General features: G+C 43.0%; 3 protein-coding genes across 4 annotated transcripts in view; 2 read left to right on the plus strand and 1 right to left on the minus strand.

The window, feature by feature from the left end:
* Nucleotides 1-532: 532 nt before the first annotated feature.
* On the minus strand, nt 533-32,831 carry LOC132464971 (mucin-5AC-like). Its single transcript, XM_060061605.1, has 35 exons — nt 32,624-32,831; nt 32,352-32,390; nt 31,977-32,238; nt 31,296-31,410; nt 30,952-31,042; nt 30,765-30,868; nt 30,083-30,293; nt 29,854-29,979; nt 29,526-29,643; nt 28,940-29,078; nt 28,051-28,152; nt 27,729-27,798; nt 27,509-27,646; nt 27,225-27,389; nt 27,024-27,118; nt 26,786-26,912; nt 26,211-26,466; nt 26,029-26,072; nt 25,806-25,906; nt 25,054-25,205; nt 20,175-20,313; nt 19,934-20,044; nt 19,641-19,820; nt 19,193-19,432; nt 18,893-19,049; nt 18,652-18,780; nt 18,393-18,543; nt 14,292-14,335; nt 13,982-14,188; nt 13,669-13,826; nt 12,001-13,635; nt 6,402-7,029; nt 5,612-5,670; nt 2,808-2,976; nt 533-564 (listed from the first exon to the last, which is right to left on the minus strand). Exons 1-35 carry the CDS (start codon nt 32,700-32,702, stop codon nt 533-535), a joined length of 6,573 nt encoding a protein of 2,190 aa, XP_059917588.1. The 5' UTR covers nt 32,703-32,831.
* Nucleotides 32,832-39,154: 6,323 nt separating this feature from the next.
* Nucleotides 39,155-53,051, plus strand: saal1 (serum amyloid A-like 1). 2 transcript variants are annotated; one of them, XM_060061274.1, is made up of 13 exons: nt 39,155-39,303; nt 39,882-40,075; nt 41,354-41,455; nt 41,772-41,855; nt 41,974-42,053; nt 43,198-43,257; nt 43,343-43,458; nt 43,676-43,835; nt 43,972-44,054; nt 44,146-44,331; nt 48,002-48,192; nt 49,530-49,622; nt 52,763-53,051. In XM_060061274.1, exons 1-13 carry the CDS (start codon nt 39,300-39,302, stop codon nt 52,901-52,903), a joined length of 1,494 nt encoding a protein of 497 aa, XP_059917257.1. In that variant the 5' UTR covers nt 39,155-39,299; the 3' UTR covers nt 52,904-53,051. The 2 variants fall into 2 exon arrangements, with proteins under 2 accessions (XP_059917257.1, XP_059917258.1); XM_060061275.1 differs by lacking the exon at nt 43,198-43,257.
* A 9,830-nt stretch (nt 53,052-62,881) lies between these two features.
* Nucleotides 62,882-72,089, plus strand: part of tph1a (tryptophan hydroxylase 1 (tryptophan 5-monooxygenase) a) — a 10,293-nt gene continuing 1,085 nt past the window's right edge. Inside the window, exons 1-9 of the mRNA XM_060061277.1 lie at nt 62,882-63,039; nt 66,084-66,218; nt 66,496-66,679; nt 66,766-66,869; nt 66,957-67,024; nt 67,380-67,576; nt 68,090-68,225; nt 71,752-71,878; nt 71,986-72,081. Of these exons, the coding sequence (XP_059917260.1) occupies nt 62,950-63,039; nt 66,084-66,218; nt 66,496-66,679; nt 66,766-66,869; nt 66,957-67,024; nt 67,380-67,576; nt 68,090-68,225; nt 71,752-71,878; nt 71,986-72,081 (1,137 nt within the window). The 5' untranslated portion in view covers nt 62,882-62,949. The remainder of the gene's footprint in view (nt 63,040-66,083; nt 66,219-66,495; nt 66,680-66,765; nt 66,870-66,956; nt 67,025-67,379; nt 67,577-68,089; nt 68,226-71,751; nt 71,879-71,985; nt 72,082-72,089) is intronic.

Genomic DNA, 72,089 nt, shown 5'->3' on the forward strand with positions numbered 1-72,089 from the left:
TGGGAGTGCCTGGAAATAAAGCAGAAATAGTTTGACCAATGTTGGTGAATATTCAACAGCTGGATTAATGGTATTCATTTTACAATGGATACTTAGACTAAAGTATTTAACCTACATGTTTTGCAGCAGCCATCTTTTTCACTTCTCTCCGTTCCCTAAAACATTAATAAATGTAAAATTACGTTGTGAGATGTACGTTGTTTGCTGATGAAAAAAATATTATGTCTTCCTGTATTAAGTAATGCTATTTCAGTATATATATATATATATATATATATATATATATATATATATATGTATATATATGTGTGTGTGTGTGTGTGTGTGTGTGTGTGTGTGTGTGTGTGTGTGTGTGTGTGTAATTATTATTATCCATGAGAAAAAGTTTGACGTATGTTTTATATTGTTAAAATAGAAAGATATTACACTTCATATACTCACAGGAATGCAGTTCTCTGGGTCAAAGTCAGCACACTGAACGTTTGTCTCAATCAGGCTCAACCCCGGCTGGACACACTCATACTTGGTGCAGTTATTGCCTGGAGGTGACCAGGTTGTGGAAGGCTACGAAAGATAAAGAGCAGGAAGAATTGTGTCAATCCAATTGCTTAAGTTTAAAGATTTGAAGCATGGAGCCCTATTTTGTACGTGCTGAACTTACCGCTACGATTTGAGTGGAGTTATCTGGAAGCTCAACCACACAATTCGTCCTTTTACATGTTCCACAACATTGGTCTGCCACACTTTCATAAACTGACCCCTTTTTGATGAAAATACACAAAAAAAGAACAATTTGTATTATTATAAACAAATAAATAGTTGTTATATATATATAAAATACCAATCCAAGCATCGGTAAATCAATATTTACTGATGCTGTCTCTAGCCCCATTTGTATACAGTCGTCATAGATAGGAATTTAATGTAATACACTATAGATAGTAAAGCATTTACAATAGTGATTATTTGAGTTACTGTTTCAAAAAGAGTAAAGGAGAGACAATGGATATGTGTACGTGATTCATTCATGCATTGGTTATACAAAAGATCATAAAAAAGAAATAGGATTTGTCTTATCGCTATAAAACATTCATGCTGATGTATGCATATTTATCATACAAATATTAGACTTATATTACCAGTGGACACTGAAGGTCGCAATCAGTTGTGGAGCAGGCTACGGCTTTCAGCTTGCTGGTTGGATCAATAGCGTCTTGACAGTAGCAGTGCTCACACGGGGATTTGAAGAATGCAGCGCCTGGCTGTGAAATTATGGTTATTTCTCTATTGTTTTTACTAGAAAGCAGGAGGCAGCGTCACTGACCTATATAATATATTGGACCGCATAATGCATAAATCGGATAAATGTAGCGATGTTAATAAAAAGTCACGCTCAAACAGACATAATACCATCCAACTTGCTCATGGGTGATTTACCAAGATAATTAATTGCTGACTAAGATTGCTGTTATATATGCAAAGGGACTAAATCATAGGTCTAATCTGTCTTCAATTAAAAATGAAAATTCTTACCTTGTACAATGTGTCATTGTAGACACAGTTTGGTGTGGGTACTAAAGAAATAATAATTAAAACATATTCATGTTGTCAAAAGGTCTTCTTGTAAATGTAATTTATGATGATGTAATAACAATGGAGAATTAGTCATGTATCATATCATGACATTTCTCAAGAAAATGACCTCATAAAACAATCTTACCACAATTATAATTGGGGCAGCATGTTTCATTGAATGAACTCATCACAGGCACAAATCCAAGCGCACAATGGAGAGTTGGCATCACACAGAGTTTCACATTACAACCTGTTGGGACGGACGTACAATACAGACAGACAGAAAGACAATTTTGATCAGGTTGACTGTTCCGGGATGAACTCATCAGTGTAAGTGAAAAGTGTAAAATGATGACTTTCAATGAGGTATCTTGGATGATACGGAAATAATGGTCCCTATGTGCGTTTAGCTTACTCATATGATCAAAACATTTGTTTTATTTACAATCGAGTACTGTGTACTTATGGTGTGATCTAGATGCCTCAGACACCAGCCTTCCGAGTTGGAAATTGGGGACTCTCCCAGCTTTCTTGCGGCATTTCACAGAGGCACGTCCCCTTTTGGTTGAGCCCCCTCGAAATTCTACCGATTCAGTTATGACGCTCTCAACAAAAATGGCTGCGCCCGTAAATAGATTTATTTTCTTTGTATTTGTACCACGTTGGTCATTTAAATGTCGATTTTAAACGTTCTCACACACCTGATTACATTGCTACTTTATTTCGGTCACCAATTTATGCATTGCACGGTCTTGCTGTGCGTGCAAGACAATGTAAAGTTGTGTTGTTTGTTCGAAAGGCTGGTGTCCGAGGCATCTGGATTTACGGCCTTTATAGCGTATAGTTCGTCTTTGTGGTTGTGTCGTGACATTGGCTAGTTGTTCTTTATTGTTAGCTACATTAGCCTCTTTAGCAAACCAGCTCGAAAAGCAAACGCACAGCAAGACCGTGCAATGCATAAATTGGTGACCGAAATACAGTAGCAATGTAATCAGGTGTGTGAGAACATTTAAAATCGACGATAATGACCAACGTAGTACAAATACAAAGAAAATAAATCTCTTTAGGTGCGCAGCCATTTTTGTTGAGAGAGTCATCACTGAACTCGGTATACTCTGAGAATTCCGAGGGGGCTCGACCAAGTGGGGCCTTTGTGTCCGAGGCATCTGGATCACACCATTAATCTCTATGCATCCATAGCGGCAGGAAATAGCTTTGAATGGACCACTCACGACACTCGAACACGTCACAGCAGTCCACACTGATCGTCACAAGCTCCTCCCCCGGCTGGTCGCAGGGCACAGGCTCTTGCACCTCACAAGTGATGTTGACACACTGAACCTCATAGGTGTTCTGACTACAGACACACTCCTGGCAACCAGTTTGCCACTTCTCTCCAAGCTGTGGGACAGACAATTATGAATGTGCAAAGAGTAGAGAGACGCATATAATCTCAATACCTAATAATTTCACCATTTCATCTAAATAAGGCTTTAGGATAAATCTTTTATTTAATTTGTACCTTTTTGGGTTGGCCATCGGGCCCGGAACAACCTTGGAAAACAAAAGGGAAGAAACGTCACTTATCTTGAATTAACATGAGTGAGGTTAGGTGAACTTAACATCGTTATTTCTGATAGTTCAACTTTATATTAATTTTTTCTCACAGGATACCACACAGGCCTCAGAGTTTGTTCCATAATGGGTGGTCCCTTCGGGACAGAAGCACCCCTCTGTGGGAATATTACAACTGGGATCGACAAGACTGGGGTCTCCTTTGCATCGATCCACAAATTTCTGATTGTATCTGTGATAGAAGAAAATATATACATATTTAGCTGAAAATATGTTAATATTGCTTTCTTTATGAATATGAAATGGACGGCATGATTGTGCTGGACACTGCAATCATAATACAGTTCAATGTAATACATAATATGACATGCAACCATTTTACATAAAAATACAAATAACAAATGCAAATAATTCATTTACTATTTATCGTGTAGACATTTGAACATTGGGAGTGTTAATTGCTAATTAGATTAGCGAATGTGGCCTTACCTTGAATCACATGTTGGGAAAATAGCTGGACCACATGCGTTGTAGACCTTATTGGCTGAACATGGATATTCTACCATAACAGAGGGAGTTAAAAGAAATGGTTAGTTTCAATGTAATTCAGCAGAAAGGCTTCCAGTGCACACAGCGTTAATAACTTAAACAAATCCTCATACCACACATTCCACTTGTAGAAGGTCTCCAGTCTATGCAGACCATTTCTGATGCACACAATTCTGCGTACATCTCCAAACTAGCGCAGCCGCCTTCAACTTTCGTATGGCAAACATCATATTGACAGGCAAGGTAGAAAGGATTTGGGGACAATAATTTATGGCACTCCTCAAAGATGCTTAATTGAAAAAGGAAAAAAACAATAGCATTGTTATGAATTATGTTATGAACCCATTTCAAAAGGGTAAATGTTTATTTTCCAAAAAATAATTATGCTTCAAAATATAATTTACAGTGTTTTTATTACCTGCTCTTGATAATTTCACATAACACAGATGGGCAATTGTTTGACAAAGTAGTAGAAGTTGACCAAGTAGGTGTAGGTGTTGGAGTGGTTGGGTTGAGGGTCGGTGGGACATTACAATACGGTTTATTATTGTCTTCTATTTTCCAATCCGCAGCCATCTCATAACACGAGGGATGAGTCTCGCCATTCCTAAGTCTGCAATCATTTGTTTGGTCATTGTCACAGGTACCTGAAAAACAAATGCAGATATTAGTGTCATTCCTTTGAAAGTTTATTTTACAATAATATGAATCAAAGGACCAGGCAGTTGTCATCTCACCGCACTGCCCCTCTGTATTGTTGTGGAAGTGAGAATAGGGCAGGTCAACGGAGAAAGACAGCCCTTTGAACCACACAATCGCCTCAATCTCTGGTATTTCCACTGTAATTTGGATAACAGTGCTTCTGATGTCAAAGTCATTGTTTGAAAAAGGTGGGAATACTTGTCTTCCATTCAGATGTACCTTGAAGACGAAAAATCCATCAATCATTTCAACACTCCATAAATCATAACAATAACAAATTTATGCATAGGGATCAGATATTTTTAATAGTTATGATAATGATCTCAATATTAATATTAGCCTTATTACCATGTTCACAGTCTTTTGGGACCTCTCCTGTGTGAGGACGATCTCGTACGTTTTGTAAAACACAGTCATTGAGTGAGTACAAGTTGCCATTCGAGTATTGGTACCACAATTTTCATTGTCGACAACTATGGTAAAATTGTGACGCGGAACAATTTCCTTCACCAAAACATATGTGCAGTTTTCCTGAAAACTGTAATATTTCCCATCAAATGTGATGTAATGAGGATCACCCCAGCCCAAGCATTCACCTGTGAAAAAGACAATGCAACGAGAATTACATCAAAAACAAAGCAAAATAAAATATACTCTTTGAGCTGCTATGATATTTTAAACTTACATTTGCAATGATATTGGAAACAACAGCCACTGTGGTCGTAAATCTTCTTTGGTTGGTAGCCGTTTACGCACACAGGTCTAACGGCGGGCGGACAGTCTACGTGTACACGTTGTATTTGTCCAATTTTACATGTATCAGTGTAACAGTTTTTTTCAGACCTCCAGGACTCCCCATGCTGTTAAGGAGAACATGAGACTTTAACTTCATCAATATGAACCGGGATTGGTCAACAGTAATTGTGTCTTAAATTATGTCAGGAAATGCTGTATATTTTCCATAAATGTCATTAGTTAACGTATGTTGGTGAATTAATATTCCTTCAATTTGATTTAGATTCCATGACCTTACCTTTCTGGGAGGTGTAAGAAAGTCACAGTTCTTCGGAGGAGGCGTTGTAAATGAGGTATTTTCTTCAGTGGTGCTCTGGCTGGTTGTGGCTGAAGGAGAAGGACTGGTTGTGGTTGGAGGAGGAGGAGGAGTGGTGGAAATACATAGCGTGGCATGCTTCTCAACATGACATGTCACATTGCAGAAGGACGTGAAGCACCAACCGCTTCCATCGGTCTTATTGTAGATGTAAGTATCTAACATTAGGATATACAAACACATTGCGTTACACAAACACAACAGGATAATGACTGAGAAACCAAGAAAGATAAAAGGCTTTGCATTTAATTTAAACAATATTTCTTACCAGGAGGGAAAGATTGATTCATGTACTTGCAAAAACATGTTAGTAAACCCTGCGTACTAACAGAGAAAAAAGTCGTTGTAGATTCTGGACCTGTGACTACAGATTCTGAAGTTGTTGTGGTGGTAGGCTGTTCTGTAGTTGTTGGGGTGGTAGGCTGTTCTGTAGTTGTTGGGGTGGTAGACTGTTCTGTAGTTGTTGTTGTGGTGGTAGACTGTTCTGTGGTTGTTGGGGTGGTAGACTGCTCTGTAGTTGTTGTTGTGGTGGTAGACTGTTCTGTAGTTGTTGGGCTGGTAGACTGTTCTGTAGTTGTTGGGGTGGTAGGCAGTATCGTAGTTGTTGTTGTGGTGGTAGACTGTTCTGTAGTTGTTGTTGGGGTGGTAGACTGTTCTGTAGTAGTTGGGGTGGTAGACTGTTCTGTAGTTGTTGTTGTGGTGGTAGACTGTTCTGTAGTTGTTGTTGGGGTGGTAGACTGTTCTGTAGTTGTTGGGGGAGTAGACTGTTCTGTAGTTGTTGTTGTGGTGGTAGACTGTTCTGTAGTTGTTTGGGTGGTAGACTGTTCTGTAGTTGTCGTTGGGGTGGTAGACTGTTCCGTAGTTGTTGGGGTGGTGGATGGTCCTTGACTGGTTCTAGTGCTGATATGTGGCCGTTCTGTTGTTGATGCTGTGGTAAACTGTTCTGTTGTTGTTGGGGTCGTAGGCTGTTCTGTTGTTGTTGTTGTTGCGGTGGTAGGCTGTTCTGTTGTTATTGTAGTGGTTGACTGTTCCGTAGTTGTTGGGATGGTGGTTGGTCCTTGACTGGTTCTAGTGCTGATATGTGGCTGTTCTGTTGTTGATGCTGTGGTAGACTGTTCTGTTGTTGTTGGGGTCGTAGGCTGTTCTGTTGTTGTTGTTATGGTGGTAGGCTGTTCTGTTGTTGTTGTTGTTGAAGTGGTAGACTGTTCTGTAGTTGTTGGGGGGGTAGACTGTTCTGTGGTTGTTGGGGTCGTAGGCTGTTCTGTTGTTGTTGTTGTTATGGTGGTAGGCTGTTCTGTTGTTGTTGTTGAAGTGGTAGACTGTTCTGTAGTTGTTGGGGTGGTAGACTGTTCTGTGGTTGTTGGGGTGGTAGACTGCTCTGTAGTTGTTGTTGTGGTGGTGGTAGACTGTTCTGTAGTTGTTGGGGTGGTAGACTGTTCTGTAGTTCTTGGGGTGGTAGGCAGTATCGTAGTTGTTTTTGTGGTGGTAGACTCCTCTGTAGTTGTTGTTGGGGTGGTAGACTGTTCTGTAGTAGGTGGGGTGGTAGACTGTTCTGTAGTTGTTGTGGTGGTGGTAGACTGTTCTGTAGTTGTTGTTGTGGTGGTAGACTGTTCTGTAGTTGTTGAGGTGGTAGACTGTTCTGTAGTAGTTGGGGGGGTAGACTGTTCTGTAGTTGTTGTTGGGGTGGTAGACTGTTCTGTAGTTGTTGTTGTGGTGGTAGACTGTTCTGTAGTTGTTGGGGTGGTAGGCTGTTCTGTAGTTGTTGGGGTGGTAGGCAGTATCGTAGTTGTTGTTGTGGTGGTAGACTGTTCTGTAGTTGTTGGGGTGGTAGGCTGTTCTGTAGTTGTTGGGGTGGTAGGCAGTATCGTAGTTGTTGTTGTGGTGGTAGACTGTTCTGTAGTTGTTGTTGGGGTGGTAGACTGTTCTGTAGTTGTTGTGGTGGTAGACTGTTCTGTAGTTGTTGTTGGGGTGGTAGACTGTTCCGTAGTTGTTGGGGTGGTGGACTGTTCCGTAGTTGTTGGGATGGTGGTTGGTCCTTGACTGGTTCTAGTGCTGATATGTGGCTGTTCTGTTGTTGATGCTGTGGTAGACTGTTCTGTTGTTGTTGGGGTCGTAGGCTGTTCTGTTGTTGTTGTTATGGTGGTAGGCTGTTCTGTTGTTGTTGGGGTGGTAGACTGCTCTGTAGTTGTTGTTGGGGTGGTAGACTGTTCTGTAGTTGTTGGGGTGGTAGACTGTTCTGTAGTTCTTGGGGTGGTAGGCAGTATCGTAGTTGTTTTTGTGGTGGTAGACTGTTCTGTAGTTGTTGTTGGGGTGGTAGACTGTTCTGTAGTAGTTGGGGTGGTAGACTGTTCTGTAGTTGTTGTGGTGGTGGTAGACTGTTCTGTAGTTGTTGGGGTGGTAGACTGTTCTGTAGTTGTTGGGGGGGTAGACTGTTCTGTAGTTGTTGTTGGGGTGGTAGACTGTTCTGTAGTTGTTGGGGTGGTAGGCTGTTCTGTAGTTGCTGTGGTGGTAGGCTGTTCACATTGGTCCTCACAACATTTAACTCGTATCTCATAATCGTGACAATGGGGAGGTTTTTGGTCCTTGGCTTGGCAAACTAGACCAACTGTTGTGTCACATGTCACCCTTTGTCCTAGTGCCTCCAAAGAAACATCCTTATACTGTGACGCCCTGCATTGTATTTCTAAAGATGAATTGCATCTGCTCAAGTCTATCTGTGGTATTGATTCAATGGTTTCGTTATCTCCATTGTTATCAGGGTAGTGATTATTATTCCAAGCTGTCCAATTACAAACCAGGCAGACATAAGGAGTAGTTGTCAACGATGTGGTCGTTGTTTTGACTTGAGTGGTAGACTGTTCAGTAGTTGTTAGGGTGGTGGACTGTTCCGTAGTTGTTGGGGTGGTTGACTGTTCCGTAGTTGTTGGGATGGTGGTTGGTCCTTGACTGGTTCTAGTGCTGATATGTGGCTGTTCTGTTGTTGATGCTGTGGTAGACTGTTCTGTTGTTGTTGGGGTCGTAGGCTGTTCTGTTGTTGTTGTTATGGTGGTAGGCTGTTCTGTTGTTGTTGTGGTAGACTGTTCTGTAGTTGTTGGGGTGGTAGACTGTTCTGTAGTTGTTGGGGTGGTAGACTGTTCTGTAGTTCTTGGGGTGGTAGGCAGTATCGTAGTTGTTTTTGTGGTGGTAGACTGTTCTGTAGTAGTTGGGGTGGTAGACTGTTCTGTAGTTGTTGTGGTGGTGGTAGACTGTTCTGTAGTTGTTGTGGTGGTGGTAGACTGTTCTGTAGTTGTTGGGGTGGTAGACTGTTCTGTAGTAGTTGGGGGGGTAGACTGTTCTGTAGTTGTTGTTGGGGTGGTAGACTGTTCTGTAGTTGTTGGGGTGGTAGGCTGTTCTGTAGTTGTTGGGGTGGTAGGCAGTATCGTAGTTGTTGTTGTGGTGGTAGACTGTTCTGTAGTTGTTGTTGGGGTGGTAGACTGTTCTGTAGTAGTTGGGGTGGTAGACTGTTCCGTAGTTGTTGGGGTGGTTGACTGTTCCGTAGTTGTTGGGATGGTGGTTGGTCCTTGACTGGTTCTAGTGCTGATATGTGGCTGTTCTGTTGTTGATGCTGTGGTAGACTGTTCTGTTGTTGTTGGGGTCGTAGGCTGTTCTGTTGTTGTTGTTATGGTGGTAGGCTGTTCTGTTGTTGTTGTTGAAGTGGTAGACTGTTCTGTAGTTGTTGGGGTGGTATACTGTTCTGTGGTTGTTGGGGTGGTAGACTGCTCTGTAGTTGTTGTTGTGGTGGTAGACTGTTCTGTAGTTGTTGGGGTGGTAGACTGTTCTGTAGTTCTTGGGGTGGTAGGCAGTATCGTAGTTGTTTTTGTGGTGGTAGACTGTTCTGTAGTTGTTGTTGGGGTGGTAGACTGTTCTGTAGTAGTTGGGGTGGTAGACTGTTCTGTAGTTGTTGTGGTGGTGGTAGACTGTTCTGTAGTTGTTGGGGTGGTAGACTGTTCTGTAGTTGTTGGGGGGGTAGACTGTTCTGTAGTTGTTGTTGGGGTGGTAGACTGTTCTGTAGTTGTTGGGGTGGTAGGCTGTTCTGTAGTTGCTGTGGTGGTAGGCTGTTCACATTGGTCCTCACAACATTTAACTCGTATCTCATAATCGTGACAATGGGGAGGTTTTTGGTCCTTGGCTTGGCAAACTAGACCAACTGTTGTGTCACATGTCACCCTTTGTCCTAGTGCCTCCAAAGAAACATCCTTATACTGTGACGCCCTGCATTGTATTTCTAAAGATGAATTGCATCTGCTCAAGTCTATCTGTGGTATTGATTCAATGGTTTCGTTATCTCCATTGTTATCAGGGTAGTGATTATTATTCCAAGCTGTCCAATTACAAACCAGGCAGACATAAGGAGTAGTTGTCAACGATGTGGTCGTTGTTTTGACTTGAGTGGTAGACTGTTCAGTAGTTGTTAGGGTGGTGGACTGTTCCGTAGTTGTTGGGGTGGTTGACTGTTCCGTAGTTGTTGGGATGGTGGTTGGTCCTTGACTGGTTCTAGTGCTGATATGTGGCTGTTCTGTTGTTGATGCTGTGGTAGACTGTTCTGTTGTTGTTGGGGTCGTAGGCTGTTCTGTTGTTGTTGTTATGGTGGTAGGCTGTTCTGTTGTTGTTGTGGTAGACTGTTCTGTAGTTGTTGGGGTGGTAGACTGTTCTGTAGTTGTTGGGGTGGTAGACTGTTCTGTAGTTCTTGGGGTGGTAGGCAGTATCGTAGTTGTTTTTGTGGTGGTAGACTGTTCTGTAGTTGTTGTTGGGGTGGTAGACTGTTCTGTAGTAGTTGGGGTGGTAGACTGTTCTGTAGTTGTTGTGGTGGTGGTAGACTGTTCTGTAGTTGTTGGGGTGGTAGACTGTTCTGTAGTAGTTGGGGTGGTAGACTGTTCTGTAGTTGTTGGAGGGGTAGACTGTTCTGTAGTTGTTGTTGGGGTGGTAGACTGTTCTGTAGTTGTTGGGGTGGTAGGCTGTTCTGTAGTTGTTGGGGTGGTAGGCAGTATCGTAGTTGTTGTTGTGGTGGTAGACTGTTCTGTAGTTGTTGTTGGGGTGGTAGGCTGTTCTGTAGTTGTTGGGGTGGTAGGCAGTATCGTAGTTGTTGTTGTGGTGGTAGACTGTTCTGTAGTTGTTGTTGGGGTGGTAGACTGTTCTGTAGTAGTTGGGGTGGTAGACTGTTCCGTAGTTGTTGTTGGGGTGGTAGACTGTTCTGTAGTTGTTGGGGTGGTTGACTGTTCCGTAGTTGTTGGGATGGTGGTTGGTCCTTGACTGGTTCTAGTGCTGATATGTGGCTGTTCTGTTGTTGATGCTGTGGTAGACTGTTCTGTAGTTGTTGGGGTGGTAGACTGTTCTGTGGTTGTTGGGGTGGTAGACTGCTCTGTAGTTGTTGTTGTGGTGGTAGACTGTTCTGTAGTTGTTGGGGTGGTAGACTGTTCTGTAGTTCTTGGGGTGGTAGGCAGTATCGTAGTTGTTTTTGTGGTGGTAGACTGTTCTGTAGTTGTTGTTGGGGTGGTAGACTGTTCTGTAGTAGTTGGGGTGGTAGACTGTTCTGTAGTTGTTGTGGTGGTGGTAGACTGTTCTGTAGTTGTTGGGGTGGTAGACTGTTCTGTAGTTGTTGGGGGGGTAGACTGTTCTGTAGTTGTTGTTGGGGTGGTAGACTGTTCTGTAGTTGTTGGGGTGGTAGGCTGTTCTGTAGTTGCTGTGGTGGTAGGCTGTTCACATTGGTCCTCACAACATTTAACTCGTATCTCATAATCGTGACAATGGGGAGGTTTTTGGTCCTTGGCTTGGCAAACTAGACCAACTGTTGTGTCACATGTCACCCTTTGTCCTAGTGCCTCCAAAGAAACATCCTTATACTGTGACGCCCTGCATTGTATTTCTAAAGATGAATTGCATCTGCTCAAGTCTATCTGTGGTATTGATTCAATGGTTTCGTTATCTCCATTGTTATCAGGGTAGTGATTATTATTCCAAGCTGTCCAATTACAAACCAGGCAGACATAAGGAGTAGTTGTCAACGATGTGGTCGTTGTTTTGACTTGAGTGGTAGACTGTTCAGTAGTTGTTAGGGTGGTGGACTGTTCCGTAGTTGTTGGTGTGGTTGACTGTTCCGTAGTTGTTGGGATGGTGGTTGGTCCTTGACTGGTTCTAGTGCTGATATGTGGCTGTTCTGTTGTTGATGCTGTGGTAGACTGTTCTGTTGTTGTTGGGGTCGTAGGCTGTTCTGTTGTTGTTGTTATGGTGGTAGGCTGTTCTGTTGTTGTTGTTGAAGTGGTAGACTGTTCTGTAGTTGTTGGGGTGGTAGACTGTTCTGTGGTTGTTGGGGTGGTAGACTGCTCTGTAGTTGTTGTTGTGGTGGTAGACTGTTCTGTAGTTGTTGGGGTGGTAGACTGTTCTGTAGTTCTTGGGGTGGTAGGCAGTATCGTAGTTGTTTTTGTGGTGGTAGACTGTTCTGTAGTTGTTGTTGGGGTCGTAGACTGTTCTGTAGTAGTTGGGGTGGTAGGCTGTTCTGTAGTTGTTGTTGGGGTGGTAGACTGTTCTGTAGTTGTTGTGGTGGTGGTAGACTGTTCTGTAGTAGTTGGGGTGGTAGACTGTTCTGTAGTTGTTGGGGTGGTAGACTGTTCTGTAGTTGTTGGAGGGGTAGACTGTTCTGTAGGTGTTGTTGGGGTGGTAGACTGTTCCGTAGTTGTTGGGATGGTGGATGGTCCTTGACTGGTTCTAGTGCTGATATGTGGCTGTTCTGTTGTTGATGCTGTGGTAGACTGTTCTGTTGTTGTTGGGGTCGTAGGCTGTTCTGTTGTTGTTGTTGTGGTGGTAGGCTGTTCTGTTGTTGTTGTAGTGGTTGACTGTTCCGTAGTTGTTGGGGTGGGTGACTGTTCTGTAGTTGTTGGGGTGGTAGACTGTTCTGTGGTTGTTGGGGTGGTAGACTGCTCTGTAGTTGTTGTTGTGCTGGTAGACTGTTCCGTAGTTGTTGGGGTGGTAGACTGTTCTGTAGTTCTTGGGGTGGTAGGCAGTATCGTAGTTGTTTTTGTGGTGGTAGACTGTTCTGTAGTTGTTGTTGGGGTGGTAGACTGTTCTGTAGTAGTTGGGGTGGTAGACTGTTCTGTAGTTGTTGTGGTGGTGGTAGACTGTTCTGTAGTTGTTGGGGTGGTAGACTGTTCTGTAGTTGTTGGGGGGGTAGATTGTTCTGTAGTTGTTGTTGGGGTGGTAGACTGTTCTGTAGTTGTTGGGGTGGTAGGCTGTTCTGTAGTTGCTGTGGTGGTAGGCTGTTCACATTGGTCCTCACAACATTTAACTCGTATCTCATAATCGTGACAATGGGGAGGTTTTTGGTCCTTGGCTTGGCAAACTAGACCAACTGTTGTGTCACATGTCACCCTTTGTCCTAGTGCCTCCAAAGAAACATCCTTATACTGTGACGCCCTGCATTGTATTTCTAAAGATGAATTGCATCTGCTCAAGTCTATCTGTGGTATTGATTCAATGGTTTCGTTATCTCCATTGTTATCAGGGTAGTGATTATTATTCCAAGCTGTCCAATTACAAACCAGGCAGACATAAGGAGTAGTTGTCAACGATGTGGTCGTTGTTTTGACTTGAGTGGTAGACTGTTCAGTAGTTGTTAGGGTGGTGGACTGTTCCGTAGTTGTTGGGGTGGTTGACTGTTCCGTAGTTGTTGGGATGGTGGTTGGTCCTTGACTGGTTCTAGTGCTGATATGTGGCTGTTCTGTTGTTGATGCTGTGGTAGACTGTTCTGTTGTTGTTGGGGTCGTAGGCTGTTCTGTTGTTGTTGTTATGGTGGTAGGCTGTTCTGTTGTTGTTGTTGAAGTGGTAGACTGTTCTGTAGTTGTTGGGGTGGTAGACTGTTCTGTGGTTGTTGGGGTGGTAGACTGCTCTGTAGTTGTTGTTGTGGTGGTAGACTGTTCTGTAGTTGTTGGGGTGGTAGACTGTTCTGTAGTTCTTGGGGTGGTAGGCAGTATCGTAGTTGTTTTTGTGGTGGTAGACTGTTCTGTAGTTGTTGTTGGGGTGGTAGACTGTTCTGTAGTAGTTGGGGTGGTAGACTGTTCTGTAGTTGTTGTGGTGGTGGTAGACTGTTCTGTAGTTGTTGGGGTGGTAGACTGTTCTGTAGTAGTTGGGGGGGTAGACTGTTCTGTAGTTGTTGTTGGGGTGGTAGACTGTTCTGTAGTTGTTGGGGTGGTAGGCTGTTCTGTAGTTGTTGGGGTGGTAGACTGTTCTATTGTTGTTAGGGTGGAATATGTTGGTGGCACTGTTGTGGTGAAGGTGATCACTCCTGAAAATGAATCAGATTTTGCAACTTAAAGTACAATACAAAATGAAAATACAGTCATCTTTATCTTTTAGGTTTTTTTTTACGTAAAACTCACGTGCTTTTAATATTACCATGAGAAAGAACAAAATGATAAAATATATCCAATTAATTCTTACCAGCTGTTGAAAAAGTAAATATTGTAGTTGTAGGTTCCTGGGTTGTAGTTGTCGGAGTAGGAGTAGTGAACGGACAAATTGTTAAGGTCCTGTTGATGTGTCCACCTTCTTCACACACAGCAGTAAAACAGGCCCCATCGCCATCATGTGTGCTGTATATTGTTGCCCCATAATGGTACTTATTCCCATTGTATATACAGATGCAAGCTGCAAAAAATATACATTTGTTTTTTACTTGCTGTTGTCAATGATGTTGTTCAATTGAAACTCATTGATGCATATTAATATAGCATATTAAAGTAATTCTGACCTTGCACGTCATATTTGCACGTTCTCTGTGTTGATGAGCACCGACTGAAAAAGATAGGCAATTACAGAAATAATATTAGTATTTTTTTTTTGATATATTCGTTATTTATTCGCGTAATTTTTAATACAGTACAATATTAAGAATACAAACATGAAGAATATATTATTCTTCCGGAATTAACAAGGCAAAGCGTGCATGACTACTGTATTCTTATTTCAAAATATATTCATATATTTGCCTTTTGAATATTTTGGGCCCTTTTTTACTAGTCTGAAGCGCAAGTGAGACGCGCAAAACGCAAGTAGCTTTGTGGGCGGAACTCTGGGGCTGTTGCTATTATACCGGCGGATAAATGACTGTTGCGGCCTACCTAAATCTAAAATCGGTTGGTCTGAAACCCGTAGGTGTGATTTGGGCGTAACGTGCAACAAACCAATTACTATATAAGTAATATTATCAGTAATCTCATGTTTTTGACCTGTGTAAGGGTTAGTTCCATCTCCCATCCCCTTAGCAGCCAGCGCATTTGAACTTGACGAGTTGATATTTTGACAGCACTTTTGCAGTCTCCGATGAGACTGATGCATGACCACATGAATTCCAAACTTAAAATGGCTCAGTTTAAGGCCAAATAATAGGCCTATTTCACACATGGAATAGCGTCTTCTTCAGAAACACTGAGTCGTTATGTTAGGGCTGCGCGATATATCGAATATATGCGATGTATCACGAGATGTTCTTCAGGGGATGTATAAAATGCCCCTGTCGCGAACATCGAATACAAATTGGCACGTAATCTGTTTCTTTTTGCTGCCGCCGGCATACTCATTGTGCGTTCACACCAAACGCGACGGGGCGACAAAATCACGTATAAAGTGAATGTAGACGCGTATCGGGCGAATTCTTCGCGAGAGAAAACCGGCAACAAGTTTTGATTTGTCGCGCCACACTTTCGCCGTGCACAGGCGAGCGCGTTCACGAGGATTTGTGGCGCGACAAATTCGCTCGAGTTGAAATGTATTTTAATTTCTCGTGATGACAGCCAATCAGCGTTCAACAGCGTGGCCACTGAGTGACATGTGTAACGTAAACAGCCAATCAGCGTTCAACCGTCAAACTCAGTGCAGTGCAGTCCGGGGTGAACTGCAGCATGGAGGAGAAAGTGATTGTTGCCGTTTGCGACTCCCAGAGCTCTATATATAATAGTATATAATATAATATAATTGTATAATATCACGGCCAAAAGCTCTGTGCGCCTCCGACGTCTCTCCCTCTTCCACAAAAGGTAAAGACATGCAATGGCACAAACACACTCACTCCCCCCGCCGGTTGCGAGTCCGCGAGATTCTCATGGACGCGCGTGTGTGACGTAGTCTGGACGGCGCGCTGCTGTAGGTGTGTGTACCTCCGACCGGTGAGTGAGAACAGCGAGAGAGAGAAAAAAGGATGGAAACTGAGGATTTGGTTTTGAAAAAGAATAGCATTGGAGCCGTCGTCTGGCAGTGTATATATAATAATTATTATGCAAACAGTTAATAAATAATTAACGGTTTGAATAAATGCTGTGTTGGTAAATCTAACTTGCTGTGATTTTCCTTTTCTTATGTGCAAGTTCTAAATTGTTCCAATACAAAGCACTAATGAGTTTAAACAATATGTTGTTTCATGTAATCTACATGCAGACTTATATTTCAGGAATACTAGAATTATTACTGGCGTAACATTATGCCAGACATGGTTGAATCGAGCATTTATGATGTGCTCTTGAGGAGATTCAAAATATATCGAGATATATATCGTGTATCGAGATATAGTAAAAAAATATCGAGATATTTATTTTGGCCCATATCGCCCAGCCCTACGTTATGTACATTTCGGCAAAGTGAACTTAACACATAAATGATATGCAGACCTGTGGCCGCAACTGTGGGTCTATTTAATGATATGTGGCACGACATTAGCAAACATTGTTTCTTTCCAATATTGTATACATTATCGTTATCGACTTGTGTTCATAATATACATGCGTCCCCCAGTTAATATACATAGCTATGGACTGTATTATGCGTTACGTGTTTAGTTTGCGTGTGTTTAAACAGATGGGTGCACACACGCGCCAAGCATTAGGCCTACCAGCATTCATTCATTCTTTTAAACACTTACTCCCGGTGAAACTTTGTTTTCTCACGATCAAATCAATCCTAAAAGTTATGGGCTTGTACACGATGTCTGTGTTAAGAAAATATGTGTTTGCTGTACTGTGTTTGCAGATGCATTGTTTTAAAAGTACAACTTCTTACCGCTGCATCAGCTGTTCTTTCCCAAATAATTTAACCAACGTTATAAATTACCCTAAAACAAGATTTTGTTTTGGAAGGCTGGGACATAGCCTACTTTGCTCAAGTTTATTATTGTTATTATTATTATGATTATTATGAGGGGTCCGAGCAGCGAAGCTGCTTGGCCCTTATTGTTTCTGTAACGTTTTTGTTTTTTTCTCAAATTCTGTAAAAGTCATACTGCAGCCTAAACCGTAAGTCGAAAACACTTGAAATTTTCAGGTATGGTTACCAATAACCCCCTGTACCCATAAACCCACATTTGTGGTAATGCACCCAAAGGTGGCGCTATTGTAAAAAATCATGAACCTGAACTCAAAATCCTTTCAGAATATTAATCTCTAGGATCAGACGCATTTATAAAATTTTGCCCTAAAAATGTATACTTTCCCACAATTTCATATTAAAGCTAAACATGATAAAAAGATTCACAGGCTACAAAAATAATAAAAATTCACCAAAATCGCCACATAGAATCTTTAGACCAAGCCTCACAAAAAACGTTCAACAGAATTTGTTTTACTTAGTTCTATTTGAGAAATATTGGCCAATGAAGTTGGAGCAGTAAACCCATTTTTCTTCGATGACCATTTTGTTATTGTATAAAAAAACAAGACTTATTATTAGGTGGGTACCAATACCCCACTACTAATAAACCTAAATTGTGGTACTGCACCCAAAGATGGCACTATTTAAAAAAAATATGAACTAGCCTTAATTCTCCTTACGAGATGGACCTGGACTCAAAATTCTTTCATCATATTAATCTCTAAAATCAGATGCATCTTTTTCACCCTGGTCTTCTGCTCTAAAAATGTTTACTTTTCCCACAATTTCATAGAAAAGCCAAACGTCCACAGCCTCAACCCATTTTGCCTGTATGACCATTTTGTTATTGTATAACTACTATACGGCTATCATTAGGTGGATACCATTAATAGTGCAATTTTCAGATCTGTACTCTTTTAAGAAAGCCCTTAATTCTCTTGTGAAATGTGTGCTTGGAGTTTTACAGTGTTCATTCATGCAGCCCCTATGGATTTTTTTTTCCTCAATCGACATCATAATCATAATATTTAAATTAGGCTAATCGTTTGCATGTTTGTGCTGTGTAAAGCTACAAACATGGCCACTTTGCCATTTCCGTTTAAGCCAAGACAGACCAAAGGTTTACCAGAGTAAATTAGAACATGTAGGCGTGGCCTAAATACCGTTCCGCCCACTTTCAATATAACTGTTTGTTTACCTATGTTCGGCAGATGCTTCATGAACCACCTCCAGAACGCAAGCCCGTTTACCTTGTGTCTCTGTTAAAACCACGTGTTGAACATTTACCACTCTCTTGAGTCATACCTAGCACAAGACCACCACACAACAAAGGATCAAATTAGTTTTCCATCAGTGTTTAAGCTTATGTTGCGGTTCCGACCGCCATGGTACGTCAAAGTAGCAACACCAACTGCGCTATCCGCTCATGCACTTAGACCAGGTATTTAGCGGTCAGTAGTGCAATTGCTTTATCGATCAGTAAGATAGCACCATGTATCATTTGCCCCGGAACACGCCTCTGCTTTTCGCCGAAATGCATCTCAAGGGCGCAAGTGTAGTGGCGCGAGTTTGCTGCGGGGGAAATCTGCTTAACGCCGGGTGCAAACTAGCAATGATACATGCGTTGTGTAGAAAGTAAATTGCGCTGGGTGCAAGATAGGGCCGATAATGTGTCGGACTCATTTCCCAACCGATGGTAATTCAAATATCTTACCATGTTTTACAATTCCCCTCCGAGGGCATGGTATCTCCTTCCTCGTAATGTTTGTCGTTGTTGTCATAGCAACCACACTGCTGATTGGACACACACTTCATGGTCCTCTCTTCCAAGTACGGCTGATCAGGAGGGCACCTCGGATAGCAGCCTGAGAAAGTCGAACAAAAGACGTGTGTGTAAAGAGGACTACACAACGTGTTATTGACAGCGAATGTATTACTTGACAGTTGTTATGGGCCGTTGTGGCTTGGCTTACCTTCCATTGCAGGGATCTGACTGGAGCACGTAGCTGTGGGGTTCTTGCATGTCTTCAGGCATGTGTCACCGCACGGCTCGTAGTGCCACTCACATTCGCCAATGGGGTTGTAGAAATCACAGAAGAGGGCTTGACGGGTAAAGAGATGTGAAATTCAAAAGTCTTTAATTTCGATGCATTTCATCCCCATCTTGGCAAGCTAAAATAGCCACATTTTGTGTTTGGGAACAGGAGGACTCACGACAAATGGAGGGAGTTCTCCATCTCACACAGGCCCCAGCCCTATTACAGGCCGCTGCATATGCTTCCACTGCTGAACAGAAACATTCACAGTCTCCTCCAGAGTTGCAAGCACACGTGTCTTTCACGCATGCGTCATAATAGTTTGTGGGATCCACCTGAGTGGGACAATAATTGTAAAGGGAGTTCATAAGTTATGGATAGTATTGTGTAATCATTTAGCTGAAACTGTACATTTAAGATACCTTGTCTTGATGGACATTCTTTTTTTACTGATCCAACTCTATTTGTCACAAATTACCTGTGAGTGACATGCAGCGAAGACCTCACTGTCGATGATGCTGCAGTGCTTCAGGGCCCAAGCCTGCCTGTGGGAGTACAACTGGCATGGCCTCTTTATAGCGTCTACGTCGGGGCAAGTAGGAGACACTTTCCAGCTATTTCCAAACTGAACAGCTTCCGCCACCACCTCATGATTTCTGGTGGTGAAATCGTTCTTCACACTGCCATCATAATTCCCACAAAGACCACATAGTTGTCCCTGGAAGGCAATATGACAAAATGTAAATATCGAAAGCAAAGGCTAAAATATAGGAAAGTAATGTCTATTGGAGGTTAAATCGGCAATATCTCTAGCCAACCTGTATGACGCGTACACCAAAGTGTATTTGCATTCAGCGTTTATTTATCATCTACATGATCCAATGCAACAGCAACAACAGCAACAAATGGCCAATTTGTTCATGTACCTTATAGGAGGGGTTGAGCTTGATCATCAACGTGGTCTTCTTGTTCCAGATGAGAATGAGACCATTCTTGGCCTCGATCACCAGGTAGATCCCAATGCTGTGGACCTGATACGGTATTTCTGCTTCATGGCTCTGTTTTATAACTTTAATCTTTTCATCAGACAGCAAGATCTCAGTGTTCTGCAAAAACAACAACAACAACAACAACCAGAATAGATCATTTAAGTTCATATACGGCCCCAGATGTTATCTTATTGGATTCTCTTGCGGTGGACAACGTGGACGCCTCATACCCCAAGGTAGAGTTTGATGGCCATGGAGCAGGTGCTGTCGATGCTTGCACACGGTATGTTCTCCGTGACCACCCGGAACGTCCCGTTGCTCATTTCACCATGACAGTAATCCTGCGTGGAGAACGTAGAAGACATTCACAGGTTTAATGAACTTCCTCTGCTTCTCATCCATTTGACGATGGCTCAATGGTTTGTTGGTGGTTTGAGCGCTATCACTGAGGAGGAAGCATGCACGCCGTACCTGCGCGAAGGTGTATCCACAGTCACCGTTGAAGGAGAATTTCTTCTCGTCAAAGCTGATGTAATGTCCATCGCCGTAGATGGTACAGATTCCGTCACACTCATGGGTCGTGCATTCCCATTTTCTCGCTCTGCACTCACTGTGATGTGGACGAAGGAACAAGCCGACATTTTATTAAGGTCCAACGTTGACATTGTGTAATTTAGCAGGTGGTTTGAGGTTGAGAACATCACAGTACATTTACATTTAGGGCATTTTGCAGACTCTTTTATCCAAAGCGACTTACAATAAGTACATTTGTCATAAAAAGTTAAACAATATATCACTGTCATAACAGTAAAGATGTTCATAGAACCAAGTGCAAGTACTAACTATTGCTAGGCTAACCCATTCCCCGTATACAGCAGTGATAGCAGCTACTGCAGATGGTACACAATTAAGTACTATGAATAAGTACAACGTACATTAAGTGCGTACAATAAGTGCGTACATTAATTGCCATGACGTACAACATACAATGGTGGGCGGAAGGGACTGAATGGCTATGCAAAGTCTAGGTGAACTCTGAACAGGTGAGTTTTGAGGCTTTTGTCTTTTTGCCACACAAGAATGTTTCTCAATAGCAGCTAATAGTAGCTAAAATAAATAATAGTAGTTCAAATAACACAATGTATAGTATTGTGGATCACAAAAGAGAAAGTTATATATTCTATATATAAGTATTTAAAACAGTTGTAATAGCACTCTAACAGTGTCTATAGGGAGTCAGAGCAGAGCCCCGTTTCCCGATAACAATGGATCCACGCTCGTACGATCCATCGTAAAATTCTTTGGAGCGTTTCCCGAAACTCCTCTTAACATGAATGCGCGTTCATTGCACTCACGACTGCACTGAAATGGGCTCCGTAGGAGGGGGAGACGCAGGAATGTCGCAGGAAAATTGGGTTAAAAAGCGTTAAAATATCTCCCCATCAGTTCAATCAGTCCTAATCCTGAATGCAGTGTGCGTACATTTTTTCTTTTCCCCCCTGAAATAATTCCATATTAACAAAAATCAAAAGTAGCTTGTGTGACAACTACATTTATCTTAATGTGCTGATTTCTGAAACGTGCTTTGCGCAGCAAAGGGAGCCGACTTTATCTGATTCCGCATAAGGTTTCATTGATTGGCGCGCACTCTCTAGTCTAGAATATTTGTAGACATTAAAAATGCAACGTTCCAGAATTCAAACACAGAGGCTAGGCATTGACCCACGGCTGCTGACCCGGTCAGGAGATCTTGGTCTAGATCCTGCCCATGTTGTTGGGCAGGATGAAGTAGGCTATAGGTCTTTTTACACTGCCAAGCCGGTTCGGTCGAAGCTTGGCACGCCCGGTGATTTCACCTTCTTATCTCAAGTTTCCTGTGTAAAACCGAGGGGGTCAAATCCCCCGTTCGTCACGGCGCGGGCTTTCTTGGTTCACTGGAGAAGGCGGGGCTGCGCACGGAGTCTCTGACCTCTTTAGAATAATTTGTATTATTGCATACTCCCGAATGTTTTAATTTTTTTTATGAATGAAGACACCCGCATGCAATAATGAGTTCCCGTCTGAGTGTAGACTACAAACACGATAACTATGGTCAGTGAAGTTCGTTACTGTCTAAACAGGGTCCAATAAATAGTGAACTTCATCACAGCCTCACCAAAGCGTCTACAGTGCTTAATGCAAACAATCGCAACAAAAAACGCCGGCAGAAATTCTCAGACACCTGCTGGTCTCAGCATGATGCATGTCTACAGTAGCCTATGTCTTCTGTCATTGATCAATATGAGGACATTTTAACCACGATGGTTGAATTAAAATCAGAGGGAGGCAGCAAGTGCAGCTTGAAAGTGACCTCCCACACAAGAGCAATGGAATCATTAGATTTTCTCATATGCCTTGTGACGTGGCGTTTGATTGGTACATTTCGGCTGCGCATGTATTTTTAGAATTTTAAATTGCTGCAATAAATTATGTTGTTGTTGACTTCTAACATGTCTTTATCTTTGCTGTTGAAATATAACAGTAGTCTATGAGTAATATATCAGCGGTAACCACTGTTTTTGGTTGCGAAATTGCACCAGTTGGGCATTCGGTGGTATTGGATGTGTCTTAAAGGTCCCATGACATGCTATTTTATGTATTCTTTAATATAGGTATTAGTGGGCAACTAACACAGTATTCAAAGACGTTCCCTAAATTCAGCCGTGGTGCAGAGTTACAGCCACTCCGAGCCAGTCGCACATTGAGCTTCCCCCAAATGCGCTGTTTCGGTGGGTGTGTCAAGGAGGAGGGTGGGGGTCTGGCCCTGAGCAGCTTGCAGCCACCATGCGCTCTGTTTACAGTGGATGTATCGCAATGGCGAGGCGCACACAGCCTTTAGCCGTGTTCTGTAAATATTCTAGAACACACGGGAGTCCTGGAGCTCTATATCTAAATATTATCATATAGCCTACACAGATATCTATATCATATAATATATATTATCACGGCCAAAAGCTGTGTGAGCCGATATTATGAATCTCAAACGACCGCGTTGGGTTCTCCGACGTTCCTGGTTCTTCAACGTCCACATCAATGTGAATACACACACTGTAACGCAAGTGTTTCTTGTCGGTTCTTTGACGTGTCTTGTATTTCCACAACGAGACTGTCGTGGGGGTTATCTGAGCCATGGTTGAGAAGGAATTGGGGGAAAGGAACTTTGGTTTGACTCGCTGAAGTACATGAACTGCGACATGCCGCCGGTTGCCGCGAGGCACCATCGCCCGGCAGCGGGCAGCCGGCAGCGCGCGGTTCAGTCGACTTCAGGTTGATGTGAAAGTGGAAGAACCAGAGACGTCGCAGAACCCGACAAAGTCGTTTGTGATTCATAATATCGTCTGGAGGCGCACACAATATGTTATATGATATAGATATCTATGTATTATATGATATTATTTAGATATAGAGCTCCAGGACTGTAACGCAAGTGTTGTACACTTCCTTGTTATTTGGATAACCGTTCTGCTGTTGGTGTGATGGCGCATAAAGGTGCGGCCACACCAGACGCGTATCTCGCGTACTTCGCGTATGAAATCGCAATTTTTTCCATAGGGAACCATTGGTTTACACGCGTATTACGCGTATAAGCAACATTTTACGCGTGTATTGCGCGTATGAGGCGCGTATATTTACGCGCTATACGCGCGTAAAGCGCGTATATCGCGTACATCTCAAGAGTTCAAAAAATTTAACTTTTTACGCTCATACGCATGACGATTAGCCGTGTTGCCCAATCAGCGTTGAGCTTGACCCGACGTCACTGGCAGAGAGTAGTGAGCTTGGACAGAAGCATACGGCCGACATCTTTCTTTATTCTGTGTGGAAATAGTAACATAGTTACGCCATTAAATGCTTTTATGGAAACATTTCTAGCGAGAAATGTGCATTTTACTTTCATAATGTTCGCTCGGTGAATGTGAAGGATGTTTGGTTTGATAGTTATGACGAAGAGGGAACGCTCCGTTCACTTGCATGGACAGAGTCTCTGGTTACTAAGCAACCTCAACGTCTTGGCGGACTATTTCTCTGCTGATCAACACTACAGACACTACACGAACAGAAATGGAGGTGGATCAAAATATCATCGTCGCCGTGTGCGGCCGTCCTGTCCTGTACGACACCACGATGGTGTCGTACAGGGACAGGAACAAAACAGAGAGGGCGTGGGTCGACGTGGCAGAGGATATTGGCGTTCCTGGTAAGATCAGTGAATAATGTGTGTGTGTATTTTGCTTGGCTTGGCGTATAGCGCGTATTGCGCGTATGCGACCATTTTTGACACAAAATGGTCAAGCAACATTTTACGCGCGTATCTCGCGTAAAAAGTATGCGAGATACGCGTCCGGTGTGGCCGCACCTTAACACGTCGGACTCTCGTATCTGGTATTTCTACAACGAGACTCGTATTGGGGGTTATCTCAGCCAAGGTTGAGAATGAATTGGGGGGAAGGAACTTTGGCTTTGACTCCCTCAAGAACATGAACCACGACATGGAGGAGAAAGGGATTGTTGGCGGCGAATGTCTCCCGCTTGAGCCCCGCTGAGGGACCATCGCCGGAGGCGGAGGAGCATAAGCGCTGCCCGGCAAAGATCCCTTTCTCCTCCTTGTCGTGGTTCATGTTCTTGAGGGAGTCAAAGCCAAAGTTCCTTTCCCCCAATTCCTTCTCAACCATGGCTTAGATAACCCCCACGACAGTCTCGTTGTGGAAATACAAGACACGTCAAAGAACCGACAAGAAACACTTGCGTTACAGTGTGTGTATTCACACACACACATGTGGCGCTCGCACGGTCGTCTCATTGGCGGGCCAACGTCTCTGGGCGGGCCAGGCAGAGTAAGGGGAGGAGCTGAGATTCCTGATGACGTCATGAGCACAGACATTCCAAATCAGCGCGCTTGAGCCTCAGTTTTTTCAAAGGCGAGCAGAACAGCTAGTGCTAGTTTTACACCAAACGCAAGTTTTAGCCACTGGGGGACCATAGGCAGGCTAGGGGAACTCATATTTATGTTAGAAAACCTCCCAAAGTGAGATTTTCATGTCATGGGACCTTTAATAAAATGCATCCAATACACGGAATGTCCACTGGTGACGCCACTGAGGCTATAGTAGGCTAACGATGCTCTTAGCATCCTACGAGTACCCCTGGAGTCCTCGTTAGCTACGAGCGTTTTCACGACGTTTGTTACCAACGATGCTTTCGGGAAACGGTGTGAAAACTGTACGATGCTCGTACAACACACTTCACGATCCACTTAGGCTAACGATGCTTTCGGGAAACGGGGCCCAGGACAATACATTATGCTTCTCACCAGGTATTGCAGTCCACCTTGACCGTCTGTCCCGGCGTGTAGGAGACACTGTTGTACAAACAGGGACAGAGGTCCTCCTTGACACAGCCTCCTGCACCGTCAGTCAGTGAGCCTTCAGGACACATGCAGCCCGAGACGCAGCGATCACTGATCTGTTGAAAACATCGAATCATGTTGATTTAAAAAAACAATCTGGAAGAGTACAGTTTTGTTGATTCTGGCGACATCTCTGGCAACAAGCGGTACTTCATCGCAGGTTGTCGTCGCCGCCGACGACCTAAAATTCATAATACTTCAAATGCAGGCTTTCATCAGCGGGCTGTAGGCTCCATCCCCATTGGGTTCCCTCGTTCGACGATAGATGGTGACTAAACAGACATTTCTTACATTCAATCTTCGAGGTCACCACTTTAACATGGGTACCGTGAGTATTATATGAGTCTCCCAAATTAGACATCAGATTAATAATCGGAAATCTGGATGAGAAATCTGGGGATAATGAGATCAAAACTCGGCCAGCACTCAGTAAAGGAACGGTCTTTGAATGATTCAACGAAACCCGTGTAGATTGGCCGCAGCAAAATGACACGCATTAAAAACCCTCATCTACTCGCAGGCAGAAGACAAAGTCTCTCTTCGGTAGAATATCTCCATAACAAACAGGAAACAACACTCCCTCCCTCTACGTGTTGGTCCCAGCCCAGTCTCTGTGCACCCTCAGCAGCTCTGCTATAACACATGGATCCACTTACACATTCAGAGTCCTCAGACCTGCAACTCTTTTGGCATTCAGACCCCCTGGCGCCTTGCTGGAGCCCCGAGCAGTTGAAAAACACCATGGGAGCCGTACATGCTGAGGGGCCATAGAAAGTTTATAGAGGATCGGATCATACCTGACACATTGCCTGTAGCCGACTCTGATTGGCTGTTGATGTATGACAAAACGCAGTGATGTTAGTTTCCTTGTGTACTCACACGTTGCCTTGCCAACACAATGTTGCACTCCGTCCTTACAGGTGCTGGAACCAGATCAGCACAGAAAGGAAGCAAGGTCAGATACAAGGTCAAGGTCAAAGGTCAATGTGTGTTGTTCTCCTCTCTAGGCGGATAAAAAACAGGATTATTAGTTTGTCGTCAAACTGGAAGTGCTCTCTCACCAGGCGGTTCCCTGTTTCCAGTGTGTCTGTCCGGGGCGGATCACCACGTCCCCCTCGTAGCAGCAGCACTGCGAGGCGGGCACACAGCGGCCCTCCTCGTTCAGGTAGGTCCCCGGAGCACAGCCGCATCCGTCCATCGGGCTGAAGGCCACCTGGCAGGACGCATGGGGCTGGCTGAGGCCGAGGCAGGACGGCTGGCAGCCGGTCAGGCGGTAGGAGTAGACCAAACCCTCAGGGCAGCTGCTGGAGTATTTTGCTGTTGAAAAGAGACATGTATATGATTTGAAATGCAGGTTGTTTGATCGTTCATAGGTGATTGTCACGGGCCGGACATGAGATATGGCTGAACCCTGATTTCTGATTAGTTTTGGTAATTATTTGACTGGCCCCTTGGAACCAAAACTCTCCAAACTGCCCCCTCAGATCCCTCTTACGTGTTCCCCTTTAAATGTTTCTTTGCTTGGATTGGGGGGTTCTCTTTTAGAGAGAGACTAACTGCAGAGACAGTAACTGTGATGAGGGCTACAAAGAAACATGGACATGACGTGACTCGAGGTGGGGTTGCTGGGGCTTACTGCAGGTGGTGTTCCGCCACCCCTTGAGGGACACGCCCACGGCCCTACACGCGTGCACATAGGAGGAGAGTGCGGCGCACATGCAGTCCTCGCTCCTCTCACAGAGACACGTGTCGTGCAGGCAAGCCTGGGGAGGAGCAGTTCACAAAATGATGTCAGTTATATGATTATTGTTTGTTTGTATTATGTACTATGTATTATGACTTCATTTTGGTGTATGTCTATAATTATGTCTTACAACTTCGTAAACCGATGGGTCAATCTCTGAATGACACGGAGCGAAAATACCGTTGGCGTCGGACAACAAGGCACACCAGTAATTGGAGTATCTCTCTATAGAAAAAAGGAACACAACATGAGATTAACAACGTTAGAATGACTCAAAGCGGAGGCAAAGAGTTTCACCCCAGCGCTTGGGAGTACAGGTGAGGTGGTCTACCTTTGTCTACACTCAGACTGCAGGGGTTGCTGATTCGGTTGGTGACATCAGGGCAGCTGGGCTGGGCTCTCCACGTGTTGGCGTACGTCGCAGCCGTTCCCGCAATCATCCCGTTGGTTGTCTTGAAGTCGTCTGCTTCCACGTCGTTAAAGTCTCCACATAAGCCTGGATAGTAAAATAAAAGGCATGGTTTTATCATGTATATACATTTACAAATACTCTTTCAACTCCTGGTTGGAAAAAAGGAAAAAACACATAGAGGCAGTGATATTCAAAGTACGTACCTCGTAGCTGTCCTTTATAGGAAACATCCACTTTGATGTAGAGTTGCATTGTTGGAACTATCTGTATCTCGAGCTGGAGTCCGTCGACCGCATGGACAACAACGAAGAAGGTTGATGGCCTGAAGACTGTTATGTTATCTGAAATACACACAGTCAAATGGTGGTTTGTGTATTTGTATTTCTGTCTGTATTGTTTTGAGGGGGACTCGATGCTACTCACCAATGTTGAGGGGTAACTCGTGGGCCAGGTCGTTATAAAATACCTTTCCAGTAGATTCGATCTTAATCTTCTGTCATTTTAAACATGAAAATAATTAAACGGTTAATCATTTACCCTTTTAAGTTTAAGTTTATAACATTGGTCAAAAAGGTAGGAGAGAAAGCACATTTAATAAAATGCAATTCCGTCATAGTGGAATAGCTAAACTAAGCTGAATAAAACCCATTTATCTAATAAAGATGTGTGCAAAGAATCTTTTAAGATAATTAATTAAAAAGTGATTATAGTGATTCAAACAGTGTAGAAGACAAACATAACTCACCCTCTTTGCTCCGTACAGCAGTGTGACGGCCATCAGGCTCTCTGTGTCCGTTTGACTCAATTTGGCAATGTCCCCTAGAACTATATAACTGCCATTTATATCCTAAAAACAAGTAGGCCTATATCAATAATATTACAATATAATATTAGACAATATAAATGACATTATATAATATTACATTTCAGATAATTAAATGTATCTATAATAGATCATCTATACTTTGGGTATCTTATAATTGAACACCCAGTGACAATTCAAAATGGCCTCCTCGCAGTGGCGTAAATATCGACGGTGCTGCACCGGTTGCCCAGACACCGTCAGGGGCCCATGGAGGAAGAAAAAAAAAGGACCTCCTACCTAGCAGGGACGCTGGAAGTAATTCACAGTTGGGGGGGCTGAGAAACGTTCCGATGACCGGGGGGGTTTGTATCGTGAGCCTATACTGACTTCGGTGAGAGTTTAATTTTTTTTATACTGCTTGTGGCATTTATAGTCAAATATATTGTTTGAGTTATGTCAATAAAATGACAATAGTATAATAATAGTCTGATATATTTATGTATTTATGTATTTATTTCCACGGGGCTTTTGCATTTCACATTCAGCCTCTCGCCACCAGGGGGGGCTGCAGCCCCCCCACTTCCAGCGTCCCTGCTACCTAGGCGATTGCCTAGGGCGGCAAATGGGTCGGGGGCGCCCTCTGGCGACGCCCTTAATTAAGTAATTAAATTATACGAAACAAGCAAAATGAAATTACACATGTTCCCAAATTGAACGGACAAGGGAGGGGGCGGGGGATTCATTGTTAGGGCGCAGTGAAACCCTCACTGCAGCAAGCAGGACAACCCCCCCCCCCCCCCCCAATCCTTAGGGCCTCTGCTTGCCTCACCTTGGAGAGTACAAAGGTGCATTCTCCATGGAAGGTATAGCTTTTGTCATCGTAGGTGGTGATGTGGGATCCTCCCAGGAAGGAGCAGGTGGCTGGACACTCGTGCTCCTGACAGCTCCACTTGCCCAGGGTACAGGTACTACAGAGAAATGAAGTTACTTCCTCTACCTGAGCCCCAGTTGAGCCCTCTGCAGTCAGCCATCCATCACTGTACGAGATACGCATTGGAATACATTGATAGCAGAGTAGCAAATGAAACCATTTTGAAAAGGGCTTTTAGTGCCCGCATGTAATATGTTTCTGGGCATTTGGATAATTTCCTCATTTCCTGTACAATTGCATCAAATGCTACAAAATACCTAAATTATCTATGTTGCATGACGGACCAAAATTGAATGACTCCGATGAACAAAAAGACCTGCTCTGCAAATGCAAAATAAAATACACAAGTTAACTCTTCATTTTATTGGGGCAATTAACCCCCCCCACCCCATCATCATTTCAATTATCTTTTTTTAGGGGCGAAATGCCCAGAGTCCCAGCTAATTTCTGACCCTGATGGATAAGTACAGGCAAGGGAACCAACCATGTGCGACATGGTCCGGAGAAGGACTCCCCGGGCCCGTAGGCCTTCCCGTTGTGTTGGCAGTAGCACTGCTGCAGAGCCACACATCCACTCTGAGTGACGTCGTCAAACACCGTTCCTTGATTAGAAATATAATAAACATCACTTCACATAATGCTGTGGATCCGTTTTCTCCAGGGCGAATGAAAAACATGCTTTGGTGTGGATGTGGATGTGGTGAGGTTCAGGTTAAGGTTAGCATGGGGGGAAGGGGGAGCGGCCATGTTTGGGTTGAGATTCAGGGATAGGGGCTACGGTCTGAAAGTTCTTTGTGACTGGAGGAGCTCACCGGCTGGGCAGAAGCAGCCACTCTCACAGTGCTCCTCACACGGCTGGCTGCTCTCGGGCTGGGCGCAGGTGGCCCTGCAGGTGTTGCCACACTCCATGTACTCCAGGTTGAAGGGGCATTCATCGGCTGTTGATCCGAGTCAAGAGCAAAAGGGGAGGAAAAATCAGAGGAATAGAAGACACTTCTATTAAGGGTTGCAGATTGAAGGTGGAGATTTGTCGGTTCTTACCGCAGAGTTCGGCGGTCTTCCAGGGCAGGGGCGTCCCCCCAGCATGGGCGCACTGGCGGGAGAACTCCGCCATGGTGGGACACAGGCAGGTGCTTCCGTTGCCACAGTGACAGAGGTCCTTCTCACAGGCCTCCACGAAGGCGTCCATGTTGAGGAGGTCCTGGCAGCTGAGGAAGGCGGGCTCTGACAGGAGCTCCATGCACCGGTTGGTCTGCGGGGCAAGGCGTAACGTCGGAGTGAGACGGAGAGTTAACAGCGGTTCAGGGAGGTGTGGGAACCACTGATGGCTCTTGGGCTGGGGGGTGGCCCCCCTCTCTGGCCCCCTTTATATGTGGAGTCTTAAATATTAATTATTTGTAAGTAATATTGAACCTAATTTCTTAATAGTTACAAAAATTTTAAGAATACAAACACAAATATGCGAGATTCAGGGTTCTCAACCAAGCTCTGGGTGGCTGTATGAAAGACTTTCCTAACAAGCCTCAAACCACAAAGTATAGTCATCATTTCAATGCTCTTGGCTTGAGGGTGTGCCCTATCCCTGCGGTTTCTTGTGTACTTTATTCTAACCTGTCAAAACAAATGAATACATATTGCCATACACCTCGTTCACTACAAAAATGACCCTGGGCTTTCTTCTAGAGCTGCCACTGGTGAGACCAGTTCTGGCTGTGTCACACACCTGATCGGCACAGGCGGTGGGCTCCTGGTGGGATTCCATGCAGGTTTCGGTGGGAGCGTCGACCTTCCAGGAAGTCCCATAGTTGAGGGTGCCCTTCACCACACCTGTGTGCAGAGCAAGTATTGAATTGAGATTGCGAATGTACAACGATGAGGAAGTGCATGGTGTATTTAAACAGCTCAGCTACCGTGACTGATGAACTCGTTGTAGAGCTGGACGCCGTTGTAGTCGCCGCACAGGCCGCACGTTTGATTCATGTATTTTTCATCCATTTCAACCTGAGAAGAATTTTGTAGTGAAATGTCATTTTTTTCTTTCATTCTTAATAATCAAGCATAATCAGACAATTATAAATTGTTTTCTTTAATGCTTATTACTACATACATGTAATGCATGGGTAGTCTCATTCACACAAATTATTTCAAACTCAGTCCACATCGCACATTTTCCATCCAGTAGAAGCTCTATCTTCTTGACTCTAGCAATAATATCATGAGTCAAAAGCAGCCATCCTGACAGTAAAGCGCTTACCCAGAGAGTGTCGTTTTCGTTCCACATGACAACCAGACCCAGCTTAGCTTCGATGCGGACGTAGGAGCCCTTCCTCTGGATGGAGAGGCCGTACTGGCTGAAGGGGATCGTGATCCTGGGGGAGAACATTAAGATATGAGCCCCTCTGAGGGGTCAGGACTCAACAGGGATGACATAGAATCATCTGACCTTCATACAGGGGGAGCGACAGAAAGAGAGAGAGAGGGAGCGAGAGGGAGAGAGAGAGAGGAAGAGAGGGAGAGGGGGGGAAGGTAAGGAGAAAGGGAGAGAGAGCAATAGACCCTCGCATTGAAGAAGTCCATTTGTGGTTTACGAACCAAAATTACAAAAATGGGAATGAGCGTTCTCCCAATCATAAGGAATTCTCGGCATTCCTTACAGAATAGCCGCTTAACCTATCAAAGGGTGAGAGAGAGAGAGAGAGAGAGAGAGAGAGAGAGAGAGAGAGAGAGAGAGTGACAGACAGACAGAGAGAGACATATATATATATATAGAGAGAGAGAGAGACACACACATAGAAACACACACACATGGAGACATAAGAGAGAGGCCGAGGACCTAGGGAACATCTAGAGAGAGAACGAGGGAGGACAAGAGAATCAGAGAGAGAGAGAGACTTTCTAACTTTAAGACATCAGAGGAAAGGGTCCACAGCCTCACTGTTTGTCATCGACGGTGAGGGTGGTGTTGGCCAGCTCCACCAGGACCCCGTCCAGCCTCATCATGACCCTCTTGATGGAGGCCACCCCGTCCAGCTGCTGCCGCGAGAGCTGAATGTTGAAGTCCTCGTAGGCACTCCTGCAATGGGACGTCAGGACGTAGTTGCAAGCGAAGGGAAACTGGAAGAAATCTCCGTCGAAGGTCTTGAAGTGGTGGTTGCCCCATGTGCTGCAGAACTGGCCGTTATGCAACGGACTCACATCTGGTGGTGGTGAAAGACGACCGTTGTTTTAGTCGAAGTCACACTCACCGCCATGTAATGTCATGTCATGCATTATTGTTCAATGTTATGCTAAAAAAAGATAAAATAAATACCTGTTATGTTCTGCATTAGTGAGCTGGTGTCAATAATTACTTTGGGAAAAAAAAGAGAATGATATTTTTACTTGTGTGTTCACATTAAATATAAAATTTAATTAATAATTCTGTGTTCTTAAAAAGCCCCACTATCAATTGTGAAACAAATGGACAGTGGACATAGCCGCTGTTTAAAAAATGTAGAACATTTAAAATATGTATTTTTCTCCATTCAGAGTTGAGTAAATGCTAACACACTGCTGTCCCAGTCCACCTCCGTGTATACCAACCAGATCGTGATGTCAGTGGTCCGAAGCAGAAGAAGAGCCATACGGTGGCCCACCCAAGAGGCATTCTGCTTCTCCTCATCCTGTAAAAGCGTCTAACAACGTCTGAAGAATATGCCACTATCGGGCTGCATATTCTTTATATACATGAGGGCATTATAATCATAGTCTGTTTATAGTTGAGGTGCGGTAAGTGATTCCATTATGGGTGTCGACCCTTGTTGTCTTTGTCTATGTAGGCAGATAAGTGTAGCGCTAATATGGGCATGACACATCCACTGTTATGTTTGCTGTGAGAGTGTGATATTACAAGCAGCCAGGGCTTAAACTTCGCTCATCCGGCCTCGTCTTACAATACCCTCTCTGTTCGTGACAACTTTCCACATGTTGACGGGGCAAATCTTACGGTGTAACTCAATACTGTTATCTGTTCATTAAACATGCAGTGAGTGTTGATAATGGGTGTGCATGTCCATTGCCATCCAATGGACCACAACGTGTTGGACGTCAACCCCAATGCCGACAGAGAATTCCCCTAGGAACTTTTGGTTGGCCCTCATATTTGCAAAAGGACTGCCATCTCAATATTTACTGAGCACATAAAAAAACCCAAAAAAAAACAATGGAGAGTAGAAATGTTCTGATGGAACCACACAACCTTAACCTTACTTCAATGGATTCAAGGACATATGAGGACTCATGTCATAGAGAAATAGATTTGACAAATGCAATTTGGATTTTGCGCATGTCTTGTGGCAATGTCTGGCTGAAGCTTGGCTGGTGATATGTGTAATTTCAACACAAAGTGACATGGAGGCCTCCTTGTTTAAGAGACATTGGGGGAACATACAACATACTCGGGAGTATACACAGTAGGATTACATTACACAATAATGAGATGTAGCAATGCCATTATGTTTGTCTTCTCCAGCTCATGTTCTTACTGAGTTGTGACTACAGTAGTAATATTTACAAAGCTGTGAAAACATCTCAACCCCCATGGTTTCCCTGATCCGGGTGTCCAGGGATCTTGGACCAGCTCAATTCCAAGGAAAAGCCATGGCCACTTCACTCCAGTGAAGATGTTACATGAAGATGAGTATTACATCTCTAAGACTTTTTTATTATAATATATTAGTTTAGTTATAATCAATATATATGGTAAACCTAGAAGAGGATTGAAAACCTTATGCTTTTAACCCCATTAGTTGACTCCTATTGTTGAAGAAGTTCTTAAGGGCTGAACATGTGGATTTCAAAGGGTGCCCATAGCATTGACAGCATTGGCCAGCCTAAATGTATACGGAAGGTGTTTCTTATTTAGCACCCCTTACAAATCAACATAGCCTACTGCCCCTCAGCTATGGAAAGCCAAGAAGGCCACAATCCGGCCCTAGAATGGCGCGTTTAAAGTGCAAAACCGCACGGAAACCGTATGGATTCCGTACGGTTTTGAATGACTAATAGCCGCGGCTATTAGTCATTCACTCCGGCTATTAGTTATTCACTCCGGCTATTAGGTATTCAATTCAATTCAATTCAATTTTCTTTATTTCGCCATGTACACAGGTACTAGGAATTTTGAATGGTATTCTCCATGCAGGCTGGAGCATTACAAATAGAACATAGAACAGAACAAAGGGACAAGACAGAACAACAATACAAGAAAGTACCAGTATGACCATGGAGGTAGTGCAATAATGGAATTGTTAAATAAGTTAAATAAATAAAGTAAAGTGCTGAGAGGAGCCATAAAGCTCATGTGCAAGGGCTGTTTATGAGGGCTATTGCTTGTGGAAAAAAGCTATTGAGGTGACGTGAGGTTTTTGTCATGATGGCCCTATATCGCCGTCCAGAGGGTAGACGGTTAAAGAGGCAGTTGGCAGGATGTGAGGGGTCTGCTGTGATCTTCACAGCTTTCCTGCGGGATCTGGAGCTGTGGAGGTCCTTGATGGAAGGAAGGGGGCAGCCGATGATGCGCTCTGCAGCCCGTACGACTCTTTGGAGCCTGGCCTTAGAGCGGGCAGAGGCAGAGTCATACCAGACCGAGTGTAAGGATGTAAGCACACTCTCAATGATGGCCCTGTAGAACTGCACCATGATGGGGGGGCTGACCTGAAGTCCTCTCAGCTGCCGAAGGAAGAACAGGCGCTGCTGGCCTTTCTTCACAAGTTGAGTGATGTTATTGTCCCATTTCAGTGTGTTGGTGATGGTTGTGCCTAGGAATTTGAAATGTTCGACTACAGTGACAGATGAGTTGTTGATGACAAGTGGGGGATATGTCTGAACCTTTTTTCGGAAGTCCACAATCATCTCCACTGTCTTGTTGACGTTGAGCTCTAGGTTGCTGACTGCACACCAGGACTCTAGATGGGCGACCTCCCTCCGGTAGGCAGACTCGTTGTTGTTGCTGATGAGACCTATCAGGGTGGTGTCGTCTGCATACTTGATGGTCTTGACAGACGGGTCACGGGAGGTGCAGTCATTCGTGTAAAGGGAGAAGAGCAGGGGGGACAGCACACAACCCTGGGGGGCACCGGTGTTAACTGTGCGGGGCTGTGATAGATGCGGGCCCAGTCAGTGAGAAAATCTGTAATCCATAAGCAGGTGAGGGGGTGGATGTTCAGATGGGTCAGTTTGCTATGGAGGAGGACGGGAATGATGGTGTTGAAGGCAATCCACAAACAGGACTCTTGCAAAGGTGTTCCGATAGTCCAGGTGTTGTAGAATATAGTGAAGGGCTATGTTGATTGCATCATCTACTGAGCGGTTGGGTCTGTATGCAAATTGAAGGCTTTTAGATAGGAGAGGACCAGGCGTTCAAATACTTTCATACTTTTGTATGCAGAACGAGCCCCTCCCTCTTCTTTGCTTGACCACTAAGTTTGAAGGCTGTCTAACCAATCAGTGAAGAGAAATACCAGACTAAAGTAACGCATTGTCGAGACTAGAGCTGCAGTGCCTCCATGTTTCGCCGTAACATAAAGCTGTGTTGTCTTTACTAGTTTCACTACAATGTAATGACCACCACTAGCTAGTGGAAAATACATTTGTGTCTAGTACAGTGATATATTTGTATATGTTAGGCTATATATTGAGATGGCAGTGTGCGAAAGACCCGTCAATATTCAGGGAGGCCCTCATCCCCAGATTGTTCTCGAAATGCAGTAGCCAGCTAGGCCATAACGTTACAATATTTCATGGATGCAAGCAAGCCAAGACAATCAATCTATATCTATAGCCTACATGACAACACACACACACACACACACACACACACACACACACACACACACACACACACACACACACACACACACACACACACACACACACACACACACACACACACTTTAAACACACTGGTAAAGCAATAGGAGCCTGCATTGGCTAAAGTTGTTGGGATGCACGTTATTTTATAACAGGGAGGGGCAAAGTTGTGCATTACAATGCAAACACGACAATAATTGGCACCGTTCTTGCGCACTCAGAAGAACATGAACTGAATAAATGCCAGGTATATAGCATATCGGAGACGGGCACACAATCAGTGCATTTGCAAATGAGAGCCTGCAGTATGACCGATCTTGTGACATTATTTAACCATCCATCTACAGCTAATACGATCAGACAGATACATCATTGATCATAAGCCCACAACAAGCCCAACATCACCACGGCAGGTGCGCTCTCTCGCAGTTTCGCCATGAAATCGGCTTTGTGTGGACGGGGCCCTAGTCTCGACAATGCGTTACTTTAGTCTGGTATTTCTCTTCACTGATTGGTTAGACAGCCTTCAAACTTAGTGGTCAAGCAAAGAAGAGGGAGGGCTCGTTCTGCATACCTAATAGCCGGAGTGAATAATAGCCGGAGTGAATGACTAATAGCCGCGGCTATTAGTCATTCAAAACCGTACGGAATCCGTACAGAATTCTTGCCAAACCGTACGGTTTCCGTGCGGTTTTGCACTTTAACCGCGCCATTCTAGGGCCGGATTGTGGCCTTCTTGGCTTTCCATAGTTCCGCGGCGCAGCCGTTCCGCGGCGCGTACGCGTCCGGTGGAATCCCGGTGTAACTCGCTCGTTTGTTTGGTAGCTGGAGGCGGGCTGCTTCCAGAAATGCGTATCTCACTCAAAAAATCATGTACAGACTTATTTCAAAGTTTGTATGCGTGTGGGAGCACCATCTACCCACAACCTCACCCCAAATCCCAGGAAAAGTAATGTTTTCATAATATGTCCCCTTTAAAGGCACCCAGTGCAACTTTCGAGGCTTAAAAATAAACATTCAATTTCTAGTCTTTTTTACACGTAGTAAGTTTCAATAACTCCATACCATTACATACCGACATTTAAGCAGCAAAGATGAGACGTCGTTGTGTGGTGAGAACTGATACAAAATCGATAACAACAACAATGCCACCATTTTCTTTATTTTTTGTAACCTACAATAAATAAAGCAGGCTTCCAGTCAATGGAAAAATGGCTTCTCCCCACCGGCGATTGTTGTTGTTTACGATTTTCTATCAGTTCTCACCACACAACGACGTCTCATCTTTGCTCCTTGAATGTCGATATGTAATGGTATGGAGTTATTGAAACTTACTACGTGTAAAAAAGACCAGAAATTGAATGTTTATTTTTCATTGAATGTTTACATAAAGTTGCACTGGGTGCCTTTAAGAAATTGACCCCTGATCTCCTATCACACTAACTCTGAGCATACTATCTCCTAGTAGGAATGACATGTGCTTTGACTTTTCCCTTTGCTGTAGACTGTTATATGACGTATGTATACATGTTTTACGATTGCTAAACTAGAAAGATTAGTCCCAGCCGGGAATGAGCCCACCAAGAACGCCCTAATGGTGTGATCGAGATGCCTCGTACACCAGCCTTACGAGTTGCAAGTAGGGAAATCTCTCAGCTTTTTTGCGGCATTTCACGGAGGAATGCCCCCTTTTGGTGGGAATTCTGAGAGTATACCGAGTTTAGTGTAGCTGACCGTACGACTCAACAACAAAATTGTCTGTGCCCGTAAAGAGATTTTTTTCTTTGTATTTGTAGCACGTTGGTCATTTTAATGTTGTGCAATGTGGGGGTGTTTTTAACATATTACCTTAGTGCCATTTTGCCATATTGTAATTTAGATTTAGAAATTATTAGGATTTAGATATTATATATTTAGATTCATATTTAGTGATTGTTGATTATATTGATTAACTAATTGTTTTGCATAGTTTTGCATTTTAGTTTAATAACTGTTTAGTGTAGGTCCTACTTGTTTTCATTGCTTATAATTATTAGAGATGCATAGGACATTGGTTGCTATAGAGGGCGCTGTTAAGCCGTAGCATTGAGGGAGAGTAAAACTGTGTGTTTTGTATCATTTTGTGGCATTCAGTATAAGACGGAGCGAACGCACTGTTTTTCTACCGTCGTTTCAACAGTAAACACGCGTAGACCTCGTTCTTTCTGTCAAAGAGTGGTTAATCGACTGAATATGTTTAGAGCTATTCACGAATGCACAACAAGGGAGTTTTAGCCATTACCTTTTCTGGTAGTACCCCCAAATGAAATTGTTAACTGGTAAAAAGCATGACATGCTCTAACTCCGAGCAAATAACCCTCTTAACAGATATTATACAACCTGGGATCCAAACCCCGGGTCTGTGGAGCTGGCTGGGCTGAAATGCGAACTGAAAGAAATATTGATGTCTCTGCTTGGTTATCTTTAGGTGGATACAGGTCAGACATACTCGCTCTTCCGTTGTATTGAAAAATAGTAGGAGCATCCAATCACTTATATTCGTTTTAGTTTTTATAAACTTTTTACAACTGGAAGTTGTTTCACCAAACAAACCAACCTCCTCCTGTTCACAGGTTCCTGCCGTTGGTTATGTTTCCTGTTTTTTTTTACTAAAATACTTTTCAATGCATCTCCATGTAGGCCTACAGAGTCCATGAGCTGCCATGTGAATATACAGTAGTTGTGATTATATTTGCATGCCCGTTTAACTTGGTTTTTCATTCCTTTGAGTTCCCTCTCCCTCTGTGTGTCTGTATAAAATGGCACATTGTGATGGATGCCGATTATGTCCTTTTATGAATTTTCCAGATGGAAATTCTTGAGCCAGAGATTGCATACAAATAGCCTATTACAACTAAAAGTTAAATAAGTAAACTAATTTACTGATGACTTATGAAGTAATATTAGCACTGATATTCAAAAAAGGTTTTAAATAGTCGCACATGATATTGAAAAGTAATATTGTTGAAAAGGTATAGATATATGGTATGATGGGGATGATATTGAGATTTTTTAATGTCCACTGTTTCAGCTGTCCCTCCAGCAGAAGGGGGAGGTGTTATATAGTTGGATGGCCACTTAAAGAAGGCTGTGTATACCTGTGAGTCCATGGCCTAACTGCAACCAAACTAAAAGGTCATTAAGATTAACCATAAATAATGTAGGTCATCAAATATATTAAAATAATGAATAATTTAAAGGGTGTACGTTTTCCTCCCAGAATGCAACGGGCGCTGCACATGCGCATGTGTGTACTTGGTAAAGGCGGAAGATTGAAACGCCGCCTTACATCCATGTTTACATCTCATGGGACAGCAATGACTTCTCATCTGGGGGTTTAAGATCCTATTTGACAAAAGGGGTGGTCGAAATGAGTGAGTTTTCATTCCTTCATTCATTCACAATTTCATTCATTTTCGTTCGCTCTTTGACATGGTGTTTGTTTTGAAGTGAACCATTAGCCACACACGAAGCTAACGTGAGCTTGCTAATGTATATTAATGTGAACCATTAGTGGTCCATTGCATGACATCTATTGTTAGGCTACATCAGGGCAAGGTACACATTGTCGACATAAAAAGTGAAGGTTTTGCGATTGAATGTCTTCATCAGTATCTTCCAAACATTGCTATTTGTATATCTATATCTATATATTTATTTTTTTAGTTTTGCTTTTATACCTGTGAAGTACTGGTACTGGGCCACTTTATAATTTATAATTAATATCATTTATATTGTTTATACCGTTTGTTTTGTTTACCCTGTCTATTTTTGTCTTCATTAGTACTTAGTATTTTTATTGTATTGTATTTTATCCTGTGTTTTCAACTGCTGCTGGGATGTTGTCAAAAATGAATTTCGATATCTATCAGATTGTAATACGGTTAGATAATCAGGCTTTGCATTCATCCCTGATCATTTTATTTTTCCATTCCTTGCCTGCCTATGTCAGATCATAATGAAAGTGCAGAAGAAGATGAGGCAAATGAAAGTTTCTGGTCACCAGAGGTGAGTTCATCTGGCATGGACCGCAACCCATCACCTCCACCCGCAGATGGAGAGAAGACTGAGGAAGCGGGAGATGCCATAGGAGAAACCGTCTACAGCAAGCACTGGCTCTTTAGTACTCTAACCCGACTAGTCCAGGTAAGATCCAAGAATGTTTTTAGTACTCTAACCCGACTGGTCGAGGTAAGATCCAAGGATGTTTTTAGTACTCTAACCCCACTGGTCCAGGTAAGATCCAAGGATGTTTTTAGTACTCTAACCCCACTGGTCCAGGTAAGATCCAAGGATGTTTTTAGTACTCTAACCCCACTGGTCCAGGTAAGCCAAAGATGTTTTTAGTACTCTAATGCCGCTTTTCCACCGCACATGTAGCTCGACTCGACATGACACGACTCGACACGACTCGACACGGTAGCAGCACGGGTGCTTTTCCACCGCAAATAGTACCTCCTGGACGTGGGCGGGGTCGGCTGCGCGAAAGGGCCGTGACGTATTTTTGTACGCGACGCAAACAAGACCTACGCAACCCACACATGGACAGAACCCACATAACAACAATGGAGGACATCGATAACATTACTATTATTAGCTGGCATGTTGAAGAAGTTGAAGAAGTGGAATATATGTTGGCTGCGGCGCTGCTATGGCTGTTACCAGCATGGTTGCCATGTCGCTCTCGTGACTTCGTCACACTCTCTGGCCAATCAGTGGCCGGCCGTCTGCCGACGTCACCTTTTAGCATCGGCTCAGCTCGCTTGGAACCTAGAGCGAGGCGGTACTAGAAAAAGCAGCCACTTCAGGTACCAGGTACCATGTTTTCGCGGTGGAAACGCAAAAAATGCGAGCTGAGTCGAGTCGTGTCGTGCTGGTACCATGCAGTGGAAAAGCGGCATAACACGACTGATCCAGGTAAAATGCAGCAATATTTTTAGTACTCTAATCCGACTGGTCCAGGTAAGATTAAAATATGTTTTTAGTACTCTAACCCGATTCGTCCAGGTAAGATGCAACAATGTTTTTCGGCCTCGACTTTTCCTTTTTTTTTTTGTATTTACCTGCATTGATGTAACAAGTAGAAACATTTTATTAAAATAGGCCATTATCCGAGACATAAACTTTTGAGTATACCTTGCACATTATCCACTTTTGACGGGAGGAATAAACTAGTATTGAATTTTTAATGTTAAAATATTATGGACCACTATGATAAACTGTGACTTGAATATAAATATTATAAGGGTATTAGAGCATTAGGAATGTGGTCCTTTAATTTATCATAATCACACCTTTGGTCAACCGGACCAAGCTTAGACCATTTTGGGCTTTGCTTGACCCTGTGGTAATGTGTCTCTATATGCTAACTTATTCCTAGGCCCTTCTGTTGCAACCTAAAGGTGATATACTGTTCTCTTATAGATGGTGACAAAACATGAATCTGAAGAATCTGACACTCCAATGCAACTTGCTGATGATGAAGAGGAAGATCTGTGTAGAGTCTGGGATATGGCCATGGACAAGGTGTGTTTTTCAGCTTAAAACATTAAATTCTTTAATTAAATTCAAAAGGTTGTGTGTGTGTGTGCGCGTGCGTGCATGCTTGCGTGTGTCTGTCTGTAAACGTCTTGAAGCATAGCTTATTGGCACTAAAATTAAAACTGTTGGGCTGGTGAGATTTCGATCATTTGATAATTGTGTGGAAGTGTATATAATGTGGATTAATAAATATCCGGATTATTGTCTATAATAGTGTGTTGTGATCACCTTGCTGCCCAGCCCTATTGAAGTAGTTTTCATCTCATTCTCAGGTGACTAATGTGTATCTGTATGTTTATAGGATGTAGCTGGTTTCCTGCAGGAGTTCAAAGCCGCTGATATCCTTCTTGGGGTGATTGCCAAATCCCAATGTCCTCGCCTAACAGTGAGTGGTCTGTTTAGATACAAGCGTTTAAAAATAGGTAATAGTGCTCGACATAAGTCGACATGTGGTGATGAAGTAGACTACATTGACAGATATTCTTGCGTTTATTTTCCTGCAGGAGATTTGTGTAGGAATCCTTGGCAACATCGCATGTTTCCCTGATACATGTCTAGCCCTGAGCCAGAATGAAGACTTGGGGTAGGACAGAACTTTCACAACAGACTCCATACGAAATGCATTCTGGACTCTTTCCACTGTCAGTGTTGTGCATAAACGCCTTCATTGAACGATAGTTCATGATCTCGTTCATATTTTGGGCGAACGTGAACTGAACGTAGTGTAATACTGCCTGATGAACGTTACTGTGAACTCGTTCATTCTGGTGTCTGTGAACGGCACGCTCACTTGGTTTTACTTCGTTCAATATGGGGGTTATTTGTTTATCAACACGGCGGATCCGCGTGCAGAACGCCGTGTTGTTTGACCGGTTGCCATGGTTATCTCCGTGTGGTTAATTTGCAGTTGCGGTGATGTCCGCTTACTGTTACATTAAACTGTAATCAGAAAACCCGGTTATATGCTATAGACCCTATAGTATCTGTTGTATAAAGGCTGGGATGAATTTCAAATTATAAATATGTACACTTTATGTTGAAAGTATAGACCATCCCGATTCCCATTGAAACGAATGGCGCTGTGATTATTCTTCAAAACGAGAGCGGTTAAATTGTCAAAAAAGAATTAAACTGTAATCAGACAACGCTGTTATATGCTATAGACCCTAGAGTATCTGTGGTATAAAGGCTGAGACGAATTTCAAATTATAAATATGTACAATCCATAACGTTATTTCTCTGGCTCATAGCTCAGCGGACTAGAATACCTCCTAGAATCATTGCTTGTTGGCCGGACACGGAAAGGGGGGCTGTTTACGTTTGGTTGTAGTCTTTCCGCTCGGTTCTCCGTCCCAACAGTTGGGCTAGAACCGAGCGAAAAGACTACAACCAAACTTGAACACCCCCCCCTTTCCGTTTCCGGCCAACGAGCAATGAGTCTTCCAACAGAAATCGATAGAAACTATAGAAACGGTTTTTCGCTACGATACTTGATTCAACCACTCTATATCATCCTAGACAAACCACAAAGGGGGCTCAATGTTCAATATACCGGAAAAAAATAATAGCTCACAGCAACATATTGAAAAAAAGAACTATGAACTGTGAACTTAGTTCAATTTTTTTAATTACGAACGTTTAACTGAACTATTTCATTTTTAATTTGTGTACTGAACTAGTTCACGTAGAAAGTGAACTTTCCCAACACTGTCCACTGTTGTCCACAGGATAGTGCTGTTGCTTCTGCTTGGAGACTCCGACCCTCCCACTCTGTTAGAGACCAGCAGGTAATGTCGTGTGTGAGAACGTTTGCTACTCAAAATGTGTCGGTAATATAAATCACCTGCTTCATCTTCTGCTCTGTTTTCCCAGAATGCTGCTGACATGTGTGTCCCAGAGAGATGCTTGTGGGCTGTGGATGGAGCGGATACGACAGCAGAGCGCTGTATGCACCAGCCTTTGTTTCATCATGTCCAGCTCGACCAACTGTAAGATCTGTGAAACACCATGCCTTATTTAGACACAGGCATTTATGTACACATTTTCTGAACATAGAACCCGTATATGTTCAAAGTCAACGCTTAACAGTTACATGACGATTATAATGATTCCATTTTCCCCTAATGACTAGCTCTACATCATTAACCCAATTATACATTAAAGTTCTTCAATGTGTTATTGTGTCGGTAAATGTTCTGTGTACAGTGGATCTGCTCGTGAAGGTGGGAGAGTTGGTTGACAAGCTATTTGACCTTGATGAGGAGCTGATGAAGAGCTGGATTATAACACAGTTGAGAGAGGCAGATGACAGTGAAAGCCATCTGGATGTGGCGGCATCTTTACTTGAGGCTGCAAAGCAGCTCAGGTAAGAGATTTAAGAGATATTCTGGGTTATAATCGTTTTACACAAAGACAATGGCAGTGCTTGAGTTCTGAAATGGTATTTTCCAAGGACACCCTTTGCCTATGTTTGAAAATTAAAATGCCTTGTGTATTTACAGGAGTGAAAGCCCGGGGGGATTAGAAGTGTACCTGCATGTGCTAGAACTCCTGACGACCACAGACGAAGGCATGCAGATGTTTGGTAAGGCCAGATTATAATTGTTTACCAAACCTTCTGGCTGCTTGTACAGTATAATTGAGCCTAATCTTGACCATACGTCTGTTTCTCCCAGCGGCTCGAGGCGGGCCAGGCAAGGCGGTGTGGGACTTTCTGTGTGTGTTGGTCTGTGAGGACCTCTGCCAGCCTGACGATCCACCGCTGGTGCTACAGGAGCAGAAGGTTCTTCTAGTCCAGGCGCTGGCAGTGCTGTCGGCCCTCTACAGGCTCCAGCCCCAGTGGAACAGCCCGGTGGGTTCATGTAAGTGGACCGGCCCCTTGGGCTAAATGCCAACGATCTGAAACATGCCACGCTAAGGGGACCATTTCTCCGGCTGTGCTGTGTGTAGTGCAGTGTAGGGCTGTGCACCAGGTGCACATCACCTGGTGCTGGTGTGCAGACAGGATGAATGTGGTGGTGACGGAGAGGTCTGCCTGCCAGTGGAAATTCCCTTCACAAGAATCCTTGTTGACACTTTGCGGTTGCTAATGTTGGATGAACAGGATGTGGAGTTTTTTGTTTGATTGTTTTGCCCGGCTTGTCAGTATAATTATAAGTACAGTATAATCAAACGAATTGATCCATCGGCTATAATATAAAACCAAATACAATAAGTATGTGTTGATTTGTATGACACAACGCCATACGCAGAGATGAGTTCCCCACTACTTGATTCATGATAATTCCTTATCAATATCGACTCAAGTGTCACAGTATATTTAACTGTTTGTCATGGCGTCTGACATGCATCTCCATATGAGCAGCGTTCACTCTCATCTGCTTCATTCTTCATTGTTCCTTCACATGAAACCTCAGGACAGCGTGTGGTACTCGGGAAAATATTTGTTAAACATTACCCTTTGTACCCAAGACTAATTAGAGATCATCATCTCAATGAGCTGTTGACAATAGGAAGCAGGAAAGGGGGATGATGGAACATCAAACTTAATTGAGCATCTGATAGTTTATAATGTGTTCTGTCCACATACATTGTACATTGTAAACCAAATATATAAAATGTCTCTTAAATGAATCAAAGAACTTTACGATAGACTATAATATCTAACTAAATACAATAAGAGCGTGTATGTTTGCATAGGCCCAGATTGGAGTTATGATTAATTTTTCTCATATGATTATACATTTAGTGTATAAGTTCTCCACAGCTAGATTCGTTCTAATTAATTTGTTAAAATGATTGAATATCATAATTAGAAAGGAGATAATAACAATAAAGGCAACCATTAACCTTACTTTTCGCCTACTGAACAACGTAGGCTTTCTTTGAGTAACCACTCAAACAAACACTTCAGCCGTTGTGTTTGAGGAATCATCTCTTCCTCTTGGTAGGCCTACAGGCCTCGTCACGTGAATGATGTGCTGATGTTCACTGATATGCCCATGTGACTTGATTTAATGCATCGATACATCTTCCAAATGCAAGATGCAGTGTGAGATTAAACAAATGTTCAAGTTCAAGTTCTTCATTAAGTCAATGCACAACCAACATGTCATAGAAGCCATTGCTTGCAATGACATTCGAGTGTTCCAAATGTCTGTCCATCTAACGTCTAAATAATCCATCTATTCTCAAGACGTATGCCTTTTTAATCTAAGAAATATTTCAGCATTCCACAGAATTTAGATAAAAATAATATGCCCATCACACGGTCCAATGCATGGTCCAATGCTGTAATAGGGGAGTACTACTGGGTAAGGGGTGTCCGCATGGGGGTGCTCCTCACACATGTAGCTTTAAGCCCTGGTAGTCACACTCTCTCAGGGTGGGTGCATGTCAGATATTTCCAGGTGATGCACTACGAGCTAGTTGAAATGTTACACATTGCGTCGTGACTCAAAACGCTGACACAAATCAGATCTTATGCCGCTTTTCCACTGCATGGTATCAGCTCGACACGACTCGACTCGACTCAGCTCGCATTTTTTGCGTTTCCACTGCGAAAACATGGTATCTGGTACCTGAAGTGGCTGCTTTTTTTAGTACCGCCTCGCTCTAGGTTCCAAGCGAGCTGAGCCGATGCTAAAAGGAGACGTCGGCAGACGGCCGGCCACTGATTGGCCAGGGAGTGTGACGAAGTCACGAGAGCGACATGGCAACCATGCTGGTAACAGCCATAGCAGCGCCGCAGCCAACATATTCCACTTCTTCAACTTCTTCAACATGCCAGCTAATAATAGTAATGTTATCGATGTCCTCCATTGTTGTTATGTGGGTTCTGTCCATGTGTGGGTTGCGTAGGTGTTGTTTGCGTCGCGTACAAAAATACGTCACTGCCCTTTCGCGCAGCCGACCCCGCCCACGTCCAGGAGGTACTATTTGCGGTGGAAAACGACCCGTGCTGCTACCGTGTCGAGTCGAGTCGAGCTACATGTGCGGTGGAAAAGCGGCATTAGTCTCTCAAGTAGGGATGCACCAATATGAAAATTTTGACCGATACCGATATCCGATATTAAAATTGCTGTTACAGCCGATAACCGATATTTACCGATATCGATATTGGTATAAAAACAAGTTTCTATGATGATTTTGTATGCTGAAGAACATGTAAACACTGTGAATATGAAAAAGTTATTTCTTTCTTTATTTACCAAAACTTCGAAATACATTGTTTCTTCAACAAGTTACAGGGCATCCATAACAAACACAAGTTAATAACAGTGTTAGTTTTAGGCTACTTTTACAACTTGCATCTATGAAAAAGTTTCGATCATAAATCACTAACGATCACAAATCAAAATATCTTGACAAGGTTTTATAACTTAAATCGAATTTGCCAATATTCATGGTAACCAGACATTTGTCTAAATTACAAAAAGTGTTTCAAGTTTAAGTCAATTTCAACTCAAATCTGTGAAAAAGGCTAAATCAAATATATCAAGGGAGGTTGGTTGTAGTGTTTTCACTCGGTTCTAGCCCTACTGTTGATCCGGATCGACCGATATATCGGTCGGCCGATATTATCGGCCGATATTCGCGGTTTTTACGTGTATCGTATCGGCCGATACGCGGCTGATTTTCGGCGATTCTTTATTTTTATTTTTTTTTTACTTGTTCTACCTCACCTGTTTTTAATATTTGTTAAATATTGTTCATCTACTTGTTCTACTTCACCTGTTTTTACTATTTGTTGAATATTGTTTTTTATATTGAAGTTCAATAAATGTTCCTTTAAAAAAAGAAAAAATCGGCTCAAGAAAATCGGTATCGGCGTATCGGCTAAGGCTGATGAAAAAATATCGGTATCGTATCGGCCCTAAAAAAATCGGTATCGGTCGATCCCTAGAAAAGACTACAACCAAATATAAACATATCCGGTTCCGGTTTCCGTTTCAATGGGATTACGGAACGCCAAATAAAAAACAGAAACTGTATTTCACTACAATAATGTATATAATGATTTGACACTGCATCCTCTGTGCATTACTTCGGCTTTGCAAGTACTGCATATTGCAATTCGAGTACCTTCATTTGAGACCGTAAAAAACATCCAAACCGCCGACATTGATTCTTTTCAGTTAAGGTGACAAACACTGCTGTACTGCCTCTCAGTGCGTCTCTGGCTGCGTCACTGACAATGGCACATGACCAAACAAGCTGCGCATGGGCAAAAAACACACACAACGGCAACTAGACGGAAATAAATATCGGCTGTTAATATCGGACCAGTTTTACTTATCGGGCCGATGCCGATATGTTAAAAAATGACTAACATCGGCCGATAACGATATCACTGCCGATATATCGTGCATCCCTACTCTCAAGTAAGAGGTCAAAATGCCAATGTAGCCACGGCACGTTGTAAGGCTAACTCCTCCCTGTACTCACTAAGTCACTACTATCCAACCATGCCAGCACTTCACAGCTGAATAAAGTGTGTGTGTATGTGTGTGTGTGTGTGTGTGTGTGTAGGCCTGCCTCTGGTTGGCAGTATTCTGCGGGTGCTGCTGTATCACAGTGAGATTGTGGAGAACGAGATACTACAAGAGATTCATACCCAGAGCAACGCGGCCAAAGACGTCAAACCAAAAGACGACCAAATCCAGGCCCTGCTGGAGACAACAGCAGAGTTTCTGGCTGAAATCCTCCACACTCTCCTCAAGGTAGCTAACCCACCAGGGATGTGTGTGTGAGAGACGAGATGACTTGATCAGCATTGCCTAATCAGGTAATCTCAACAAGTTCAGTGTCTGAACTTGTTCATTGAACGATAGTTCGGAAACTCGTTACTAATTTTTTGGACGAACGTGAACTGAACATACTGTATTACTGCCTGATGAACGTTACTGTGAATGTGTTCATTCTGGTGTCTGAACGGCACAGGGACCACCTTCCATTCCGACATACCCCCACTCCGACAATTTCTGTTTTCATTGTCGGAGTGGCGGTACTTTACTTTTTAATCATTAATATATATTGCATTTCTATTATCATTGTACTTTAATGAATTAATGTGATTAATTCTTAGTTTCATGCGCTTTAGTGTCCTACACTGACATTCGTCAATGGGGATAGTCGCCGACCCTCATTCGCTGTGGACCTTTTGCCCAAGACATAAGGCAATTCTCCAGTCTCTCCCAAAATCCCCACTGACCCCTACTATTACAAAAAAAACGACTGCACAAAAGATTTTACTTGCCGCACTCAAAAACAGGTTTGTGGGGATAACATTTGAACGGTATGACGTTATTACACAAGCTTGCCCAGGGTTTGACATGTCAGACTTGCGTGGTTTTTGAGGAAGCCGCTGTGCTTCATTCGTCCCGTGTTTCAATCAACCCGGGTTTTCCCCTACTGTAAAAGGAGCGTCGGAAATCCCGCCTGTCTTTGCGCACCGAGGCTATTAATTTAGGGAATGATGGAGAGTCGAGAAAAGAAGACTAAATATGCAAACATGTTATGTGCAAACTAACAATTGCATGCAGGCCTATCGCATGTAAAAATAAGACTGTTGTTGTTCTGTGGCTCAAACAATTTCACCTGACCGGCTGTTCTGATCATCTCCGAGGTCGAGGGATATTGTTTAACAGTCTAGGTTTAACGGATTTGCCTTCTATGGCCAAAAACGGTTGGTTTATTTGTATTGCTCCTTAGAGAATTTGTGTGGAAAGGGGTGGGTCTAGGCTGTATTCTCGCCTATCTCCTTTGTAAAACACATTGTAAGGATTCAAAAATCGGATATGAAGATGAAATCTGATGCCTAGTTTCAGTGTTAAAACTGATAAAATAATTGCTGTCTGTGGTTCTATATGGGCTGTGGCAATCATTTTTAATTATCAACTATGAACTGAAGTAGTAGTAAATTTGTGAACTGAACTTTGAACTAGGTCATGTAAAAAAAGAACATTCCCAACACTGGTGATTAGAATCAGGACAACAATGGAGGCTATGAGGTGTATTGTGTGTGCTACTACTGTGTGTAAAGTTCCTTATCTCCCAGGAGGACGTGGCTGAGCTGGTGCAGAGACAGTACCTGACACCGAAGATGATTCAGGCAGCAGTAAGCGGCCTGCTCCCTCAGTTCAAGCCGGCAGTAAGTATTCATCTCATTTAGGTCAGGAAACTACATTTCCGGGCTGGGCCATCAAACATTGCACTTGTCTTCCCTGGCTTTACATCAATTACATTACCACTTGTCAAAAGTTCAGCAGTTCGGCCGAAAGAGCATTTAGCGTGCTGGTCTCTACTAGGGGTGTAACGGTACACTGAAGTCACGGTTCGGTACGAGTTCGGTACAATGAAGGGAAAAGAAAAAACAAAAATGCAGAAGGCATTGGCAATTCGTTATTATTGTGCATGTCTCAGGTTGTACCACCTAGTGTCATACAGTCTCTCCCCTGAGATAGCTGCAACAGCCTGAACTGTGAAATCTAAGATTTTAACAGTAAACAATAAGTACCCCAGATCACAGCCCCCAGTATTGGGGGTTATCTCAGCCAAGGTTGAGAATGAATTGGGGGAAGGAACTTTGGCTTTGACTCCCTCAAGAACATGAACCACGACAAGGAGGAGAACGGGATCTTTGCCGGGCAGCGCTTATGCACCTCCGCCTCCGGCGGTGGTCCCTCAGCGGGGCTCAAGCGGGAGACATTCGCCGCCAACAATCCCTTTCTCCTCCATGTCGTGGTTCATGTTCTTGAGGGAGTCAAAGCCAAAGTTCCTTCCCCCCAATTCATTCTCAACCTTGGCTGAGATAACCCCCAATACGAGTCTCGTTGTAGAAATACCAGACGTGTTATGCGCCATCACACCAACAGCAGAACGGTTATCCAAATAACAAGGAAGTGTACAACACTTGCGTTACAGTCCTGGAGCTCTATATCTAAATAATATCATATAATACATAGATATCTATATCATATAACATATTGTGTGCGCCTCCAGACGATATTATGAATCACAAACGACTTTGTCGGGTTCTGCGACGTCTCTGGTTCTTCCACATCAACCTGAAGTCGACTGAACCGCGCGCTGCCTGCGGCCGGCTGCCCGCTGCCGGGCGATGGTGCCTCGCGGCAACCGGCGGCATGTCGCAGTTCATGTACTTCAGCGAGTCAAACCAAAGTTCCTTTCCCCCAATTCCTTCTCAACCATGGCTTAGATAACCCCCACGACAGTCTCGTTGTGGAAATACAAGACACGTCAAAGAACCGACAAGAAACACTTGCGTTAGTGTGTGTATTCACACACACATGTGGCGCTCGCACGGTCGAGTCTCATTGGCGGGCCAACGTCTCTGGGCGGGCCAGGCAGAGTAAGGGGAGGAGCTGAGATTCCTCATGACGTCATGAGCACAGATTTCCAAATCAGCGCGCTTGAGCCTCCGTTTTTTCAAAGGCGAGCAGAACAGCTAGTGCTCGTTTTACACCAAACGCAAGTTTTAGCCACTGGGGGACCATAGGCAGGCTAGGGGAACTCATATTTATGTTAGAAAACCTCATAAATTGAGATTTTCATGTCATGGGACCTTTAAACTACTCATTGATTCAGAAGATCTGCGATTTTATTGCCAGGCGGCCTCCCTGTTTTTATTAATGGTTACGGTGATCCATTTTTTATTTATTATATGCTTGTACTCCTCATAAACCTCCACAAGCAGCTTCTATTCGCCTCTGGAAAAGATCCCGCTCTGTCCTTTTCTGACATTTGATCCATGATTCGACATTCATGGTTCTGGGTTGGTTACATATCTCGTGAGAGCGCGTAATCCATGATAACGTAAGCCTGGCTTGACCTAGCCTGAGCAAAACGCGGCTGAACTGCATTCATGGAATGGCTTTAGCTTCAAGTGGAAGTTGGCGTTAATTCTAACCGGGCTTAATCAACTAAGCGCCGCTTTCGTTAGCGACTTTAATGGAATACCCCTCATGAAGGAGGTTCATAGGCTGACAGAGTGGTGCTCAGAGAACAACCTGAGCCTCAACATCAAAAAAACAAAAGAACTGATCATTGATTACAGGAAGAAGCAGGACACACATACACCACTACACATCAACGGGGAGACGGTGAAGAGGGTGTCCAGCTTCAAATTCTTGGGCATACACATCTCAGAGAACTTATCATGGGCAATAAACACAACAGCAATAGTTAAGAAAGCACAGCGGCGGCTATACTTTCTCCGCACACTCAGGAAAGTCAATCTCTCACAACAGCACCTAAGGCCCTTCTATCGCTGCTCCATCGAGAGTGTGCTCACCTACGGAATCCTGTCGTGGTACAGTAGCAGTTCTGCTGCAGACAGGAAGTCACTGCAGAGGATTATTAAAACCGCCCAAAACATCATCAACCAACAGCTACCTACCATGGACACCATCTTCAACTCCCGATGCTTGCAGAAGACACACAACATTATGAAAGACTCATACCACCCTGCCAACTATCTGTTTGAACTGCTGCCCTCAGGGAAACGTTACAGGTCCATCAGAACACGCACCACAAGATTCATAAACAGTTTCTATCCCAAAGCAGTCACCATACTTAACTCTGACCTGAAAATAAATCCACTAGTTCCGACAGTATTAATCTGTGACGTCCACATGTAATGCAATGCTCAGCACTTTACTTTTTTACTATTTTTTAGGCATACAATGGCACTAAGTTAACGGTATAGTGTATGACGACATGAATGTAGTGAATGTAGATGTTACCTTTTTAAATGAGACCAGTACGTGAGTGCACTGAATTTCGTTGTACTTCTGTCCAATGACAAATAAATATAGCCTATCCTATCCTATGAGGTCGCCGGTTCGAGTCTGACCTCAACCAACCTTTTTTAGGAAAGGTTATGAAATCCATGTTGCCACTGTCTTTGAGACATGGTTGATGTTGACTTTTGATAAGTTTTGATAAGTGGGGGAACCTGCTTTAATGGCATACCATTTCCCAATATTTACCAAGCACACCATTTCCTCAAAGTATGGACGACTCCTCCAAATATAGTCTGTGCTGCCCCTGCTGGCGGGTGCATGTGCCTCAGGGGCAGAGCAGGTGGCAGCAGTGCTAAGCATTGCTGTTCAGGAGGTTTACTGTTTGAGTCTAAGCCCCGCCATAAGCAGGAGCGATGATAGCGACAGTATCAGTAAAATGATATCCATTCCCATCCTTTGTCATCTCTCATCTAGCGGTCTACGTTCCTGTAAAAATGCTTTGTGTGTTTTCTCCATATTGGTCCAGTTGGAGCAGCTGGCTTCCTTGTTGACAGAAGCTTATCCCCAGCTGGCCGAGGTGACGAGGAAGCGATTGTGTGCCGGAGGCCCCGGGGAGCCAGAACACGCCCTTCAGGAGCTACAGGAGCCTGCTGAGAAACAGCCTTAGGTTGGAGCTCATGGTCACGGATCCAAGTGATATCACGTTCTGCTTTGGATTCATCATAGGAGATTTACCAGAAGGAACACTGAGATAGTGTCTGTGTCAGTGTGTATATTTGAGACTTGTTTTGTTCATTAAATGTACAATTTACAACAAGTTGAATGTTTTATTACCATTTTATTGTGTTATTGTATTGGAATATTTCCACTTAATATGGCTTTAAGATTCGGCAGTAGAATCCCTCCATAGGTGACGGATTGGATCATCTGGGAACTATTGACCGGAGCAAATATGCTTTAATGATCAAGTAATGCAAGATTAATACATGAGCCGCGGTGAATTAAACTTGCCCCTTTTTTAAATGGACCAGAGTAAAAATTATTTGTGTCTTATTTTACTTCGATATAAATAGAAGACTCCCATCAACAGTTCAGCCATTTATATCGAGGTTATCGTAAAATACCTTTTTAGTCATGTGGTCTTTCCCTCAGGCACTCTCACCAACTCAGGATTTACATTAGAAAGCTGTTCTCCATATCAATCCAACCTTTAATTAAAAAGCTGCTATATTCGCCCAGCTCTAGTGAACACTAGAAATCATGCGCAGGTCCTCTTGAGTGGGCGAAATTGTGCATTTGGAAACCAAATGAGTTCATTGTGTCCTGGCTCAGGCCTTTCATCTCCTGTCGCCCCCCCCCCCCCGCCCTGCAGTGACTGTCACCCCCTTGTAAACACTTAATGTTGTCGTCAGCGTGTCCCTTACTCATATGTTCGGAAAGGATGATGCAGACCACTACATGCAACTTTATGTCGAGCACCAACGTGCATGACGTGTTCTGGAAAATAAAATATAATGGAATAGCGCTGATCGTATTTTGCAGGTAAAGATATTGGTCCTCTTTAAATAAAATAAACGTCAACAAATAATTGTTCATTATAAGTGTGCAGTCATTTACGTCCTTATTTGGTTGCTCAGTGGTGTTCAGGATACAGACTCCGAAAACATGAGCGTGTAGGCCAACCCGGATGCGGTTGGTGAACTCAAATTTCATTTACGAAAACATCACATATAGACGCCAAAGTACGTGTTTGATTGACACCTTCCTCCGTCTGAAATGCCGCGTATGACTCCAAGAACCATCTTCATTTCACTTCGTCTCCGAGACAACACGTCTGTTTGTTGTATTTGCGGACATGATGCAGATGGAATCACAGTTGGCCTTTCAGGATGAGACTTCAGCCACTGGCTGTGAGCTTTATGCAGCGCTGTGCCCGGAGGGCCGGCTCCGAGCGCCCCGGGGTCCCAGCGATCATCCTGATGCCCACATGCTTCCTGCTTCCCCCTGTCAACTCAGCTGCCACTCCAGCCGAGCCTAATGCTAACGGACTGAAGGTGCAGCACTATGCGCTCCCCGGCTCCGTGCCTGACGCGCGGCTGGTGTGATGTTAACAGCAGATGTCAGTTTGCGCTTCTCCTGGTTCAACATGTGCCACGCTGGTGGCGGTGCGTCTGAGTGACCTTCTGTTTTGATGACTCATACAATATTTGTGCATCGTACAATAACATCTTTATTCACAGATCATTTTGAAATACGTACGCCATTATTATTGTTTATTCGTTTATTTATAGATTGGAATTTAGATGCATACACATTACATTAGATCATAGAATCTTAGATGATTTGGAGCATATTCTTTCTTACAATAATTATAATGTCCCAAATCCAGTTGGGGGAAAATGCTTTTTATTTGACGCAGAATCAATATTTAAAAGGGATTTATAAAGAGTTATAATAGGTAAATTACCTTTCTTAACTTTGAAAACAATTCTAAAGAAAAACAATGCAACACACATACGTTATTCCGCAACAATCTCATTCGATTGCCAAACCAGCAAACCAATGTGCTTTATATCTAATTAATGTTTATGTTCAAGTAATTTGATTGAGGACAGGGTTGGTTTTGGTCTGGATCGTTATTGTTTGGGTCGGTATGGTTTTGGTCGCTATGGTCATGGTCGTTATGGAGTTAGGGTTAGTTGTAGGTAATTACGCGCAGGGCAGTGTTGCTTGGATTACGCGCAGATGTGGAATGCAGATGTGTGGTCTGTCACGTTCTGCAGCCCTTTCGTTCCCAGGACTGATGGCCTATTCACAGCCACCTGGTCGCTGTCTGTTCATAAAGACACCGTTGCGGGGTTGGACGCAATCAATGCCCCTTCAGCCTCATTTCCTGAGTTCTGCTTTCCAGCTCGTGTCAACAGAAACCAAGAGAAACGTACCTGTTGTTTCCTAAATCAAAGAGCATGACGTCCCTCCCTGTCCAACACGCGCTATAGGTGACGTTAGTGGTTTAATTGGGGCTTACTTCTTATTGCTCCTCTACCTGATACTTTACTTTAAAGGAATACATTTAGGAGAAGAGAAAAACAGGATCAATACTATACCTTGTTGCTTATAAATATACAAATAATGGCAAATATGCAGGGTGTATTAATCGTGTTCTCTCTCTCTCTCTCTCTCTCTCTCTCTCTCTCTCTCTCTCTCTCTCTCTCTCTCTCTCTCTCTCTCTCTCTCTCTCTCTCTCTCTCTCTCTCTCTCTCTCTCTCTCTCTCTCTCTCTCTCTCTCTCTCTGTTTTAATAAATTAGGACCTTATCATAACAAAGAATTTAAGAATAACTGCAGTTCTGAAGCATTCATAAAATGAATTATAATGCAGTTCTAAACCATTGTACCTAAATTAATACTCATTATTAATAAGGAACAGCTTGCTGTTCTACCTACCTGCCTTCATCAAATGCAGCATTATTTCTGTGTTTATGTAGCATTATTAACACATTGTAAATAGTTTCGCAATTATTAACTTACACTTTATAAATGATCTTATGACCCATTCACTTATTTCATAATATTTATTTATTATTATTATCACAAATACGTGATAATAGATTATTACTAATGAGTATTTATGTATGAGCAATGATTTATAAATAAGGAATAACTGCTGCTTTTTGAAGGCCTCCATGTGGCGCTGATTCTAAAGTGCTAATCAGAGGCCTGTTCAAATGACAGATCTTAATATGTTGTGAACACTGCGTGCCTGTCAGCCTGTCATATGATGTTGTTTTCTGTGGAGCTTGTTAAAGAGCCACAACCTTATTCAGGAAGGCCATAGGTGGTGGGCCTCTCCCCCCTCCCACTGCTCTTTGTAAGCCTGATGTCTGCACAATTACGGCCCCACATGATGGTGGACTGGAATCCTGTCCATGACGTGTTTGCTTTCATTATATCATAGGCTACAGCTTCCTATGCAAATCCCAAAAGATCCTCAATATTCAGGTGCTTTTCAGTACTTTATTAAGCCTAAAGGAAATTGTTTGTCCACAATTGCTCCGCTCAAGATGGAAGCATAATACAACTAGAGCATAGAAAATAAGATGATTGGATACAAATAGGAAACAGAGAGAAATATAATATAGATATACCCCCGCACACGCACACACACACACACACACACACACACACACACACACACACACACACACACACACACACACACACACACACACACACACACACACACACACACACACACACACACAACCACACACACACACACACAAAACACAAATGCACACATAGTAAACATGCACATACAAATATATTTAAAGGTGACATATTATACCACAGGGTGTGAGTGTGATTGATTAGCCCTTGCAAGCCGTTTTGAAAACCTGCTCCTCTGACACATCTAGGTGGACACGCCGACACGAGTGGTCGTGTCCACCTAGATGTGTGCTGGCTAGATCAGTCTACCAGCCTACCCAGTGGACTGAAGCAAATGTTGCTCATCTATCCAGCACACATTTAGGTGGAAATGCCTACTAGTGATGTCAGAAGATGCAGATTTTCAAAACTACTTGTAACGGCTATTCACAATCATAATAATGGGGGACATAATATGTCCCCTTTAAATAAAAAGTGACCCAAGGGCTGGATATTTGCACATTAAAACCAAAACAAATATGTAATATGAGGAGTCCAATCAAACTTTTATCAATCCAAATATCAAAGTCAGTGTCTCCCAGCTCGAGGGATGAGGATTTGTGGAGTTTTATTATGACAACAGGAACAAACTGGTGGTGGGTGGAAGCCCTCAGTGTTAAAGAAGCCAGGGCCAATGTGAACAACGGTCTGCTTTCTTTTTGGTGTGAAAGGCCTACTTGTGAAGTGATTGCGCTCCGGTATACCAGCCCTCTGTTACGGGGGCCAGGGGCTCCAGTTCCACCCAGCAGTACAGAAACCCTGTCATCTTAATCAGGTCCATTTATGTTTTACAGTATGTATTTAGCTGCGGTATCAGTAAACATCCAATGATGTTTCCACTATTGCTCTACTGTAAATTTAATTATTTTACACATACACACACGCCCGCCCTCATGTGTACCCAGAATAATTTACCAAGAATGTGTGGCTAGGTAGATGAGAGAAGCAAAATGAATGCGTGAGGTGCACAAGCAAAATTATTCATGCGCCATTAAAATAGCATCTGAACAACGTGCCATTGACATTAAGCCAGGTTTTTCCTGGTTTGTGGCGCAAGTGATTTCTGAAACTGCAAAAAAGCACCAGGGAACATTTGCGCCAGAACACGCCTCCTCCTTTCGCCGAACCGCCCCTTTGGTCGCAAGATCATTCCCTAATTTACCGACGCGTGTCGCAGGAGGGAAAAGAACGCTCTGCGCCAGTTTCAAACTAGCAACGACACATGCGCCAGTGAGAAAGTAAATTGCGCCGGATGCAAGATAGGGCCCTAAATTAGAAATGTGCAGAGGAAATCCACCCAAATGCTCATGCTCCCACAATCACACCTATCTTGCCCTCTGGTGTCGTGAAGTCTTGCTGGAGGGGGGCAGCACACTCAAGATAAAACATGTCCAATGCTTTCTTCCACCAGCCTTGCAGAAGACTTGGGGATGTGCGTACATTACATATTGAACTGAAATTAGCTTAATTTATTCCTAGTTTGAAAGGAGAGTAAAAGGATTGCTATTTGTATTATCACGTATATTATAGTATATTTGTTATTATTATTAATTCATTTTAACGTAATTTAACAAGCTATGCTTTTAATTATTCAGTTTCTACATTAAATAGCTCTAATAGCTAGCAACTAAGTTATTAAGAGATTATTGTGAAAGTTGTTGTTAAGAATTTGCTAATTAGCTGGTCTGAGGCTCTGAAAGCACATACCCAGGGAATTAGTGTATTCAAACAACGAAGCCAAGTCCAAGGGCTGAACTTTCTCCTGTCTCTTGGCCTCTTTAAATCTCATAACTGTCTTCCAGGCTCTTTTTCTAAATAGTTATTTTCACTTTCAAATTAACATGTTTGATTTGATGTTTGATGTTATTGTAATGCATTACTTAATAATTCAAACATATTCATAAACTGCCTTACTAAACAAGAGTTAGAAGGCGCTGTAAAAAAGATAAAAAAGAAAAGAGAAACTTAAAAACCTAAAAACTGAAAAAGTGCTTACGGAGCAAGTGTATTTTTAACTGCTTCTTAAAACTATCCACTGACTCTGTGTTTTTAATAACTAAGGGAATACGGTTCAGGAGGGTGGGTGCTACAAAAAAAACAACGTATTTTAGACAAGGTTGGTAAAACGGTGAGAGTGATCCGACTCTGGTCAGGGGACAAAATAACTCAGATGAATGGAGCAGGGTCAGCCAGTGTAGTGCTTTAAATGGGATTAATGGAATTTGGAACTAAATTCAGTACTCAATGGGGCACCACTGTACAGAAGCCATCCCTGGTGTGATGTGTGACCTACAACCTGTCCTGGTTCACAGTGGCAGCTTTTTGGACCAACTGGAGCAGAGACACAGAAGAGTGACTCAGTCAGAGAACATTTGAGTTTCAGTAGTCAAGATGGGAGGCAATAAAAACCTCAATATTTTTCCAGATCTTTTAAAGAAAATACAGACCTGAATTTGGAAATTTTTTCTTCAAGAAAGAAGTAGGCTTGGACTGCTTTCTTGACAAGCAATTCAAAGGACGTGTGTCAAAAAATACTTAACCAAGTCTCAGTTTCTGAGACTTGGTTAACCTTTGCTGCTGACGGACCAATTCACCACTTTATCAGAAAGCCTCTCAGGACCCATGATAAAGACTTCAGGGTTTAGCTGGAGGAAATGACATGACATCCAGTCTTAGTTGTTAGGCAGTCTTGCAAGGTAGAGAGCTTACTTAGGTCAGTCAGATTGAAATAGAAGTACAGTTACATTATGTCCATAATGCAACAGTGATGAGAAATGCATTTAAAACGATTGTTGGAACCTATGAGGTTCTTCTTGTATTTCTTTCACAGGGAGGTATTTTATTGAATCTCCCTTCAAAGGTACTAGTCATTTTCAGATGGTGATAGCTACTGGATGACCGATCTCAGGGTAGGTATAGAATCTGACTTGGTTTGCTTAAAGCCATCTTGGAGTAAAAAGGTGTTTGCAAGATGTAGCTTAGTTGGGTTAGGCAGAACAGTGAAGAGCATTGGGCTGTAATGGCCAATCTATCTCCCATTGACTGGTTGAAGGTGTTAATTTTGGACCCAGTTTCATTTAACGTTACCGGAAAGTTTTCTCTAAGACTTTCCAAAAAAGGTAAGGTTTGCCTTTGTTCTAAATGTGGGCTCGTCCGGGATTTGACCCTGGGACTTCTCACACCCATAGTAAGAATCATACCCCACTTTTTTTCCTGCACACCCCCTTCTACGTCCCAACCGGGATTGCGCAACCCGAATCCCCACTTTAAAAATAAGAAAAAAAACCTGCAACAAAGCTCGGTTTTATCGCCATCATTTAATCATGCACAAATAACCAGAACACGCATGACAATAACAACATCAACAAAGTATCACTATAATGCAACAAAGCTATGCACAAGCTTCCACTTTTAAGAGGATGAGTGACAGACACAGGCTCAGTAACAGAAAGCAGCCGCGTAAAAGATAAATTGCAGCAATAGGCCAATTAAATAACCGTGGAGCTAGCATTATCAACATCATAAAACACCGCATATGGAAATTATAACGACAGTAGGCTACATTGAATTAAATTGCAATGAAGTTACAAACGATCCACAATAATAAAGAGCTGGGCTGTCGGGCTGATTACTGAGGGATAACAATATTGCATTTATAAAAGTTCCTTGCAGCGCCGTCCGGCAACCTGAGCTGTGCGCCCGCAACCTCTCACTCACTCAGCAGACGCAACACTCACAAACTGTCAATGTCGCAACCAAGTTGATTTTGTCTAGAGGGGAGTAACTGAGAGGCCCCTCCCGAAGTGGTACAGTGGGCCTTGAACTGCGATTGGTCAGAAAGACAATGAAAACATTGAACTCTCGTGCAGGCTTGAACAAGGTGACCCACAAGCACACACACACTTTTAAGGAGCTTTTCACCTGCTCTGTATCCTTGCTTGCCCCAACAAGTTTGTGGGGCGTGCTTGTTGTTTTGTTTCTGGTGTAGCTAGAAACAAAACAGCTCAAAACAGCTCAAAACACACAAGCAAACTACAACACGTATGGTGTTGTAGTTTTTTCTAACGTGACTAGTTGTTGCCAGACAGCAGGGGAAATAACTACAACGTTTGCCAAGCCAAAAGATCGTTAATCGCACGATAAAAAAATGAACGCCGTTAATAACCCGCTAAACTGACAGCACTAGTAATAATACACCAGACCGCCATTACATTTTTCATCTCGCGGACCCCCTGGTGGCAGCTCGCGTATCCCTGGGGGTGCGAGCATACCACACTTTGGGAATCCCTGCCCTCGACCAACGAGCCAGATGTGAAAAAGGATTTCAAACAGATTTTGTTTGGCTTATCTCAGAACTGTCAGTTAATGGTTCATGTAAGGATCGACATGCTTGTTGGATTGTTTGAACCTTTGTGGTTCTAGGTGTTTTTCTCTCATATGGATGTCTCTGACTTAGTCTCCCTTCAAACCTTTGAACCTCGGGGAACACCACATTTCTAGGCATATGAGGAGACGAGTTATCAGTCGCTTAGAAACACTCAGATAAATAGGTGGCAAACCAGTCTAGGGCAGTCCCAGTAAAACCCAACCATTGACGAAGCCTAAGGAGAAGCTAAACCAGCTTAAACAGTCTTACCATCTAGAGACCAGCTGAAGCTCGACAGCCAGAGACCAGCTGAGGTAGTCTAACCATAAAGAGACAAGCTGAAGTAGTCTCCCCATGCAGAGACCAGTGACTAGAAAGCAGCTGAGGCATCTGAAGCCACCAACGCCACACAGAAGTCGCTGCTTTCAGTAATAAACAGCACAGCTTAACGGTTCTGCTCATAGGAGAATAATATGTTAGGGCTCACCTTTCATCCCTGTTTAATTCTGTCATGTTTAGAAATCTCAATGTGTTCTGGGCTGTAGGGTCTCCAGTTCTGCTGTGATCCTTGTGATGTCATGTTATTATTATCATCAATGGCAATTACATCTTAAATGTAGAGGTTTGCTCATCTCTCATCACCCATTGCAACATCTAAGAGAAACGTTTGGTGGAAAAGAAATGCAGGCAGACATAAAGTAACAGAATTTATGGATTCATATAAAATAAAAAGTGCATACATATGCAGAATATAGAAAATATATATCTATAGAAACCCGCAGACAAATCATTGTAAAGACGTTACAAATACATCTACAGGTATCTCTGGGAACATCGCTGGTGGGGAAGACCTAAATTTGGAGGGGAACAAAGCTCACCCATGAGCCAAGTGGCACACCCATGAGCCAGGCCTTGCTCGAAAATGAGGTAATTTGACCTCAAGCAATTTTAACTGGTAAAACAAAACAAAGAAAAAAAATGTCTTCTCTGGCGCCCAGGCCTTTTGAGTATGCTTTAATTAACAGAGATCCTTGTTCACGCGTACAAATAAATGGGTATCACCAGGGGGAATCATGGTGGTGCAGTTCCTTTATGCTCAGCTCTCTGACCAGGTGGCTCCCATCCAGCCTATGCATCAATAACTGTGGAATCTGGTTAAAAGTACACACACACCCACACAAACACACACACACACACACACACACACACACACACACACACACACACACACACACACACACACACACACACACACACACACACACACACACACACACACACACACACACACACACACACACACACACAAAAACAACAACGTATTTTGGCTTTAATCAAAAGTCAATTAGCATTTTTACATCTATAGCCTACACAATTTCCTCATGACTCCCTCTGCTCTTGTTCTCTCTATTTGTGTCTAAATTGTGATGTATTTTATTATAACAGTCAGTGGCAGATTGTAAATGCTTTTGACCCGCTATTGAGAATTATTTAATTCTATATTGCGCTAAAGCACAAATATATTCAAATCCAATTACTGCATATAGTGAGTCAGTCATATAGTGAGTCCATCTCCCTCTGAGAGAAGAGGTAGTACCCTTCACTGGGTTCGTTAAAACATGTGTCATCCTCACATGCAAGTCAATATGGCGAATATATTTGTACAAACTAAATCATGGCTTATAGAGAAGTGCATAGTCCAATGGATGTCTGTGACTTAAGATTTACATCATATTTGCCCTATTTGGGCAAATGATAAGATATCATAATAATAATAATAATATACCAAAACAATTTAGCTGAGCAGGTGACAATTCATCTGCCCTCATCCCTTGCATGAATATTAACTGATTCAATCCTCTAATATATCTTTCAATTTACACCATTAGACAAAAAGAAAAGTACCCCTCTGCTCGATGACGTGAGAGGTGGTCCTCTCTTTCCATTTGCTGCCTCAGATAAGATTGTATTTGGATTACCGCTCCCCGGCCCCCACCCACCCGACCCTCCCCCCTCCCCCAACCCCCAACCCCCTTCCCTACCCCGTGGATAAATAGAAAATCGCGCAGCTTATCGGCAGGTCGCTCAGTTAAAACAATTGATCAGCATCACGCCAAATAAATAACCTGCAGCCTCCAACATGTATTCAAACAAAATTGAAGGACCACGAAGAGGGAGGTCATTTGATTCGATGAATATCGCCTTTGAAGAGAAACTGCTTAACAATGAGGTAAGAATGACATCTTTCCTTAAACTGAAACAAATCGGCTATGAAGAAAAGTCCTGAATGCGAAAGCTGCTAACATTGTGATTTGGCCACGCAGTATAATGGCTTATTTTTTTTAATTAATTGCAACTTCCATACAGAGAAGTTTGAATTGGATAGGCAATGCCTACTAAAATTATACAATTGTAATGACAAATTATTTTGTTATTGTCATAATAAATAAGCCTTGGATTTGGATTTGGATTTGTTTTTTGGAGTGTAGGCAGTTGTATGCGAACTGCACAAAACCATTCAGAGAGTTCAATCAATGCATCATTCATAAAAAAAGAAGAAAATAAAGGTGTTTTTTTTTTCTTAGTGATAATTTGCTTCAAACAGTGAACATTAATCTATGCCTTTCAAGATGACCCCTACTTCCTACCAGAAAGAGCCGTAGCGTGATGGATGTTTGTGTTACCTGCAGGTGGGGATAAGTAACTCCAGTGAGCGCGCTCTGGGCTTGATCATGAATGCGTTTCTTTGGCGCAGCAGAAGCTTTAATGTGAGCCACCCATCCAGATCAAGGGCAGAAGTGGTTGAGAATGCAAACAAATTTCGTAGGCTACAATAATCGTCGACATAATTCTGGCTTTTATATCGTTCAAGGCATTATGCTTGCCAACAAAGCCATATTATACTCGTACATGATCAACGGTTAACTCGGATTATTATCGTTTCCCAACATCCCCCGATCCTCGGGTGTTTGACGAGTTAAATGCTCCCTAATCTGGAGTGCACAATAATACATCTTATTAAGGGATCTATGAATAAATGAGATTGCTCGTGCGCGCCTCCGTCAGACGCCAGGCGGAGCAGCCGTCCGTCTCCAGCAGACAGGTCGGCCTAAAAACAATCGATCTCTGAAAGCACTAATTACATGATCTCAGGAACCCTCCTCACCCGGGCCTCCACAGCTGGTCTTCTCCGTGCTTAATGGAAAAATGGGTCTTTGAGCTGAATAGAACAGAGAACGTGATGTGCGTTGAAGTCTAAATCTTTAAAATGTCAATGCTTGTGGATTAGCGGCCTGCCTATGCGCATAGGGTATCGCTGTCTGAGGTCCAGATGTGGTTATCAGCCCGCTGATCTTCAGCCTGCTAACCCCAATCCCAGTCACTATCTGTTTGGTGATACATTATGAATGTGTTTGTGTGTGTGCGTGCGTGCGTGCGCGCGTTTTTGTACCAATGAGCCTTTTTGAACTTTTTTTATTGAAGACAAATAATGCTTTCATCTATAATCTATATTATCTATATATTTTTGAATCAAGAATATACTAAAAACCTTTAATTATATATACATAATTCATGCATTTGACCAAACAATTGAAAATGTCCATGTCGTAGACGCATATTAAGTAGGGGTGTAACGGTACATAAAAGTCACGGTTCGGTACGTACCTCTGTTTTTAAGTCACAATACGGTACGGTACGGTACGGTTCATAGTTAAGGGGAAAATTAAAAAAAAAAGCTTGTTTGTCAACAACGGAGAATGGCCGGAGATCAGCTGCAATGAAAACACCCATAAACTTGGTTATGGCATTTGCATTTCTGAATTCCCAAACAGGGGTTGTTGAAATAGTGTGTGAGCTGGGTTTGCAAAGCTCGTTTTTTTTTCCACAGCAACAGTGATAGTAGCACCTGGATGGTGCTACTTAGTATTCGAATAATATTCGAAAATCACTCAATCAAGACCCCCCCACGCACGCACGCTCCTCGGATACACGCACACACAATGACACAGGGAGAGGCTTTATTTCAACAACTGCGCCATCAACATTCAACATAAAAAATATTCCATAGTGGGCTTAGGCAGATAGACCTACATGCGCCGAAAACGGATCGCTATTTTTTTATTTAATTATTTTTTTATTTTACTGAACACAGCCTGCATGGCGGTGAATTAGACACGTCAAAAATATAACTTCACACGGTGTGTCTTTTTACAATTTATTTGTTACCAGCATTCGTAGTGTTGATCAGCCGAAAAATAGTCCGCCAAAGACGTTGATGTTGCTTAGCAACCGAGGACGCTATTCACCACCGGAGGTTGTGAAGGCCCATGCAAGTCAACGGAGCGTTCAACAGGATTGAGAAGAGCCGTGTAATAAATAACGACAGTCACATTCCTTATTCGATATTTTACGTGACTCCGCCTATTCGACTATTCGCAATCGTTGCCCGCTATGTACGCCACATTTACGTATCGCGGTACACCTCTGTAAGCGCTCCAAAGTGCCTGTACCGTGACGGTTCGCAACAAATACGTGTACCACCCCTAATATTAAGTGAGTAATGGCTAATGGTTTATTAAAGGTCCCATGGCATGCCACCAGGTGTGGTGTGATTAGCCACTACAAGCCGTTTTGGAAATCTGCCCCTTAGGACATCACAGGTGGTGATCACACGTGTCCACCTAGATGTGTGACTGATAGATGAGCAACGTTTGCTACAGTCCACTGGGTAGGCTGGTAGACTGATCTATCCAGCACACATCTAGGTGGACACGCCCACCTGTGACGTCATAAGGGGCAGATTTCCAAAACGGCTTGTAACCATGGGACCTTTAAATTATATTGTCTCTGCAATTCCTTTAAAGATAATATTTTATCCATGGCACGGTATGATTGTTGATGACTCTATTAAACATTAGGAAGCCATTTCTGTTCGATTTTGAACTTGTAAGCCAACATCGATTTTGCAGTCATGAAGTCATGAAGTCATGAAGTCATGAAATCATGAAATCATAAAGTCATGAAGTCATGAAGTCATGAAATGGGTGGAGCCCTTAATTCCTGTGGTGGGACAAAATCTCTATCCTTAAACAAACGGTGGAAGTGACATGGATTTTTGAAGCTTACACTCAATAAACAGTTTTTATCTAGTGCATTTTACTAATCTATTTCATGTATCATAATTGCTAGTGTCAAGACAAATGCAGCATTTTTTTAATTGTCCGAGTGACGCTGCTTAAGTTGTTAGCACTAAACAGGCCTTGTGGTTCTCAGATTAACAAGTCAACCTTCAACAAAATCGACGAGAAAACCGAGAAGAGCAACGCACCTGAGAAAGGGGGAGCAACAGTCATCTTCTCCCTGAAAAACGAAGTGGGAGGACTGGTCAAAGCACTGAAACTCTTCCAGGTACGGAGAAAATATTAGTTAGTTCATGAGGCATCATCATTGTAATTACATTTCTACACATTCTTGGAAACTTATTTTGTCAGTTGAATTATCCTCACGAATAACTTGCATCGTTACTAATACTATCAGTAATATTATTATTTATAATGTAGCATGCATATATTGTTTAGAGTACCATTGCATTATCGCAAGTGTCGTACATAAAAATACCCATAACTCCATAATGATTAGTATTTATTATTGTGAATGTGTAACAAAATGCCAATATTTACTTTAGGAAAACCACGTCAATCTCGTACACATAGAATCCAGGAAGTCCAAGCGGCGCAACTCAGAGTTTGAAATATTTGTGGACTGTGACAGCAACCACGAGCAACTGAACGAGATCATCCAACTCCTCCGCAAGCACGTGAACATAGTGGACATGGAGCCTCCCGATAACTCCTGTCTGCTGGAGGAAGGTGGGCGGCCTCAGGCACAACATCTCCATCCTCCCTCCGGTCACACACCAACCACTAACACCGCCGCCCCTCTCTCCGTGTGGCAGGAGACATGGACAGCGTCCCCTGGTTCCCAAAGAAGATCTCGGACCTGGACAATTGCGCCAACCGGGTCTTGATGTACGGCTCGGATCTGGACGCAGACCATCCGGTTTGTACTGAGCCCGTCTTCTGCTTTCTGTTAAGGACTAAATTCTTAGACGTCCTTCTTATTTTGCTTCTTTTGTTCCAAAATTAGGGTTTCAAGGACAACGTTTACCGCAACAGAAGAAAGTACTTTGCAGATCTGGCAATGAGCCATAAACAGTGAGTGGGAACGTAGAACGTAGAACGTAGAACGTAGAACGTAGATCCACCAGACAGATGGTAATGCAATATGATATATATGGGATGAGATACTATACCCCACACATACACACACGCACACACACACACACACACACACACACACACACACACACACACACACACACATACACACGCACACACACACACACACACACACACACACACACACACACAAACACACACACACAAACACACACACACACACACACACAAGCACGCACGCATGCACACGCACGCGCACACACACACACGTACATAAGTGCCCCACAGTCCCCAGTGAACACAAATGGCCGCTCTCCCTCGTACATTCCAGCGCTGATCCCATCCCCCGCGTGGAGTTCACAGAGGAGGAGGTGCAGACCTGGGGGGTGGTGTACAGGGAGCTGAACAAGCTGTACCCCACCCACGCCTGCAGGGAGTACCTGAAGAACCTGCCCCTGCTGGCCAAACACTGTGACTGCAGGGAGGACAACATCCCCCAGCTGGAAGACGTCTCCCGCTTCCTCAAAGGTGCAGCACACCTCCTGATGGGACATTCACATCACACCAATGGGCCTCTCTTCATTCATCAATAATAATGATGAATGGAGCCACCCAAGCTTTACATAGTGAATGTTTATGTGTGTGTGTGTGTGTGTGTGTGTGTGTGTGTGTGTGTGTGTGTGTGTGTGTGTGTGTGTGTGTGTGTGTGTGTGTGTGTGTGTGTGTGTGTGTGTGTGTGTGTGCGTGTGTATGTGTGTGTGTGTGTGTGTGTGTGTGTGTGTGTGTGTGTGTGTGTGTGTGTGTGTGCGTGTGTGTATGTGTGGGGTATAGTATCTCATCCCATATATATCATATTGCATTACCATCTGTCTGGTGGATCGTTTCACGGCGGCTCCCATGTGAAACACATGGTTTGATGGTTCTCAGCCTCACCTGTCAATGCCAAATTCTGTATTGTAAAATGTGTGTGATGTGCTAAACGAGTCTGTTTTGGACTTGTTCTGGGATGATGACTGACCGTGTGGGTGTCCCTGTCCCCAGAGCGCACAGGGTTCACCATCAGGCCCGTGGCTGGCTACCTCTCCCCCAGGGACTTCCTGGCCGGCCTGGCCTACCGTGTGTTCCACTGCACGCAGTACGTGCGCCACAGCTCAGATCCCTTATACACGCCCGAGCCGTGAGTCCTTTATGAGTTTTTATGTACGGCTATGCTTTTCAATCGGTCGAATATATTTTTATAAATATTTATTTTAGTGCTGTCAAACGCTTAAAATATTTAATCGCGATTAATCACATTGATGTCATAGTTAACTCACGATTAATCACACTTTTTCTTCTATTCTATATATCCCTTGATTTCGTGCTACCAGCCTTTTAGTGAGATCAGAGAGTGTTGAGAAGGACAGTAAGAAGAGAGATCCACAGTGAATTCAACCCGGTCCACTTGACATCGGATAGGTGCATGGCCTACCGTAAAACTTCAATAGCCCAGGCTTTTATTTGTTTCAATCACTGACCTTTCGAACAAAACTCTTGCTCAGCAAAGATGGGAAATACTATAACATTCATTAATTAAACCAGTATGACTATTCCTACCGTACGTATACACATTACCAGGCTATCGAATAACACGCCTAAACACACACACACACACACACACACACACACACACACACACACACACACACACACACACACACACACACACACACACACACACACACACACACACACACGTGGTAATCAGGAGAGTCGGGAGAATTCCTGGTGGGCCGTTAACGTTTCGGGGTTGTCGGGCTGATTACTGCCGGATAACAATATTGCGTTAAGAAAAGTTCCTCGCAGCGCCGTCCGGCAGCCTGAGCTGTGTACCTGCAAGCTCTTACTCACTCAACGTCGCAACCATGCCGATTTTGTCTAGAGGGGAGTAACTGAGCGGCCCCTCCCGAAGCTGTACAGCCCAGGTGGGCCTTGAACTGCGATTGGTCAGAAAGACGTAACAGCTAATGACAACATTGAACTCTCGTGCAGGCTCGAACAGAGTGACACACACACACACACACACACACACACACACACACACACACACACACACACACACACACACACACACACACACACACACACACACACACACACTTTTAAGGTGTTTTTCACCCGCTCCGTATCCTTGCTAGTTTTGTTTCCGGTGTAGATCAGGTGTAGGTACGGCTTGGCTTCCAGATCGGCTAGGGGTCCGTTGTCCGAGTGGCGTCGCTATCTACAGCAATGCCACTCGGACAAACTAAATTGCATTCTACTTTCACGATAGATAGACAGACAGACAGATAAGATAGATAGACAGACGCCATTTCTTTAAGCTAATTTTCATTTATCTCAGTTTGTGTATTTGTTTTTATCTACTTTATCTCAGTTTGTGTATTCGTTTTTATTTGTTTTATCTACTTAGACTGTTAGACTATTTATATATATAATCTATAATAAATATATATACTTTTAAGCTATTTTTCACTTGTGTGTGTATTTGTGCATATCTACACATATCCAACAGAAAAATCACAATTCTTTTCATGTTTTATTTAACATTTTTGGCCTAACATGAACAGGAGTCCACACACGAGTAGTCAAAATAACAAGCAGTTTATTGCTGCTTAGCACACAAACAATACACAAAACTGAAAATGAAGCTTCTCTTTGGAGTGAACCAAGGCCAAAATAATTAAACAAAATAAACTAGATTTTAAAGGGAAGCTAACTAAACCCAATTATCAAAGTAAATAATAAAAAAGACAATTACTAAAACGAACTTCCTAAACTAACAAAATACATGAGAAAATGAGTCAAAAGAAAAGGCAGCTCACTCATACTGCTTCCAGGTATTAACAGTGACTATATACAAATGTGGAAAAAAGGAGACAATTTAAAGTGACTATGTACAACAAAAGTGACTAGTGAAACAAACTAAGGTAATACTTCACATGCAAATTCAGTCGAAACCAACAAAGCACAGGTCACCCTTGGATGCAGAAACAAGAACAGAAACATTAACGCAAACATCTTAAGGACATATGAATACATATATATTTACAACAATAACAGTTTCATGAGATTTTTATTTATTTATTCTCAAGTATTCTCAAAAGTACATTCGAAAGTCCAACATGTGACAGTTCTCACGGAGTAATGTCCTCTGGGCACAAACGGGTGTCTGCTCCTCTCGACGTGCAGGTAAGGCAAGAGGGACATCTGCAACAAGCAAAGATGTGCAGATATAGTGTCAAGAAGTTAAGTTTGTAACTGACATACAAGGTATGCTGTTGCCCCTAAACTATGGAACTGCTTGCCACTGCATATTCAATTGTCCCCCTCTGTAGCTATTTTTAAATCAAATCTTAAAACTCATCTCTACTCTATTGCCTTTAATTCAGTATAACCGTTCTTTTACCTCATCTTTATGACATCTTTTAGTCTTTTGATCCTGATGTACATTGATTTATTGCATTGTGGCAACGTCTAGCCAACATTACCATTGTTTTTACTGTCATTATTATTATTACTATTGTTACTGTTATTATCGTCATTTCAAATGTATGATTGTTACTTGTTTTATTTTTTATTGTATTTTTTTGTTGTTTTTGTTAGTTTTTTAGCACTTAGGTAATCTGTTGTTGTTTTTTAAATGTGTTTTTACAAAATACATTTACATTACAATACATTTTATTTTGAAGTACTGTTGAAAGTTAAATGCCACAGCCAGGACTTTTATTTATTATTTCTGACCTGGGCCTCCACAAATCTAGGCTAAAAACCTACTTATTTAGGATGGCTTTTAATACCCAGTAGTATGATGGGGTATTAAAAGCACTTTTATTTTATTTGATCTTACATATATACTACATTTATGTTGAAGTACTGTTGAAAGTTAAAATTAAGTAAAGTTAATTCACACTGTGTGACTTACCTTTTATTGTGTATTTTATTGATGCCTTCCGAATCACTGCCTTTCTGCTCTCTGGTTTGGGGGGCCAGTGTTGGTCAATGTGTGGTAAACACTATTTTGTAGGAAATACTTCATTTATTCGTAAAAGCTCTCCATAGCTGCTGCCGATCACCGAAACACAGAAAAAAAAACTACAGCGTCTAGTTACATGTGGTTGCTATGACTACAGCCAGAGCTATAGCGTAAAACAGCCAATCACAACTCTCTGACGTACAGCCAATCACAATGTACTCCCATTCAAGCGTACAGCCAATGATATTGTGTGACGTAATCAGCAGACGACGGACCCCGAGCCGATCTGGCAGCCGAGCCGATCTGGTACCTACACCTGTATGGTGTTGTAGTTTTTCTAACGTGACTAGTTGTTGCTAGACAGGTGAAGTGACAGGTGAAAAAACTACAACGTTTGCCAAGCCAAAAGAGCGTTACTCGGCGTTCTGTAACGGCGTTAAAAAAAATTAACTCTGTTAAAATTGGTTTGCGTTAACGCCGTTAATAACGCGTTAAACTGACAGCACTAATTTATTTATTCATCCTTTAAGTCTTTTTGTTTTGTATCTGTTTCAAATTTGTATTTGTAATATGTTTGGCATGGACACCTGAACCTTGATACATTTTCATTCACTGAATTAAGAGTCTTCTAACATAACTGACTGTTCAAACCAATGTGGGGTCCGCTGACCGGATGACGGTGGTCCTCCAGGGACACGTGCCACGAGTTGCTGGGCCACGTCCCCCTGCTGGCCGAGCCTAGCTTCGCCCAGTTCTCCCAGGAGATCGGCCTCGCCTCGCTGGGAGCCTCGGACGACTCCGTTCAGAAACTGTCCACAGTCAGTATTTCATAAAGCCTTTACTTTACTTTTTATTCTTTGGATCAGGCTCATCATATTCTTCTAATTTTGATTGTCCTGTTAACGTAATGTTTCTGTATGGCCAGTGTTATTTCTTCACGGTGGAGTTTGGCCTATGCAAGCAGGAGGGGAGGCTACGGGCTTACGGGGCAGGGCTGCTCTCCTCCATCAGCGAACTCAAGGTGAACCA

This window comes from Gadus macrocephalus, chromosome 9 (assembly GCF_031168955.1).
Source record: "Gadus macrocephalus chromosome 9, ASM3116895v1".
Taxonomy (NCBI): Eukaryota; Metazoa; Chordata; class Actinopteri; order Gadiformes; family Gadidae; genus Gadus; species Gadus macrocephalus.

Excerpts from the sequence above, each read along its gene's own strand:
- LOC132464971 (XM_060061605.1), bottom strand. The coding sequence starts at position 32,702 with ATGAGGAGAAGCAGAATGCCTCTTGGGTGGGCCACCGTATGGCTCTTC. Across the intron at positions 18,544-18,651 it reads TCAGATCCCTGCAATGGAAG|GCTGCTATCCGAGGTGCCCT; the intron begins GTAAGCCAAGCC and ends CGACTTTCTCAG. Across the intron at positions 2,977-5,611 it reads GCTTCACGTCCTTCTGCAAT|CTTGGAGAGAAGTGGCAAAC; the intron begins GTGACATGTCAT and ends TCTGTCCCACAG.
- saal1 (XM_060061274.1), top strand. Across the intron at positions 43,258-43,342 it reads ACTCTGTTAGAGACCAGCAG|AATGCTGCTGACATGTGTGT; the intron begins GTAATGTCGTGT and ends CTGTTTTCCCAG. Across the intron at positions 44,332-48,001 it reads GAACAGCCCGGTGGGTTCAT|GCCTGCCTCTGGTTGGCAGT; the intron begins GTAAGTGGACCG and ends GTGTGTGTGTAG.